We start from the raw sequence: 57,068 nt of genomic DNA on the forward strand, positions 1-57,068 counted from the left end.
TGTAACTTCTTATCATCTCCGTTGCAGGCCATGGTTCTCAGAGACACTCCCTGGGCCACTGTTCATATAGATTTATTTGTTCTGTTCAGAAAGATAGGAGAGGAAAAATTCAGATACTTTACCATTAAAAAGGGCTGAAGTTAATGTCTGAAATAGTTTGTAGACAGCATTTCAAATAAGAGATTGAAATACTGGATAAGGGGAAGGACTTTGAAGATTGTGATCAAGTTTCATCTTTGAAGACAGCCAAAAGAAAGTAGACAAGCTTAATGGAAGAGGTTACTCAAGGTAAATTGCCATCACTGTTCCTGAATGTGAAAGTAGCAGGTTAATAAAAAGGTCGTCTTTTTCTTTGGATATAGAAACACAGCAACACGATCACACTGAATTTTAACTTGTCAGTGACCATGGTGACTTCCCCTCCCACTCAGCCTTTGTCAGCGGGGTCTAGGGGTATCGTACGTCAAGTGCAGAGAGGCTACAGGTTCACTACTTCAAAAAGACCACCTACAAGTCTTAGTCTGATTAGAGTACAATACAAGGATCTGATTAAAGCAAAGACATTTCCTTTAAAATATACGTGCATGCATGTACATATATCCCACTCTGCAGACATTTAGCCCCAGCCCTGGTATCTACTAAAGGAGGCTGGGTGAGGGAGTTCTTCGAGGGAGATGTGAATTTAACTTCCCAAGCAGCAGTCTGATAGCGCAGTCAAGTACCACTTGCAATACAGTGCCATTGTGTAGGTATGCAAATTCTTCCCAAGGAATTCTCCCAGTGTCAGATACTTAAAAAAAGGCTAAACCACAGAGCATTACCAAGATCTCCGGCATTTGCTATTAACATCAGCTAACTAGTGGTGTGAGAGATTTGAGTAATTCTTTGAGGCAAAGAGAGCCAAGGGCAACTGCAGAGAGTCCCAGAGGGGAAAGCAAACATAGCAACATCCACAGCTCAGAAGAAAACTTCAGGTGATCCATTATGAAGTTTCCATATTGCAAGGGTGATGCAAAAATACCGTGGCGTGCCTGCACACTGAAAAAAACTGCTCAGGAAACCTTTAACTTTGCCTAAGATGTTCTTGTAAATGTCTCAGATACTTTTTCTTGTTTGCATGGTTTATCTAACATGTACTGTGGACCCTTCTTTTCCCTTAGAAATATCTTGGTCATGCATCTGACTTTTGGAAAGCATTAAAATGTTGTCATCTGCAGAAACAGAGAGATATAAATTAAATTCCATTAGACTAGAGCGACAAAGAAAAGCAAGAAACTAAAGCTAACCTTGCAGGAGTTATCCCCACTCACGTAACAGAAGTTACCAAGGTAAAACAGGCAAAGTGAAAAACTGGTATATCATACCACAAAAGATGTGGGAGAGATTGAATAAATTTCAGTGTTATTTCAAGTTTTATTTCTTTCACGGATTGTATTTTTCTAAGAACATATTTAAAAGATCCTGTCTACAATACACACATCTGTTTCTTCTTGAGTGTCTGCTGTTGAATACAACAGTGAAACAATTCTACAAAATCCCCACCAAAACAAAACAAAACAAAACAAAACCAGCAACGCTTCTCCTTCCCATCCCAAAAGAAAACCCTCTACCTGCTTCTTTAGTTCAAGTCTCTGAGACATTTTTGGCTGGGTATAGAGCAGCAAGTAAACACAAATATTACTGCAGCTTCTGCAGCCACTAAAGTCTCCTTTTTCTGAGATCCCAAAGACTGGGATAATTACATTCTGCAAGAGGCAAAACAACTTATAGAAAAAAATGACACATTCTCTTATTAAAAATTAAACAGGACTTTCATAATCAGCTGCTTCAAATATGCGTGAATAATGACAGCTAGAAACCAGTCTCTGCAGATTGCTCATGAAGTGGGTGTGAAGCTGAAGTCAGGGTAAGAAAAAAAATCACAATGATAAAAGCGCGCTTTCTTGGAGCTTTTACAAGGTCATTTGGCCTAGGCCAGATAAAAGTGAATATTTCTCCAATACCCTGTAACAAGAGGGAGAAAACAGAATTAGAAATTATCTTTTGCAGCAAAAACAAAAATCAAAGTCAACTTCTCTAGGATTAAGTCCACTGGAAAATAAAGTCTCCCTTTTCTTCCGACAGGTTTTAGCTTTTAATTATGTAAAGCCTTCATGAAGGGATTTCTATCTTTTTGTAAATTTAATTCACAAAATGTCCTAATTATCTGCAGACATATTAATAACTCTTTGAACAATATATTAATGTAGCAAGCTGAAATGTGTTTTCAAAACAACAGTAAAACAAGGCTTAAAAAAGTACACCCATCCGTAATTCTTGTACAGTTCATATGCAAATATATTACTGGTATTGTAGATATTGTGAAAAACAACAAAGAATCCAATGCGTTGAACTCCTTCAGCTGCCCACAGTTTACAAAACCTAATAGCATTGTGGGCTGCAAAAGATGACCATTTCTTCCCCTGTCAGGAACTGCCTTTACCTACTCGTCATTTCTTTAGTGAATTTGAGTTAATTTTTAATAACAATTTTACTCTCATAAAATTGAAAAGACGACTCATAGGAGGCCAACAATATTATTTAGATACTGTCTTCAGAATACAACCCTGCTGCAAAAATGCTAAAATAACTGTTGGAGCAGAAAATGAGGAAGAAAGTCGCAGAAGAATATCTGTGTTTGTGGGAGAAAGGTTGAAAGCAAGGGGCTTTTTTAAGTTTGATTTTTTTTAATTTCTCTTTATAAAATCCTAGCTCTCAAAAAAAAAGAGTTATGTCAAAGCCATCTTCTAAGGCAAGAATAATGTGTGTCAGTGCCTGAACTTGCTTCAAAAGTCTCCAAGCCTAGAAGTAAAGGCTCTGCACAAATCTTTATATTGGAACTGGGAATTAGGGTAGGGAAACCCTTTCAGAAAAGAATGTAGGTGCAGTGAGCCTTATGAAAAGGTCATTTGAAAACAGAGGGCCTGATTTCTCTGATTCAGTAGTGGTGTTTTACCGACAGCCTCCACTGATACGAATAGTCTCCCTTTTTGCTCATGGGAAATAGCAGGAAGAACGCAGCCCACGACAAAGTCATCCTCTTTCACTTAAGACCACTGAAAGTTTGCAGAGTCGCCTCCTGCACTTCCAGCCACATTCCTCAGCTTCCCAGGTTTATCCACTCACAGTCCACGATGCAGAGAATGTGGCTGTACTGAGGTTTTAGCCTAAATATCAAGGTACCCCCAGCAGATGCCCTCCATGCCATCAGCACTTCCTCTGACTTGAAATACATGTTCTGCAGTTCTTTATGAAAGAACGTGTTTCAGAATAGGTATGCGCCATTGCATGGCCCCAAACACAGAGTTGGAAAGCATTTAAGATCCCCTCTCATATTACTTGAGAATTAAATCACATAAGCTTTCATAATGAAATGTCAAATATGAAGCTAAATTAACACCAGCATTGGTACTAAAAAGAACAAACAGATTCATTATTCTTACCTTTCTCCTCCTTTATTCCAAGTAGTTTGACTCCTGGATAAAAGAAAAAAAATGCATTAGTACAGTACAATGTACAATGTACAGTACAATCACATATTTATGCAAGGAATTATGGCTATCCAGTTGTGCGGAACTTTCTTGATTACTTGGTGCTGCTTCCTTAAGCAGAGTTTTGAAACTCTACTTAAAATAACAAGTAAACCCTTCTGCAAGATTCTAGTTCTAGCAATAAATATTTCTTCGATTTGAACTCAATATGAATAGCAGGATGTATCGACTCAGGAGATAAACGTATCTTGGATTTGCTGGAAAAAAATCAATCTAGAAGTGTTCCAAACATCTTCAGATACCTCAATCCTCTCTTGATCTCACACAATTTGAAAGAGTGAAAAGTTTCTTCCGTTCCTCCCCAGACTCCCACTATTCTTTTAGGATGAGATTTTCAAAGGAAAGAATGATTGCGCTCAAAGTCAAGCCAGGCAGAACACATCTGCATATGCTGTTTGACTGCCTTGTCAGAGATAAGTCATTAGACTCAGCTACAGCATGCCTGGACCTACTCATCTGAGGTCCCTACATCGATGCTGATACTTCTGCTGAGTAGTTTATTTATTTTCTGCCATCCTTCTGCCAGGAAAGACAAGCACATTACTCTCAATAAAAAAACCTAAACCAACCAGTTTTAGGAAAAAATTTAATAATCTTTCCAACTCAGATTGTACGTAGACTAACCAGGTTAAAGCTCAGTTAGCAAACCACATTCTTTGTTAAAACAAATGTAACCATTGTGGATTGCAGTCTGGAACCTTCTTATATAAATATTCTATTCTCAATACTCCCATGTTAAATAAAAGCTTTTTCTTTGTGCTGGGAAACCAGTACTTTCAGTGCAACTTTATCCATCTAAAAGTTCATGAAAGTCTGCATTAAAGACTGATTGTGTATAGAAAACTGTGGCACGCATGCTGGCCTTGTAACTTCAGGGACCTTTGAGCTATGGTTCTTCTTTGCTGTGCAACAGTAAACTTCATGACATGCTCCCTCTCGAATTGGTAGCAAATAGCATAAATCAAGTGCTGGTTGAGATTCCAAAGAAACATTCCCATGGATCATGCTACAAGAACTAAACCAAGTGCTAACTCACAAACCATGTTTATTTAAAATAGTTTTATCCATAAATCATGTTTTCTGAAAACAGATTTATCCAGCATCCATCGAGTTCTTGTTCTGCATATGGGAGAGGAAGAGAATGGGGTTTCCTGTCACGCTGCACCCGTGTATTCAGGGCATAGTTGCTTCCCACAACAAATATCTAGAATTATGCATCCACTGAAAGAGCGGAGTCAGCATCTGAGAGAGCACTTCTCATTCTTATGCACGACACCGGGTGTAATGGAGGCATGAAACGGGAAGGTGCAATATGTCATGTTGCCTTCTAGATTCTGGGTTTACTATAGCTCAGAGAGTTTCAAAAAGACAACTAGTATTTCATTAAAGAAGAGCAGACATATAAATTTCATATGTTCACCATGTGACCTCTCCCCAATAATAGAATAGACAAAAGGGTCCTTGACAGTGCTCCATTTCCACACAAAAAATAAACAAGGGCTCTGTTACAGGCTTGCCATGCATTAGCACTTGGCCTCTGCAAATCCCTCCGTACTGGAACACGGGCAAATCTCACAAGGGAGTGACTATAAAAATGTGCAACTGTTTTAAAGTCATTCTTTTGTAAAAATAGAAGTGTTTTAATATTTAAATAAAACTGATCATTTGTGCCATTACAGGGAACAGATACTGTCTCAATCATACGTCCCAGATGAGTAAGGATTAAATCTTATTGATTAAACTTTGATGTCCAAAGGACAACTGTTATTTTTTTACTGTCCTATCCTAAAAGATTTATCCTTATGTTAGAGACAATGGCAGCGCAAAGGACATAAAAACTTTTCTGATAGCATACAACAAGACTCAATGCTCTCTCAAGGGTGCAGTAGCTCACAGGCGGAAGTGGAAATTCATTAATTTGTCTTCCCATTAAAAAAGGAAACCACACAACCATGCAGAGAGCGCCCTGGCATTTATAACCAAAAAGGGAGAAAAGATTACTTTCATGAAGATCCTTCTTGAAATAACAGCTTATAAATATTCCTAACAAAACACAAGATGTCTGGAGGGCAGATGAATTAATGAAAACTAGTTTCCTATCGATTAGGGGACAATTGGGCAATGCAACTGCTCTCCTCCCCCCTGCCCAGACACAATAAATTCACCTTCCCCCCTCCTCTCCATGTCTCCTGTGATACCCATGTCCCCTTTTCATCCCCTAGCCCCCAGGAAAACAGGGCAGAGCTGCAGCTGCTCTGGAGCTGTGCCCATGCTGATCAGCCGGAGGGCTGCAGCCGAACAACGCACAGAGTGCCCAGGTCCTTCCCACCACCCCTCAGAGTGGGGTACTGTTTTGGGGTCTCTCCTCTGCCAGCCAGTGCTTTTCACGAAATGCACAGAAACTTAATTATCTTTGAGACTTATACTCCCTTTCAAATTTGGCTAAGATTGGCCAGCAAGTTGAAAACCTTATTACGTGTAGACAGACAGCGTGATCATACAAACTTCATTTCCTTAGGAAATCAGGCTAATAGAAGTAATAGTGAAAAATACAGCAGGTATATCGGCAACACAGTGCGATGTTCAGTTTCTGCTAAGTGTGAAGCTGTTGTGACTGTAAAGAGTTCAAACAGGAAAAAAAGAAGCAGGAAAGAGAACAAATATTTCCTCTTCAGTGCCACTGCACAGATGGAGCAGGCTCAAAAATTACCTGCAGGTCTTAACTTTGGGAACCTTTTTAATTTCTTTTAGTCTGACCTGCTTCAGTTAGCTCCCTTGTAATGTAAAACACCACGCTGCAGACTATGTGACTTGTAAGCCCCACCTGGAGTTCAGTTCTTTTTGCTTAAAATCCCAAGGGAAGGGAGAAGAATCTTGGTATAATCAAAGACACTGAGGTTGCAGCCTCCAGCCTATCTTTTGAGAGATATTTGTCTTTCTTGCTCTTATTACCAATACTAATTTTTAATTCCTTTCCACGGTGACATATTCTTTCATAGTTTATTCTTTCCCTGCTTTGTTTAGTCTTCAAATCTTACATCACAACATAAAGGAAAAATGGATAATCTAGCATTACCCAACAGAAGGCAGGCTCCTTGGGAGCCATTAAGTAAACATCAGAATAGGAAATTTGTCACTTCTACACACAGGGTTTTATTGCATTTGTGTTGATGCATTCTTTGAATATATATTTTTTAAAAAAAGCATAGATTGGCTGCATACGTCATAGAGTCATCTGTTGTTAAAACTGTGCCTGGGCTGAGTCCACTCTTTTGGTGGTACGAACACTTGCCCTGTTGAAGAGGACATATGGCATTTGGCTAAAGGCAAAACCCTTCTCCCTCTATAGACAATGGCAAGGTTTTCAGTGGTGACAGCAGGTGCTCTGATGGAGATGCTCGAGTTTAGATATTGGGGATCTCAGCTGTGTCACACATTTTCTTTTGAGTTTATCAGGAAACAGTTTACAAATTGGGATAAAGGACACAAAGTGAAATAAAAATAATAATTTCTGCCCTTGCTGCCTTTGTTAAGCAGGCCCCATCCAGCAGACTTCACCTTTTGCCCCTTACTAGGTATCAGTCGGCTCTGTCCTACCTGAAGTCTCTAATTCTGCTATCTGCAGACATGCCATCCTTCGGGAGATGGTTCAGACCTGCCAGCCAGAGTGCTCTCTTACTCGTACTTGATTACGAGCCTGGACATCTGTAGTTTGGCTTCCAACAACTCCTGGATTGCCTGGCACGTGATACAGGCCTTACCAGTAAAGCCTCTAACCAACTGGTTCTCCAAGCAGCTGCCTGCAGACCTTATGGGAGGTTGAGCTGGCAGGTCCCGCCTCCTCTCAGCAAGACCAAGAGAACTGCTATGCACAAAGGTGGCCTCAGTCCAAGGTTCCTGAGTCCTCTGCCATTGCCCAGGGCTTGCCCAAAGCCTGCAGTGATTAAGACACTCTTTTTCCACTTTCACTATATGGAAAACTCCAGCAGCAAGAATATCTGTTTCTTAATCATGCCTTGACTTCGTAGATGCTTGAACCCAAGTCTTCCTGGCGTTCATCTGCCAACATACACATCCTCACCAGACAGTCCAACTAATCCAATTCAAACTTTTCTGGTTTATCAATTAAACATCTTTCTCTACACTGGCACGTTCACTAAATTCTCTTAGACTCTCATCCTTTTGCTGCTCAGTCTTTGTAAATCTTCCATTTCTGCGCTAGGGTCCTCTCAGCAACAGAATTTCAACCTAATGGAAATTTCCATGATGGGAATACTACATAATTTTTTTTTTTTTTACACTGAAAAGTGCAATTCTAAGTAACAGTCACATTAATGCCTCATTAGGACAGCTGAAAAAATTAATAGATGTTTAATAGTCTACAGTCAAGGTACGTTTTCTTCAAAGAATCCTTACAAATACTATGTATTTTAAATTGGATGCAGTTGGGTCTTCTTTGTCATAATTTTATACGGGTAAAAAGTGAACAGCTGTACCTTTCATGGGATTTTCCCCCTCCAATTTCAAGATCATATTAAAATGTTTACAACATTTCCAAATATCTTTCATTTAAAGACTTTCAAAAAATCCCTTACGATTTCACTACCCTTGTTCTGAACTTAAGGAAGTACCTTGGATGAGGTTCCTTGCAGTAAGTACCTTGCATGCAAAGCCACTGAGTTCTGCTGCAAGAGCACCTGTTCCTCCCTCCTCCATTTGATCAGCTTGTATTTAAGACAGGATTTCTTCTTAAAAGCTATTGTAGACAGCCAGCCAGGACTGTAAGTTCTGTCAGGCAGGCTAAACGCACACAGACACATAATAGTACCTGGGGAAAAAGTCAACTTTTAAACAATCTCATTGCTTTCACGTTCTGTACCCAAAAACTTACCCAGGCGCCATTACTGAGGTAGTCCAGACTCCCAGAATATCCAGGTTGGTAGATGCTATTAGGTTGCATTTTGTTCTGGAGTCGGTCCAGGAAAGCATTATTTACCCTTAAAATACAACAAAAAATGAATAATGATTGAAGGTAGCTGAGGAGTTCACAAACCTTTGAAATTTAACATTCTGTGAGTGGCTTTCCCTAGTCTCAGTTCAGTATTTTTTTTCCCCTATTAATGCTTAGGACTGACACACATGCTTAAACATGACTGTTGTTTTAATGTTTTACAATGCTATTGGTAAGAATGATGTAAAACGCAAGATACTGAATTATTTCTATCTAGGGACATGAGATGGACTGAATCGAAAATCCTTCATTACCTTCTATGAGTAATTATCTCAATATCCTTGCTAGAGAAAAAAAAGAAATGAAAACAGTATGGAGAGTGGTTGCCTACAGAAGTATTTTTTTTAATATTTCCCTAATAATATAAAAAAAGAAACAAATGGTGTTTTTATTTCTGAGCCTGAGCGTTGTTTCTTTTTACCAGCAGAAAACAAAGCTGAGAATAAAGCTGTGCTTCAAGATAATGGAAAGTCAGTTAAGTGACAGAAGTGCAAGATTAGAACCACTGGGCACAGAGAGGGCACAGCAGTGGGGCACAGAAGGCGTTGCTGCACTGCAGCTTCCATCTGTATCGGTATCAAATCCCACATTTAGCTCTGCATGTTAACCTCAGTGACAGTCAACCACAAAATGTGGCAGGGACAAAGTAGCCCATTCTAAAATAAAGTAAAAATAAATAGATAGATAGATAGATAGATAAAATGTTTCCCAGCTGAAACTACTGTACTAGTAGTTACCCATGAAACTACTAATAGTTTCTACCCTGTGCTGTATCCTATGCTGACAGGATAGATAAAGTGAAAAAGGCACTCTTGAGTTACAGTGAGCAGTTGTAATGATGGATATTAGTGGCTCATTTGAAGGCAAAGCTAAACCAGAGGCGAGGTCAGGGATCCTCATTGCAATCGTCTTCCAAAGCATGAATGCCTGCAATTTTGAGACCCTTTCCAGATAGGAATTCAGTTAAAGTGTATTCTGCATTTTTGCATCATACCTCCTCTGTTCATTTTGATGTGCTCTTGTCCTGGCTTCCTCTTCCTGCTTTTGTTTAAATTCCATTAATTCAGCCTGGGGATGATAAACGTGAAAAAAAAAAAAAAAATCAACAAACTTACTTTTAACTGACATACCTATGTTGCAAACCCAATTAATTCCACATGGTGTTAACTTCAGCTAGAGCCACGTGTCATTCCCAGAACTTCTCTCAACAGCATTTCATTTATGTGACAGCACTATGTTAAAAACTGAGCTCATTTTTCTGTTCAGCGTTGCACTGGATGAGCTTTGTTTGTGCCTTAAAAATTGGGAAGTTACAGGATTCAGACATTTACAGTCCTACATTTAAAGGGGTATGCCAGACACCAGTCTGCTTCCCCTTGCCCCAGCCCACGGGTTTGAGTTTCCCTGTGGGTCCAAGGGGGAAGACAGCTGAAGTCATCTAGCAGGAGCAGACACAGCCGTTGCGCCCGTAGGGTACGAAGGAGACATGCCCTTCGCCTCCTGCCTCTGTGGAACGCGAGGAGAAGACGAAAACGGGGTTATGTGGCATGGTGTGTCACCTCCAGCTCCCTGGAGCTCCCTGCAAGGGTGAGGGGAAGGCAGCTGGTACCTGTTGGTGTGGTGAAAGCGTGTGCAAGCTCCCAGCATTGCAGCAGCCTACCATCCTTATGTTACACAATATTAAGGTATATAAACAGCATCAAAGGGAATTCTTTTCAGAGGAGAGTTTGCTTACGCAATTTTAGCCGGGACTGTGAAGGAAACACAGCTTGTATGACTCTGCTCTGCATGTGTGCTTGTTTGTCTGGCTCTTGCTCCCTGCAATGCACCTAAGAATTGAAGATGCAGATTTTTCTGCAAAGAAAATGTGGCTTGCAGGGCAAGGGGGAAGAGATAGGAACAGAACCATCTTTCATATTTTCCATAGCAACTGAGCAGCAGTAGGAATAGGAACTAAAATAAAATGATGCAGTTAGATAAAAGCTTCAATAACTGAATGGAACCACAAAAGTTTAAAAAAAAAAAATCAATTTAAGTGGAACATTAAATAAAAACTATGCAATAAATGTATGAAGAAAATCAATAACTGCAAATGTGTTCTGTATCAATATTTGTCTAGCCCTAAAAGAAGAAACAGGATTAAGAAATAAAAAAGCCAACCTTAATTTTCACTGTTTTAAATAACTATTCAACCTGAAAATTAAAACCCAGTATCTGACTTTCCAATATGCTGAGTCCTCCCTTGGAGTAATGTTCTGAAATATATTGTGTGTATATGATGCGGTGTTCAAAGCATACTGAAAATTTCTAAATAAAGCAATACATACTAAAACCTGTTCTGAAAAAAAAAAAGGGAACTGACAATACCTATACATTTTATAGCTACACTGTGCTAGGAGGTACACACAAGACAGAATTCACAATTACTTTAATAAATATTAGTTTGAAGTAGAAACAAGCCAACATATATCTGAGGGACAACTATTGGAGCCTTTAAAATACATATTATTTACAGTAGGATCGTAAGTAGTGCATTACTCTGCGCAATAGGTAGCAGCAACTGTGAAGGCAAGGAGCACTTGGAACCGTGTACCAAGCAAGAGCAGCCTTAGAAGCAGACAACATGTTCTTAGCAATCTGTGGAAATCGGTAAGGAGTCTAAAGCTCTACATGGGTCCCTTAAACCAAACTCATAAAGTAGGGGCATGCTAATTCACATCTATAGTTATTTTCTCTATGGAAGAATCAATGTAAAGAATACAACAGCTACCAGCCTTACACCCATCAGGACTGGCTTTCAAAATTTTTCCTCTGTACAGTTCCTGGGAATAAGCATACACCTGATGGGAAGGCAATTAAGAGCCTTCCTTTTTCTCCACCTTTTGTTTCCAGCATCCTGGTTGCTAGAATACTATGAAACGAGGACACTTATCCCCAACATTTAAAGAAAGATGTCCGTGAGAGGGGCTGAGTCACTTGTCCAGCTCTAGTAGAAACTCACTGCATGGAATTTTTTGCACTAAGATTCTGATACTGGGGAAGTAGTTTAACATTAATTTGGATGTTAGTAACAGCAGAGGCAGAGCAAGAGGCTCAGTATTTGCTAATATGTTTTCAAATGATTTCCTAATATGATTTTCAAATGGTGCCCTCCCCATGCTTGCACAGTCAGACCTGGAGCCAAGACAGATAACTTAGCACAGTGCCATCGCCTTGTGTAGATGAACTTTATGGTACCCAAATCTATGCCAGAGGGACTATAGTGGTTCAGATGCGCTTCAGGAATGCGTGCCACATACGCAGAAGATGGAGTTCAAACTTGCAGTTACAGCATGCCTGCTTTTTTGGACAATTCAAGACTCTTCATTTAGGTGGTTAGCAAGGGAACAGAGAAGCATACAGACTCAACAGCAAATCTGACTTCTTCCACATCCCCATTTGGGAAGGCAGGGCACACAGGCCTCGATTCTCTAGAAAGAGACTATTCAGAGTCTGAGATCATCATGAATATCTCAGTAAGATTACTTCTGCCTGAAAGAGAGGAAATTGGTTTCCTTAGCCTATGAAATCGGGTGCCGTGGTCAAAAAATGCTCTGCACAATTGTTCAAATGGAGAGGCGAACAGGAGTTTGTCATCTAGATGCAAATAGCCTTGAACCCAGAAGATAATTGTCCTGTCCCTGTCCAAATTTTACAGCTTGGCTCATGTCTCTCACAATATTTGAAAACAGTGACTGAACCACTTTTGCTAAAAAGAAGCTCTCTGCGTAGGCTACAAGTAATCAATGTATTTAATTGGTTTCACAGCATGCAAAAATGATACAATATGCAAACTGTTAATGTATAATTACCTTCCTCCGTTGTTCTTGCTTCATTTCCTCTAATCTTCTGTTTTCATCCTCTTGAAGAGCTTGCTTGTAAGTATGGCTTCTTGTCTATCGTTCAGCAGAGAATATAAACACATTGGTGTGGGGAGAGGGGCGGCCAAAATCCCAAACCTTATTCCCAAATCATTATACAGGTAATTAACAAAACAGAAGCGGTTGAATGATTCCAGTTACTTAAAAAACAGATTAGTCTCAAGACTAAAATTTAAACAAGAAATGGTCTAAAGCCTCTCAGTCATTCGGTTTGGCTGAACGTCCACCTGCACATCACACCCAGGCAACCACAGCACATGCTATTCCGTGTCCCAGTGGCAAGCATAAAGATACCCTGAGCAGTCAGAAAACACAATGAGGATATATGATAGTGAGGTGGGGTATTCTGGGAAGAAAGAAAAGTACTGAAAATATTACCAAGATAACAAAGCAGAACGGAGGCCTGGTAACAGAGGGGAACCCAGGATTATTTGTGGAAAGGCATTTGTGGAGGTAGGGCAACTGAAGCTGAGAGATCGTGTCTGCTATATTATTTGTGGGGCAGCCAAGAGAACTGAAAATCTGAACTACACATCATGAATAATGTATTCAGCTGCATAGTAGGTTTTCATTACAGTAACAAGCCCTGGTCTCTCACAAGTTGCAGTTGTTAGCAAAGAGCCAGCCTACCCTTAGGATCTTATAGGATCCTTAGGATCTTATACATAGGAACTTATACTGTAAAGTCTTTGAGCAGGGACATAGTGTAGCACACTAAATAATGAGCCAGTATAATTTAATACAAGAAGTGTGCAGGTTTGGCTTTAGTGAGGAGTTTGTTGCAGGTCTACACAATGTTCTCAAAACTTGATATATGCATGCAGAATGACACCATTAAAACAACAGGCACATAATCTGCTAAAAAGACTGAATAGAGAAAGCAATTATTAACAGCTCAATTTTGAGCTGGGAGGAGTTGTTACATGGGTCCAGTGAGACTCATTCTGGGTCCAATATTATTCATTACTCTCCGTAATGGCTTGGAGAATTGTGTGGAGTGTATGTTAATCGAGTTGGCAGACAATAAAAATCTACACAGGATTGGTAACACTTTGAAAGACAGGATTAAAATTAATTATGAGCTTGATTAAATAAGCGGGCAAAAAAAGTCACCAATGACAGAGTCACTCCAAAGAAGTTAAATTTGTTCATTCACACCAAGTAATATTTGACACTGATATTTGAACTAGGTGTGCTACATTAATATCACTATCAAAGAAATGATGTGAGGGAAAAAAATTGATCAACATTACATTGTCCTAAACTTTTTTTAGAACATGAATTTTAAATTTAAAAAATCACATATATATATATATGCCCCCCTTTTAGCACACATGTCAGGCGCTTCCTAAGCTTATCACACTTCACTTGTTCAAATACATTGTTCCTGAATCTTTTGATTACTCCAGACAAAGGACAGGTCCAAGATAACATCAAAATTAGAGTTCAAGTTTTCCCACTGGTTTAGCATTTTGGTACTATGCCAAGTTTATTTAGATAACAACTCATTGGTTATGTGCTTCAGAGTCCTCATACAGAGCACAGAGGCTGTGCATATGCCTATAGACCGTACCTCGTCCAAGTTGGTTGGGAAGACATTTTGCTAACTGCATTGCTGCATTATAAGCAAGGGATGAATTAATTCACAAAGCTATAGAAATGCTGCCATGCAAAAGACATGTATAATATCAGCTAGTATTAAAGAACAGTATAGATAAAATATGTATTTTATCTGCTTGGATACTAGTGAAGCCAAAGATGAACTATGGTATGTAATTTGGCATAACTTATTAAGAAACCCCTCAAAAACTGGAATGAGAAAGGCACACACAGGTAGGTGAAGTAAAAGGCAAAGGCTAAAAGTAGGACCTGTACACCTGAAAGAATTCAGTGTTCCTTCAGGCATCCACCCATTTCCGTATAGATATGAAGGCACCACACCAAAATGCTGAAATCCAAGTCAGTCCTGGGGACACGAGCTCACTTGTCTTTGCAGTTCAATGTTCACACCATATAAAAGGCTGCAGAGCTGGGTCTTCCCTACCAAAGAACACGCTCCCCACTGTTTGGACTGTTGGATGCTTCAAGAGGGAGGTAGAAGTGGTTTCAAGACATCTTTTCTCCCTTCCCATAGTCCTTCATCTTGCTTGTTCGCCCAGACTACAAAAGACAGTCTGAAAGCCACTGTCCTGCAATTGACCTTCTGCCCAGCATTGCTGGGCAGAAGTTGGCTCCTTCAAGCTATGTATCTGCCCACACATGCTAAGATTTCTTTAGGGTTTTCAGAGACACAAAATGACCTGAGGAATCAAAGGGGAAAGGAACCTATTTTCACTATCACCTTCCCTTTTCATGCAATGAAAACCTGGAAGAGACACTAGAGGCAAGACAGAGCTGTCATATATTCTGTTTGCAGCAATTTCTATAACGGGAGGGTCTTGCACATTTCCAAGGCTTCCAAGGAAATATGGAGGTAAATCCTTCCCTCCTTTTACTCAACTGTTGGTGTTCAAGGTTGTATACAACAGAGGGCTGCCCAGGTTGGATACTTCCAAGTTTCTGCTGACTAAGAACTATTGCTTGTAGCGACAATTTCTGTCCACTTGGCTGCCTGCTCTCTGTCTTCCCCCAGTTACAAACCTCCCTAAAGGAGAAATACTTCTGTCTCAGGGTTAATATTCCTCACTGCAAGTTTTTACATCAGTAGGAAAGCTTGGTTTAGACACGAAGAGACTAATCATATGTGAAAAAGCCTTTTTGAGGCAATTAGAATAATGAAACTTAAGCAATACTTTATCTATTTCCTAATTACATTGATACTTACCAGGCTCATTCAAACTGGGACAAAGTCCCCAAGCAATCTATGGAACCACTTTTAGGATGCAGTGAGAAATAAGCTTCCCTTCTGACTAGATTTTCAATGCAGTAAAGCATCCGTTGACATGAAGTAGTTGAGATTTCATAAAAGCTTGCCACCAATGGATGGGTACAGAGCACATTTAAAATTCTGATCTGCCCTTAGAATATAAATCTGGCTTTCATTTATCAGAGAGAGATCTGTGAGTAATAAGGCAGTCCCCTACTATGTAGGATACTCTGCCAGTGTGTAAGAGACAATGTAGGCAATCTTATTCACCCAGAAAGATGCCTTGGTACTCACTGAGTTATGTTTAGGCAATTAAGCTCAGTTAGAATATTGTAATATTACACTATTGACAGCACCTGGAAAGCTGACAGAAAATACAGCGCACGCCATGGTTTTGCTTACCCATGCTGTAGATTCTGGGCCACTATTAGCAATCTGACAGGAATCACTCTTTGGCAAACCCAAGTCCAATCTGTTCAATAATTCATTGGTTTTGCTGCAAAGAAATCCAATCCAAACAGAATTGTTAGTGCTTCCATAAAAATAAATACAGCTTTTTATTCCACCCTTGGAATCTAGCCTAGACATTTTCTATCACGTGACTGCTGAAAAACATCACAGGTGGAACAAAAGGTTACGAAGACAGACAGAATGAAATGGGACAGAGGATACAGAACCTATATTGTGGATAAGACATTTGCTGGGAGGAATTTTTAAGCAAACAATTATTGTCATTTGCATATTTGGGGTCTGCAGTGGCTATGCTTTCTTTCCTCATTGTAAAGCTCCTAAAACACAGACTCGCATAACATTGGACTTCATCAGGATGTAACTGCTTCACTGAATTGTTGCAAATCTTTCTACCAGATCTATAAATCTCAGCTAAGTAATTTAAAAGATTATTTTAAGGGTTTTTCCTTCATGGTTAATACAATACAACAGATTACTTAATCAAGTAGACAGACATTGAAGCATTTTGTAGCATTGAAAAAAAAAAGCTTGTCTTCAGTTGAAGCAGAATTACACACCATTGTCATTTCATATTCTGGCAAGGGCAATTTTATTTTTCTAACAGCATTTCTTATAAACCAGATTTTCAAAGTAACAGCGCTTTGCCTAGAGTTTCAACCAAGTACTGTTAAACAAAGTCACAAGCAACAACATAAAGAAGTGTTAAGAATAGGAGTTTCAGTGCTGTGATCAGGAATCAGCTTCCTAACCTGCAGGCCCAGGCATATCTATTCAAGTGGTGTGGTTTAACCCGGCCTGCGGCTAAACACCACACAGCCGTTCGCTCACTCCCCCCACAGTGGGATGGGGGAGAGAATCATGGAAAAAAAAAGAGTAAAATTCGTGGATTGAGATAAAGACAGTTTAATAGGACAGAAAAGGAAGGGAAAATAATAATAATAATTATAAAAGGATATACAAAATAAGTGATAGTGATGCACAATGCAATTGCTCACCACCCACCGACCGATGCCCAGCCAGTTCCCGAGCAGCGGTCACCGTCCCCCGGCCAAGTCCCCCCAGCTTATATACTGAGCATGACGTCATATGGTATGGAATACCCCTTTGGCCAGTTTGGGTCAGCTGTCCTGGCTGTGCCCCCTCCCAGCTTCTCACTGGCCGGGCATGAGAAGCTGAAAAGTCCTTGACTAGTGTAAGCACTGCTTAGCAACAACTAAAACATCGGTGTGTTATCAACATTATTCTCATCCTAAATCCAAACCACAGCACTGTACCAGCTACTAGGAAGGAAATTAACTCTATCCCAGCCGAAACCAGGACATCAAGTGTTTGCTCACTCAAAGGAATAGAGTTAGAGGAAAGAGACAATTTTATTTCTGTATACAGCTTTTGTAAGCATGAAAGTACTGAAGTGAGAGCAGAAAGAGTGCTTCAAGAGGCATTCAACACAGAGATTTACACTGCTAACAGGGCAACCAGCTAGCTCTGTGGGGGAGAAGATGCCACTACCAAGGACAGCTACTTAACCTTGGAGAAAAAGCCTTGGCTGCCAAAGAGTGGTGACTAACTGCTGAAACAGACTACCAAGTGTGTTTTTATCTTTCACTCCATGGTCTGAAACGGTGAGTAGATGCATTTCTGGAAAATGTCCTGCTGGTCAGTGGGTATATTGAGGAGAAGTGGGGAAAAAGAACAAGAACCCACAAGTTCTTCTCTGCTACTCTACAGAATACAAAACTATGTTACCACTTCAGGTACAGAGTACTTGCTCAAGCTGTAGCAAGCCATGCTTTTAGAGTCTCAACATTCCCAGTTCACTCCCTTTCTTCCATTACCCGAGCAGTTAACATGGACCTCAGCCAACACACAATACAGAAAGAACGAGGTGAAACATAAGATTCCCTGATCTACAAAGCATCTGTATATCAAGGTTAAATAAATTAATAGTCTTCTTACCCAAGCATTAAGTACACACATTTTTTCCATGAAAGATGAGTGGTTGAGTGGTGAGATTGAGCAGAATAATTTTGGAAACCTGAAGTTTTAAATTGCAGATTTTGTGTTTCTCTACCTATGCTAAAATTACTAAAATAACAATTTATTTCTACACCAGAAAGACTAAGAACTCCTACAGAAAGCCTGGAATATATTTGAGAAGGTTGAAGCTCTGCAAAGAAATATCTGGCAACTTGGGGGTATACCTGGATGTCCTAATTCCTTATGGATGGCAAAAGAATGACACGGGGTATGTGGAAGTTCTCATTATTTGCATAAAAATGGGGCGGAGGGCTAAGACACTGCATTTCCCAGATCAGCACACTGATAGATGAAAAGCTAACTCAGTTTCGATATTAGAAAAGATGATTACAAGAGTGGAAGTAAATAAAGTTTCTCAGCAAGACTGTGCACTGCCTTTGAATATAGAAAACACCCTACTACACCAAATTAAGTAATATATTAATAAAGTGTCCCTATCACAAGAAAGGGACTCAGGTTTCCAAACCTGACTAAAGACAAACTCAGTCAAGTCAGTCATATATGTTTATTCATTGTGTATCATCTCTATGGAAACCCAGCAATGCATCTGGAGTTGCCAGACTGTCAAAATATTGTCTGAATGGTATTTTTCATAATATTAAACCTATAGTCACAACAATGCAGAGCATAGCATAAGCCATGCTGCAGGGAAAGGGGGAAGTCAGAGAGTTGACAGTTCAATTAATGTTCCAGAGAGGAACGCATTATCTCCAGAAGGAAATCAGCATATCAAAGTGTCCATAGGTGTTCCACATTCAGACAGTTGGAGCAACATCTCACTCTCTTGCTAAAACTTCAAGGGCTAATCAAAGATGCTGATAAAATGTGTTCCTCTAAACTAATTAATATTAAGGAAAGAAGAGAATGAGCTGAAGAAATTAATTTGAATACAGCAGCATCCTGATACCCTTCAAAAATAGCTAGGCAAAAGGAGATCCAAAATTTAGACAAACCAAGAAGATGGCACCCTCCTAACAGGCTGCTAACCTGAGTTCTGACTACCCCTAAGCATCGGGCTGAAGGGAAGAGAGCCGTTCAGAAGCACTGGTTAAGCTGGAGTGATCTTATGAGAGTATTTTGTCTTTCTCAGTAGCCCTGTTTCCCATTACACCGTTGGGAACAAGCCTTTTGCTCTGCTAATTAAAATAGGCTACCCCCGTACTGGTACGTTTAATAGCACCAGGCAATACTCTTAGCATGAGAACTCAGCCATCTATATTGTGGTAAAAGTTCCTGGAATAGTTTTGACCTGTTCCAAATAGCACTTTCCCAAATAACTCCTGGCTGCTGTCCCGGAATGAATATCAACCACAAGTAACTCCCAACAGGCACTTTGGATGCAACCGCCCCATTTTTGGAGGTAAAAAAGTTTGCTAACAATGGAAGCAGGCAGTCTCAGGCCTGTTGGCCTCAAAAGTGACAATGATTGACAGTGTTTAATTTATTAGTACAGATGCAGCCATGGGGGAGTGAAGCACAGTACTGGATTCGGGGGCTAAAAAACTCTTAAGAGCTGTCATGGGAAAATACTGACTCTGCTGCCAGGATCATTGAGTAACGTGCTAGCAGGAGACAGTGCATGACTTCGGAAATAAGCCCATGTTGCAGATGCTTTCTGTGGGTCCTCAGATACACGGCTTTGCATTTCACAACTATTCTTCAGGCAGGGTCCTTTCTTAAAAGCTGTTACAGAAAAGCATATACTTGAAGTTCAACAAGTATATGTAAAATGCAGAAACATGAATTTGCTAGGTGAACCACTGAGAACAGTGTAATTTAGGGATTTAGAGTTGGCACCATGCACTTACAAGCTACTTGCAGATCAGGGAATCCACACGTATTTCTTATTGTTTGGGACTAAATGAGTGTGCTGCCTACATTCCCACTGGGGTGAGACAAGGGGGTGGATATAAAAGCCGGAGTGAGCCTAGGTTCCTCTGGCCTAGGTAGGAGTTCCCATGATCTAACAGAGTCACCAGCCCTGAGAGCCGAGAAGCAGAAAGCTCCACAGTTGACTCCAGCATGCAACTGTGGAAGATCTGAAGACCCACAACTGATCTCGTTGCAGGACCTGAGGTCTAAAATCCTGTGCAGAATAAGGTCTTTAACTTTGTGTGTCATTTGGTCTTAACTCCTGCACATCTACAAGGCAAACAGAAGAACCAGTCCTGAAAAGGATCCATCCTTGGGGACATGAATAAGGATATGGACTCAGGCCCCAGCACCTTCCTCCACCCAAGAGTCGCACAGCACCGCTTGCTAAGCTTTTCATTGGAGACTATTCCTCTCAGAACAAAGATGTAAAGAAAACAATTCTTCTGCCTACCCATAAAGTTCTTGGCTTTAAGTCTGTTTTACAGACTAACATTAAAAATGCATCAATTAGAAAGGCTTCTTGTAATCTTCATTACTCCTTCCCAATGAAACCAGTGGCAGTTAATTCTTTTGCTTTAATTGACGGACACTGCAATGCCAAGATACAGAAAAATATACTAGCTTTTATGCCAGTGCTTTTGAAAAAAAAGCAGCACAATACTTTTGCATATATCATAAATCTATTTATTTCTCTTGACAATTTTTAAAAGATAATGGCCACTCTTATTACTACTGAAAACAAGACAGCTCCTGAACTCCTTGTTTTCTCAAGCTGCAGGATCTCCAGCATTACAATTCTGCTCTAATGAACGTCCATAAGTATGCTAAGAGTCATTCAAAAACAGTAATAAAAAATAAAAATAAAGACTCCCAAGCCAGGTAAATCATTATAGCCATTTCAGAGAGGAGACAACATGCGTAGTCGCTAAGACAACAGAAGTAGCATCTAGTGCTGAATGACATGGACACATCAGCTTCCAAATTCATTGCCAGTAAGCAATGCTGAAGTGATATTTCACCATTTTCTTCCAGTTCAGCTAAAAATCTAAGAACCATGCATAATGCATACATAATGTTAGTTTCACACATCTGCCAGAAGTTTCACAATGGTTTTTAAACAATAGCAGGACTCTCCCTCTCAAAAACAAAATGAAAAAACAAAACTGAATTTCATTCAACACGCATCTTTTTGCAGCACCAGCAAGCATATCTACACTTCTCTCGACTTCAACATATTTAATTGTCTAAGTGTAACAACTTCCTCAACCTTTGCAGAAATTAATATCTGTTGCTTAACACTACCAAAGCCTACCGACAAGAAAAGCTGCCCTTCATTTCAGTAAGGTCCATGGTGTGTGTGTTCTTACTGATGCCCTTGTTCCTTCCTCAGCGAGGGCTCTGCCTTGTGCATCGCCATATGCATCCTTGTCAGGCACTTGCTATGACCCACAAGCCAGGCTGGCTGGTACTAGGGCCATTGCTGCTCCTCTGTCATGGGGCCTAACAAAATCAAATGTTAAAATAGAAGAAATTCCAGAAGTCGACGCAAAGGTCAATGAGATTGCTGTCCATTTATGCAGGTTTCCCATAGATTCAATGTTGGGAGATGGAGAAAGAGACCCCAAAAGGAGGTGTAGTTGGGATTTTCACTAATGAAAATCATTTGCTAAAGTGGGAATGAAGCTGGGGGGGCCGATAATACCATTTGTGAAAATAATCCCACCAAAGGTACATATTTCAAAATTAAGCCATTAAGAAAGTTGCAAGTAGCCTGAGTGGGGACACCGATGGCTTTTGCCGGTATACAGTTATACATGCCTCCTCTCACATCCCCTCCTCTTTGCAGAGATTTACCACAGCAAGAAGTTTACAAGGTTTAAGTAAGTTCAGAAGGCTACAAGCAACTGCCATGTTTCTCACAGCTGGGCCATGACAAGGGGCAAGGTAGTAAAAACATCTCTGCCTGTCAGCAACAAACATGCCCACAACTCTACATGGATTCTGGTTCTCCTGTACCTCAACCCTAACCCACACCTGCAGGACAGAGTCCACTTTTGGGTAAGAAGGAAAAACAAACATCAGCCATGTGTAAAGTTGTCAGCACGAACCAATGTCCATTTTTTGGTGTGCGTGTGGGTGGGGGATTCACCTTTTGCTGGAAGTTATAAGGTGAAAAATTACAATGTGAAATAATTAACCCATTAAATTCCTGTATGATGTTGATGGCTCTCCTGCAATCCCCTTTACTGGGAAGAAAGGCCACCCTCTGGGTATTTAGTTCACCTGCTTTCCAGCACAAATCCTTCCAGTAGCCACATACCAAGCTTAATGCAGTATTCACAGACTTCACTGGGAGTAATGCACAAGCATACTAAGGAGGACTTGGGCAAATCTAATGATAGTGATCAAAACTGTACTATCTTTGGCTGGTAGGCTTTCTTGTCTGCAAGTTCTTGAGCATGTGTTCCTGTTCTTGGGGATAAGAACAAAAAATGTGGCACTAGTTCATTTTAGGTATGAGGCTTCAAGAAAGTATAAAAATAGGTTTTAAAAAAAAAAGGCAACTTTCTCAGCAGAATTATTTTCATCACTTCCCACCCACACTCAAAACTAATCTTTCCTGTCAACCCACTTGCTTTTTTTGTTTTCCTGACTGGATGAAATAATACAGCTAGGCTATTCTTTCCTCCCACCAACTCATCCAACATTCTTGGAAGTTATTTTAGACATCAAGTTTCATTTATTATCTGAAGCAATAAGCATAAATCCAGTTTTAAGGAAAATGCAGTTTCATATAAGTCTATTGCATAGATCTTCCATTCTGTGTGCTCCATCTGCATGTGCAATCTGCTTCTATATTTTCAGCCAGCTTGCATGGGCAGATTAATGCGTACAATTAGAAAGCAACCTCACAGGCGTTCAATAAACTGCCTTCATTATTACACTCAAGAGAGTCCCTTTGGATGTCTTTAAAAGCCTAGTTTTCTGCCTGTTAGCTAAATAATTGACAATGCTTAAAATAATCAGGAGCAAATGAACAAAACGAAGACCATTGTGGTAAGAAGAAGCAAACAAAAGATTCTCAAGGCTGCAAACCCTTTTTGTGCGAGCCCTCTTTCATTCTCTCTAGCAACCTGTATTAAAAGTCTGGTCAGGTTTACATTTGCGGTTCTGTGGGGAAAATTTGTTACCAGCTTGCTGTTTGAACCACACATCATAGGGGACTGAAAAGTGGCAAGGACACTAGTATTTATCCTGTAAAAATAGATAAATAAATAAAAATGCTGTTTTGATTCAGGTTTTATTTTCTTGCATTTCATGACTTTTGAGAAAACTGCTTTGGCAGGCAAGTGTGTATCAGCTTGGTTTGCTGAATCTTCTGCATTGTTTTGGAATATGCACTTAGAGGCACTCTGGCAAATTCTGTTTCCAGCTCCAAATTCTGAGCAGAATATATTGAGTGCACACATGTACCCGAGCGCAGCAGTGCCAGGAATTTTTACAGGAGTACAACCTTCACAAAAGCAGAGGCACGAATATGTAACAAAGGGAAGGATGAAGTGATACAACAGCCATCATGTACTATTAAAAAGTAACCCTATGTTCTAGACTGCTTTTCCCATTGCATAAATAGGTAGATGGATATGAGAAAAGCAGTGGACCACATCCAACACTACAGTTTCTGGGAAGTCAAATCCAAATTAAATAAAAGCACCTTACCAGAGAGCTGGGCTAAAACCATATGGTAAGACACACTACAGTTCAGGCACAGATTCATACAGCCTGCACAGCAAGCCACAGAGAAAAACAAGTCATGAGGTAGTCATCCCTCATTACCTTTTAAATGACAATTTTTGTGTCCTAACTAAAGAGGGATGTCCTGAAAAGTCCCGGGCCAGCCACCTAACGTCTTCTTCATTCCCATTTGGAAAGGTGGACACTCAGTCCTTTCCTCACAAGGATTAGCAATTGCAGAGTATGGACTACACAAGCATTCATGGCCTTTTAATGCACTCTGGCAGAAACACAGTCTCTACCACAAGCCATCAGTGTAAAATGCATCCAAGACACCATTACTCAGAAGGAAGGACTCCATTTCACGTGTAAGTAGTTTCCGGTAGAAAAGTGCACAAGTACTCCTTATTTTCTAGATCTGGCATCTGCAGAGGCAGAACCACAGCGACGCCATCACCAATAAATCCCTCAAGTGCTTCTCCTCTGTTAGTATAAACCGTAGCAATCCTGCCATGCAGCAACTCCCCCAGCCCAAAGTCTGCTCCTGTGTGCTCTTCAGGCTTTTTATACACAGCTACTTTAGGAGATACCTTGTGAGTTTTGTCCATTTTAGTCACCTAACAGAGCTTGAGTCCTCCTGGGTCAGACGAGCTGCTGATCCCAAAAGAGAGAGGCTTGCAGACTTTTCCACAGCACCCTGCATGTGCGTCTAGACCTCATTCTCACAAGACACAAACACATACTCAAGCAACTGTGATAACAGATACTGTTGACTTTCAAGGGCCAGTTGTACACAGAGAAGCTAACAAGGCTTTCAAGAGGTAGGAAATAACTGTATTCTGCAGACAGTGGACAAGGTTGCAGACAATTTTTCCTTTAGGCATTCACTTCACGTTACACCCTTTGAAAGGGGATTTCAGTGAGAAGTTCTTGTTTTTAATAGTGACAGGAATTTAATCAGAACAACGAACTTCTGGGCAGCATCATACTTTATTGTCAGAGTATGTTAATGGCACGAGAATCTTAAGTGCCTTTCCTTATCAAATAGAAGCGGCACTTCATACGGGAGAGGTACTGATTGGGCTGTACCCTGTGGAGGCTGATACAGCTAGAGGTGGTGATCAATTTTAAAAGGTTTCCCAGCTAATGAGACTGCTGGTAGGCATTGATCTCCTCAGGAAAATTGTGATGTTGCAGCTACAGATGCTTACAGAGGACAGACTAACAAGGCAGCTTATCTTTTGAAATGGCTCCACAGGCCATGACTTTGCAGAGGTCATTGCTTTATATGCAGCGCATGACCTTCCTTCCCCCCACTCCCAGCGAGCAGGGAAGGAGATCAAAATACTCTAGCAGAGACAGCGAGGAAAGGGGCACAACCTGTTGTTCTCTTCGCCTCTAGACATAGGGTCTTAGATGATGGAAGTAATGAGTCACTCATTTTTGCATAGTAGACAAAAGCACGTCTTTAAATACCAAGCACTTTTATGCGAACATGTCTCTAATAACCGGCAGTACTTCAGTGGAGTTACTTTACAAGATCTAAGATGTCGCATAGTATCTTTCCATTACTCCTGCATGTTGTGCTCCATAATGTCAATGTATCTTAGCAATGCACCCTCAACAACATCGAGTGGTAAAGACTCCTCTTCCTCTGCGCACCAGAGGATTCCTTCAGACCAGGGAAGGCAGTAGTGTCACTCTGTACAGCATGGGAGGTTTTTGCTTAACCAAAATTGCATTCACCGTAGGTAGGTTTTCAGCTCACTTCCTCCGGGTGCAGTATCTACAGGGCCCTCCTCATGTATGTTCAATACATAGTACATACAAATAATCTTCTGATAGTTGAACATAATCTTGAGCAATGGAGCTCAACAGCCCATCTTTACCTTCAGTTGCATCAGTCAGTTTGGTTTCCTAAGATGACACCAGCTAAATGCTCACAAGGCTTTCCTAAATCAGTGGACAGAACGGCTGCCAGCCAGTCTCCTTCTCAGTGCCCAGGCAGCCTGAGCTCCTGCACCACCTGGGGACCAACTGACTGCCCTCATGATAACATGTCACTAAAATACATGTTTTGAGAAGTCTATACATCAGAGAACAGAGTCTGGGCAAATGATGAAGGAACTGGAGCTACAAGCATGGGACAAAAGTGACTCCTTTAAAGGTCACAGAGGAGGAAAGAGCAATTAATCATGCTAAGAACACAGGTGAATTATTTCAGGAGCCAAAGATAAAAAAGGTAAAGGTGACTAAACAGCATTGTGTGTTAATTATGTGATAGAATTGGTTTGGATCAGTTAAAAATAAAAAATAGGGTAGAGTGAACTGGCAAGGCAGGAACTTCACTGCCAATGGAATTAATTATGTCAGGAGTTAAGCCATATCCAAATCTGACATTAAAGAGGTATTCTTGGGAAACAGGTCTTCACAGCAGATCTCTACATTTAAGCTGTAGGACTATGCTTAAATATAGGAAGTCCTCATTATTTCCATGTGGGTTAGATTTCTTTACTAGTCACTAAAATAAATGGGTGGAGATGTAATTTAGATCCTGTTTTGATAATTAGTCTTGGATTGAATGATCGCATATTGATTCAGTTAGAGAAAGAAAGCACAAAGTCGTTCTATAATTCACAGTTTTCACTTGAAAGTGTATGTTTTGAGAAGCTAAGAGAAATCTACTGAACCAAATTTCTCACAGAATAAGGTGTGAAGGAGGCTTGGAATATTTCACAGAATCACAGAGTGATTGAGGTTGGAAGGGACCTCTGGAAGGTCATTTTGTCCAACCCCCAGCTCAAGCAGGGCCACCTAGAGCCAGTTGCCCAGAACTTTTGAATATCTCCAAGGATGGAGACTCCACAACCTCCCTGGGCAACCTGTGCCCATGCTCAGTCACCCTCACAGTAAAAAAGTGTTTCCTGATGTTCAGGAGGAACCTCCTGTGTTTCAGTTTGTGCCCATTGCCTCTTGCCGTGAAGTCAAAAGTTTCAAGTTAAAAAGTGAAAAACAGCAACAGAAGCCAAACCCTTCCTGAGCCCCAAACCAGATGAAAGCAAACAAATTAAAAAAAAAAAAAAACAACCCTAAAACAGAAGGACAAGCAGATAAGGAATTTTAGGTAATAAGTTTCAAATTTTACTTACTAATATTGATCTTCAAGGAACATCTCTCTTCTTTGCATTTCTTGTTGCCTTTTTTTACCTTCGAGTCTCTCTGCCTACAGCATTAAAAACAGGAAAACATACTTGAGATTTCCAGTAAGCCAGAAACAAACATTGATTATTTCAATTCAAGTATTTCAATATTCTGGCTTTTAAAACAACTATAGCAGCAGTTGGGTACAGAAGTGACTCAATCTCAAATTTAAAAGTATTCAGACATGACCAAACAGCTCCTAGCCAAGAGACCAGTCTGAAATAGACAACCGCACTGTGCAGTTGTCTATTGGCAGACCCATCTAGCCTCACAAAGGGCCTCGTGAGCCTTCACCGTTCTCATGCCACAGCACTGTTGGGGCCGTCTCTCAGTATAACTGATGCAACGTTGGTCCTAGTAAGAAGGTAGAGGATGCGAACCACCACACCAAAGCAGATGATAGTCTTGTAGCACTGAAAGCGCAGTGATACGAGTACATAGAATCATTAATCATTAAGGGTGGAAAAGACCTCTAAGATCATCGAGTCCAACCATCAACCCAACACCACCATGTCCACTAAACCATGTCCCTAAGCGCCTCGCCTACACGTCTTTTAAATACTTCCAGGGTTGGTGACTCAACCAATGTAGCTCTGCACAGAGACCTGTGGCCTTCAGGAGCATTAGTTACTGGCCAGTTGAATACATGCTAAGATGGATGAAAGTGGGAGACATTTGTACTTAACCAGTGTTACTCTGCCTCAGATACCATGCCCAGCGCAAGAGTCAACCAAATCCTTGACACGTAAAACTCCTCTGGAAATCTGGATACCACACAAGTGATTAAGTCCTTTAATATAAAATTGCACATAATTTCCAGTGGAAGGGTCATCTAAGCTGCCCCACCCCCCAAATTCAAGTAGAATAAAACGTTAAAATAAAGCAGAAACTAGAGAACTTGCTGCAACAGCAATATGTAGCTCAAGCTAAATTCCAGTCAAAAGGAGGCCAGCCAAATTTTTTTTTTGACACGCAGGCTGTAGGTAGGTCCAGTGAGAAGAGCAGTCAAAAGGCAGTTCAGTGTATTAAAAGCGCACACCAGAAGTGCCAAACCAGGATTTCAGCCCTGCTATATTTTGAGCACAAGCTCCCACACTGCAATTGGTGAGGGGATGCTCCAACAAGAGCTCCCACACGAGGTTCACGACGACTAGCATGTTGAGCAAATGGCACCCTCGGACTGTCACTCTGCTAATCGCCCACCCTCAAAATGAAGAAAAGTAATTGTTTGGTAACCCAGCAACCAGACATTGCTCTAAACGAAGTGCCCTGGAAATTCCAGACAATACCTTGCAGAGTTGAGAAGGGAGCTGTAGGTGGGAATGGCCATTTGGTCAGAGCCTCAAATCAGGGAGAGGACACTGTACCTGGGTGGAGGTATTGTGCAAGGCCAGGTGGAACAGAGGGGTGGTGTCTGTGTAAGGCAGAAAGTGGTGTTAAGAACAAGGCTGTAACCCCCACCTCCATCATTTTCTTCCTGTCGTGCAATCAATAACATTTCAGAAAAATTACAATTCTACTGGCAGTTACTCAATTACTTTGCCTTCAGTGATTTCAGGGTGGGTATTTTTTAATTGGATAAAGAATGACTGTCTGGAAGAGATTTGCAAAACAAGTGCAAATTGCTCTTCGGGATGTATTGGATTAAGAAAAAAAATCCTGTCAGATGTCTGCAGATAGGAAAAGAGCCACTATGTTGTGCAACAATATAAATTGTTAGAAGGCAAATGACTTAGAAGTTGTTATTTGGAAAAAGGCAATGGGAAAATAAACAAAAGGAGGAAGACCAATCTCTGAATAAGATGTCCCGTTGCTCAGTCATTCGACATGCTGAGACAGTGGTAGAATGTATGAAGTACTGCTGCAATTAAAAAAATAATCAAACTAAAGTAAGGAATATCACCCCACAGTATAGGTAAATTTTGATAGTGTTCAAGGGATATCTGGTTTGCTCCTAACCCCTCCACCCAGAGACAGATGATTTTTTAGGCAAAAGACTCCCACCCATCTGTGCAGCTTAACAATTTACAGGGAAAGAAAGGAAAGAGGAAGAAAGGAAATGTGATGGCATCTATTATTGTCAAAGGTGATGTTGATACCCTCAAGACACCAGTAACAGCTCCCAGGCTTTTCCCCACCACTGCTCAACACTGCAAGCTGACGCCTTCACCTCTGAAAAAGCATTTGACATGGAATCCACCATGATATCGCAAGGCTCCTGAAAGTTCAAATCCAAAGCTCACCGGAGGTGCTGCGGTCTAGCTCCTAGCTAGAACAACACAGTGATACTAACTTTGATAAATACAATCCTTCAATATCACCCCCATCTCCCACTAGATAAAAAAGAAGGAAATATCCTACAGCTATTCTACCACCAGAAGGATGCCTGAAGAAAACTCCAGCATATTGAAATTATTTACTTGTGGCTGGTGTGACTATTTTCTACTCTGGAGGTTTACCCTGGCACCCCTGCTTAGGACACGTACAAATGACAGGCAACGGGACTGGGACATTCTCTAACTAATGACAATCTATCAATAGACATTGCCAAAGCACTTCACATTTGGCACAGTCTTCAAAAACAAAGCCAAGAGTGGAACAGCTGTGATATTGAAGGTAAACATGTTGAAAAGCATTAGCAGAAGGTCTGTAAAGTGCCTGGTTTTAACAAATTCCTGAAAAAGGCCATTCATGCTGATTAACACAGTCAAATTAAAGAGCACACGATTTGATAAAGAATAAAATGAAATTACAGCTTATTCTAAATAGGACAGTTTCTAAAGATGGCAGGACTGTTACTATGTAATGTAAGAGCAAAAGACAGTTGCACACAGTAGAATTACACTGAGCCTTTTAACTTCAGATCTTTTGAATCTTTTAATATTTAGTCAAGATTTAGAATATACAAGGAAAGGCTAAAGGCAGGGTAAAAGGAACAGAGATTGAATGACAGGAAACAGAAATATCCAGAGCACTGAAGTTATGCTATTTTGTGTACAGCACAAATGCAGAAAGCTTAAAAAACAAGAAGCCAAATATCAACCACTTGTTTATTTTCTTGGGAACTCTGACAGTCCTTTCACCCAAAAGACACAAAGGAAGTTATGGTGCGGTCTGGTCAAAATCTGTGATGTGAAGGGCTGCACAAAAGACACTCAACTGCAGATGCCTGCTACTAATGAGCAAATAATAATAATGCTACTTCCCATGTACTCCCACACTTTCTGCAGATCAGACACACATCTCAGCACTAGGGACAAATACAGAAATAGGGACTCCCCTGCTAACATTACAAAGTTTCTCCAAAATTATTTCAGTGAGCACTCAGCAATCCCTAGCTTAGAAGAAAATCCAAACTCATGCAGGCCAGGGTTATCCCATGAACAAATCAAAGCAGTCCCAGGACAAGCTGCCTGATATAGAGTGCACAGGATCCCAAATCCCATTCACTGCTACACACGGAGACTCGAGTACCAGTTCACACAAACTGGTCCTGTGGAACATGGAATGAGGGGGAAGGATCCACCCTTCTTCTCTCTGAGAGCTGGAGGGAGACAAGGTAGATGTCAAGAGCGTTGGTATTCCAGCACCTAACCTCATGGTTAATTAAAGAATGACAGCAACAGGCAGGTGGACTTGTACAGATGGTAAGGCAGACCTTCCACATTTGGATACTGCTTTGGCAGACACCCAGTTCTCTCTTGGTCACAAAGATAACGGGAGAGCGGATACTGCTTTTCTCTGCAAAACCACCATTAAAGCAGTAACATAAACAGATCCAATGTTCATAAGCAGCACTGGCTTACCGTAGGTCGTCCTTACAACCAAGGAAGAACTGAGCTGAGTACCAGCACCCGTTCTAGTTATTGCGCATTAGTCTGTAGGGCTTCACCATTCGTGTTTGTTGGCAAAGTAGCTCCCCAGCTGTGAAAGTTTCAGGGCCCCTGCTGATAAAGATGGCTAGCCATTATCTCCGTTCAGACTGTCAGACAATTTGTTTTTTATTGAATGAATAATAACCTTGAGCAAAAGAAGGACTGGCCAGCAAGAAAAGAAGGTTTGTGAATTTGCAGAAAGACATGCTCTCAGCCGATGCCCTGCAGGTGCAGTTGTCTACAAATCTATCACTTCAAAGAAAAAGTTCCTCTCCTGCGGTAACCAGGGCCCAACGTTGGTCGTACAGTACTAGTTCTTTAGGATTCCTTTCCTGTCATCCTCAGCTCTTGGGAGCCTTTCATCTGCAGACAGGGCGAGTTAGCCAAATTGACACCTTTTAGTGGCTTTCCAGCATGCTTTTCTTAAACACAGAATTGAATTTTTAGTATATAAACATCTTCCAAGCAGAAATCTTCATCAGCTCAACCACTATTATGGAAGACAACCCGAATAAAAAAATTCAAAGAGTTCCCTTTCATGCTTCTCTGTTTTGTTTGTTTGCTTTGTGGGTATATGTTTATTTATTCAAATTAAACAGTCTTTTTGGCAAAGATGTTTGCCATGATGTTGCATCCTCCTTTAGAAGAAACTGATAGCTACAGTTTTACTATCTCCAACATCTATAAAGATTTTATAATCCATGGGAGTGAAGGTAAGAAAATTAAAGAGCATGAAAACAAAACTGATACATCAATACATTTTCTAGGTGTAACTATAAATTAGAGCAGTCTTGCAACATTTTTCTTGTCCAATGCCCACAGGCAAACAACATATATTTAATAGGTGAATAAAATATAATTAATCCCCTTTCTACCATTGCTATCATCACTGCTTCTGGAGCTACACATGAGCTGGTAACTGTTAATGACATTTTCACATGATAATATTTATTGTGCCTGTGAGCTATTGTGTATGGGCTTATCCCCAAAGAGTAACACTAACCACTGAAAGACTGGGAACAGACTAACCCTTACCTAGAGGCAATTAAGGCTATTTTTGTTTATGCATGCCCTTGTACGCCATCCAGTAGTGATGATTTTTTAGTTAATTCTCAGCATCCAGCTTCTGCATAGAAGATCATTTTTACTGTTGTGGAGACAAAACTTGCAAACCTGAAATCTCCCTTTCTCTCATTACTACTGTGCACATCAGTATCATGCTCCCCCTCTTTTCCTTTTTCATTTAAATTCCACATTACATTCTCAAGCGAGTGCTACTTGGTTTCCACCAAGGAGACGTGAATGAACTTTTACAAAGGTTTATGCAGCACACAGGATGAGAAGATGCTTTGTGAGAATAACCAGAAAAAAACAAACAAACACAAAATAAAACCGAAGATTTGAAAGTGAGCTATCATTGGTGTCAATATATGGTGAATATTAGAAGGAAAAGTGATCTTACATATTAGCAATACACCTGGGTGTGCAAGCCCCAGAGGGGCTGGAGCGGCATCTGAATTTCAGGGTGCGCTCAGCACAATGCAGATAGACTACACTGACCTTTTCAAGATTTGGATGCCTTTTCCACCATGACAGGCTGGATTTTCTTGTATTCTTCTCATGTGTATAGCAGGCAATTATGGATTTCTATAAGGTCTTTGTGCCACCTGCCACAATCTGATCTTACAGAGAGAGCTCATGCCAAAGTGGACTATATAACCTGTATACACAACATTAATCCTGACCCTTGTGTTCTCCCTTTCTGCTGAGTCTTCAGGATGGATGCAACTGAAAGGCCGGAGTTTCTGAAGAGCCAAAGGAACGCTCAAGCCCGAAAGAACACCACGTCAGGCATCCTTCAGTCAGCTACAAAGAGAAGGAGGACTGGATTTCCTAACTCTTTGATGCAATCCAGGGCTACCATTTAATTTAATTAGCCTGTTCCATGTAGTTCAGCAAAATGAAGCGTTAAGACATGAACTTTGTTATGTCTCCAACTCTGCAGTAACCATGTTTACCTTTTCTCTCTGAATTGCTTTCTTTTTCAGGATTTCAGCTTCTTCAGCTGCCTTTTTTGCTTTTACATATTCTTCTCTCTTGTGCTGTATGACATAAACATAGAAAATTATTTTACATGTGTATGTGTACAAAGAACACATAAGGTAACTTGACTTGACTCCCATATTACACATCTTTCAAACCTAAATTGTGTTTGAGGAAAGTTTCCAGAGTTTTTTCTTAAAATGAGGCACTGAATAAAGCAGGCTATGCAGCAACTACTCCAATATTGGCTTTACAAAGACTGAGAAATCTAGGACTGATAAATGGGCATCCATGCAAGGAATCACACAGCTGATTGATAACTTACAAGCATTTATACCTTTTATAACAGGAACAACATTTCTACATAAGCACTGGATGGGGTGGTACATTGATCAACTAGTCGAAGTGTAGGCAGCCTGCCGGGAGATACAGCGAGGCATATAAGTGGCTTTACAACTGTACTGGTTATCATTTTAGATATGATCTGTGATATGGGTTGCTACATATTTATAGCCAGATTTCTCATTTTCTTTGCTGCAGAACGTTTGTTTCTAGTTTTCTGCTGCATCCTTCAGGTTTCATGACTTTCCTTTGTCAAGCAGCTGTGAGTTCATTTCATAGCCATACGAAACACTTCATGAAAAGCTTTTTTTTTTCTGAGTTCTTAAAATAAACAAATTTATTCTTCCTGACCTTTTGCTGGTATTTAGATTGCATGAGCATCATTTGCTGTTTTTGCCTTGCTTGAGCCTCTGATTCCTTTCCACCTTAAAAAAAAAGAATAAATTGCATTTTCCATGAGCATTTTAAGTTCAAATGCCAGTCATTTCAGAACAGAGCAATATAACAGATTGGATGTATGTATACACAGGAAATTTTTCATAATTACAGTAGCTGTCTGACGTTAAAGAGAACAGACAGGAGACCTTTTTGATCATTTTATCCACCCGTCAAAAGCGCTAGCTTGTTATTTACAGAGCATCCACGGTATCACCCACTCTACCAGCAATATGATCAGTTCACTGAGGAATTATTCCATTTTCAGAAAATCAGTCACACTTTGCAGATGAGTCTTCATTTTAAGATCCAGCTCTCCCCACCTTTGCTCAGTTTATCTCACACACACATACAGAGTCAGAAATTTTATTGCCAAAAAGTTTCTCTTTTATCAAATTTAGGAGCTTGGAGTCTCTGCCAGCTCTAGTGGGATGCTATCATTTGAATATCTTCTAAGTAATGGCTTGGGGCTCAAGGAAGAATCCCCTTTCTGAAACAGAAATCAAAGCCTTTTCCCACAGACCTCATATTCATATCCAGGTAGCAGAAGGTGCCCTTTCCAAAGGCACAGGCTCTCTCTTGAGAACATCTCTACCTCTGGCCATAATGTTCAGCCTTCAATTAAAAAAAAAAAACAAACCCACAAACAAAACAAACAAAAAAACCCCAACACACAGAGAAAGTGGTAATAGGTCTTAAGGGATGGAGGGAGTGGGTTTGATTCTATTATTCTGCTCCACTATTTTCCAAAGTATTTTCTTGCTTTGGGAAAGCCAGTAATTCATTCCCTTGGTTGTTGCAAAAAACAACAGAAAAAACAACAGCAGCCCCCACCCCATTTTGAGGATGAGGGCTGTATTTTCACCTACTGATTTTCCCCACTATCTAACTGTTAATTCTACAGAAACAGCTGGACTAATCTGTGCTACCTGAGGTGCCTGAAATGTAAGACAGCTATACTAGATCTTTCAGGAAGGATCACCCTTCACTAAAAGTAGCTTTCTCCACTTACTAACGGAAGGTAACTAATCTTTAGGTGCTTTTGTGAGGTTCAGTGAATGGGAGATCAGTTCCCTAAGTGAGTAAACATTCCTATGCACACAGATAACTCCATAAGATTAAGCTCGCGAGAAAGACTGGCCATACAGTATACAAGCAACAAGCTTACAGTAGCAGTAAGCATACAGCTGGCATTGTAGAGTGTCTCCTCCTCAGGTCTAGGAAATAAAATTGCTACTAAACAAGTTTTGAAACCTTTTGGATGCTTGATCTTTCTTTCTTTCTAGCCTTTTATTAGCAACTTTTAACACTCGTGTTCACTGTTCATTTCTGCATGAACTGCTGGACGTTGGCTCTAAGCAAGTATTTTACTGATCTTTATTAGCCATTGCCTATAGCCTTTCAGCCAGGTTTAATTCATTCAAGTTGGCTTGGCTGTAATGTGTTAAATGTTTCACTGAAGTCAAAGTATGTTGTGACTGGCTTTTTATAATATGATTGAAAAAGAGGCCATTGCATTTATCAGGCATGATTTGTTGCTCCACTCATTGCTTATGGAGGAGGGTGGAACTTGCATCCTTCATTGCTCTCATCCCTCTATGGTACCTGAAAGTTTGCCAGTCAAATATTACAGAGCTGAAATCCAGAATACTTATTTCCCTATGGAAAGCATGAGTGTTAAGAAACTTCAACTTTAAGAATTCCCTGGTGATTTGGACTAGATGTGTAGTGTCTTAAAATCACTCTGAGAAAATAACATAGGATACTTTTTTACCTTAATGAGTACCTACAGTTGTGAAATTAGAGATGCCACTTATATTTTTTTCTCTTCCCTTGAGCTCTCTTCTGTTCCAAATTTGTTCCTGTGGGAATGATAAGATCTAATAATCTTTGCACCTTACCTCTTTTCAGAGGCACTGAACATAGTGCACGTGCCTCAGTCTCCAGGGGTCTTTCTAAGTGGCAGCTAGACAGTGACTGAAGAGCTCATATAACCTCCTTGAATTCTTTCAGCTTTTTCTTGCTTCTTTTTTTTTTCTCTTTAATTTGCTTCTTTCCCAAGAAAAGTTTTTAAATGCAGTGGGGCCAGAAGAAGTTAAGACTCCCCACACTCTTAGTCACTGTGGGTTTGCCACCATGTTCCCAGTCACGCAGCCAGCCTGCGCACATTCTGCATAGACACCACACACCAACTTTCTGTTTTCAGATTTCACTTTCTTCAGCAAAAAGCTTTGTGGTCCTCTTGGGACAGAAGCATGTCTTCTAGGAACTACACACAGGCAAGAAGCAGCTAGTATGTATGAAATCACAAAGAGCATGTCTGGCTACATGATGATAGGAACACAGGGCATTACGCCAACTTGCAAAGGTAGGCTCACCACGGCAAACAACTGGGACTCAGGCTGCAGGGCAAAACAAACATGTGGGACCAGTATCACCTTGACCCCAGAAACAAATCTTGGTTGAGGCCAGTTCAAATTCCTCCATCTCCCACCTGGTATCTATTTTTATACACAGTAAACCACCCCAAACTTATCTTGTATAGCACGGCAAAGAAAGAACTTAGTTTCCAGGTCAAGCAGACAATAGCCTGCACTGTGTACCCCAAATTCTCCTACAACAGCCAAAAGAAGGAAGAGGAGCTCTAGTTTCACAAAACTAATAAAGGCATCATGATAATCATTCACTTTGTCAGAATGAATTTTGTCCCATTTCTATTAGTACAGTTCCTCAAGGTCATCCCATTTTTGCTGCACAGTATCCTCATCATGTTCTATATGGATGATGCTTTCAAATTTTGTCTTGTCAGCAAGTTTCATCAGCTCTCTCCTACTTTTTGTGCCAAAGACATTAAAGAGAGATACTAAAACAAGATAGGTCTGAAGACTGGTACTTGAAAAGCACTTCTAATAACCTTCCTCCTGCTTCAGCACAACCTGCAGCCCTATTCTCTGTACAAGACTGGAGGTGTATTGGGGGTTTTTTTGGTCTTTTCAATTTTTTTTAAATTAACTCCCAAATAGCACTAAATTAAGTGCTTTATAGTGGTTACAATTTAAGAGATGCACTACAGTTCCTCTCACTTGTCTAGGAAAAAAGTTGGCTATCTTATCAAATACATCAGTTCAATTCAGCGTGACCTAAGTTCCTGTAGCTTTTTATCTTGTTTTTCATTTACTTATCTCTGTTGTTATTTTTATAAAATTGTTAATACAGAGACTCATGCACATTTAGCCTGCAAATGCCTGAAGCTGCAGGGATCACTTCTGCCTCTTCAGGAGCCAGCCATCAGGAAAGCATATGTACCGGCCCCTAACACAGAGGAGTTTTCTTATGGGTAAATGGAGGGTCTCCAACACACGCTGTCCATCTGCACGCTAATGCCAAGTGTGCTTCCCCTTATAGACATCAACCACAGATGATGTTGCCAGCAGGAGGGATAATCCACCTCTTCTTCCCAAATGTTAGTATAGATTTTCTACACTGATCTCGACAGATTTCTTGAGTGACAATCTATGCTGTTTTGTTTCAGAAACTTCTTCATTGCCATGACCATCAAGAAGCACAGAGCACATACAGTAGGCTCATGTAAGCCCTTATTGACACTGAATCTCTTTAATAAGTAGCATGTGAGAAAAAGTGAAAAATGTCGTATGTCCTGGAAAGTAAAATTTTGCAATTCATAATAGTTGATTTACATGTCTTACCCAGTCTCTGTGGAACCAACTTAATTGGCCCTGGCCTGTGCTCTTCCTTCCACTGCTCCAGGTCATCTAGCTCTTTCTTAGCAACTGAGCAGGTACAAAAAGAAACAAACATATGGACGTTAGAGGCAGTACTAAAAAGCAGGCGGTATCGTTAATTGTATGCAACCCTGAAGACCCATCCAGGAACAGACAAACTTGTTCTCAAGAGGTGCAGATAACCCCCAGGAGGTTACACAGTCACTGCAATGATCAGCTGACAAGGCAAACATTTTGCCTAACATGAGACTGTATGGTGAGTAAACCCTCAGACTCAACCCCAAAAGCAAAACAAAAAACAGCTAAGGGACTGCTAATAGACTTCTTTTTAACCCCTGGGAACCTCTAGGTAAATGCCACAGTATTTACTCCTACAGGTAAAGCAGAAGTTGTTACAATTAAGATGTTATTGCTGCATGTAGGGAAATGCTTGTGGTGTAACGCTCCCCAGCAGGGAAATGAAGAATAAGTAATTTTCCCTCCTAACCACATGCTTCCTAAATAAAAACAGGAGGAATGCATGATTCAGCTTCAGTTTAAGACACTTCCACATAGGTGTCCACATGTGAGATGGGTGGCAAGCTCCCAGTGTAGTCAGTGGAAGTCTAGTCAATACAGCCAGGGGCACCAGCCATATGCTCTAGGGTGGCTGGCTGATTAAACTGCTCTCTCAAATCAACTGACAGAGAAAAAAAAACCAACATTCCTTTCAATAGGAAGGCACACAAAGCCTATGGAAAGAGGAGCTGTGTTTTAGAGTAGTACCTCAGTTGCTCTAAGAGCTCAATTGACTCTTACTAAACCCAACATGAACCATTTTTTCTAATGGTAGGCTATGGCTAACAGATGCTAACACCAGCTCTCCTCTAACACGATAAAGCCAGTTCCTGGGCAAGTCTCTAAAGAGGCCCAAGAGAGATACCAGCTTGTTATTTCACCTTTAAAACAAGCACTTAGGTAGAGACTGGATTCGGTGAGGCCCTATTTCTGCCAGCATCCAAGGCAGAAGTACTTGGCATGCTTCAGACTTTGCATGCTGGTGGCACAAAGTGAAAGCAGGTCTTTTTTAGAGTAGCAGCACCTTTGGTGTTCGCGTCAGAGTCAGCTCTAAGATGATCTGCTTTTATTCCTCCTTCCAGAAGATTATGGTTTGGTTCAGAAGTCCATTTTCTTTCTCGCAACCAAAGGTAACCCAACCCTACAGCACCCTGCTGGTGAAGCATTTCAGCCAAACTCACAATGTTTGAGAAGAAATGTTTTTATTGCACTGTTTCCTTGAGGGCTCAAAACATGAGGAGTGCTGACTGACACTCCTTCAGCTTTCATATCTTGCACAAATAAACAGCCAGGAGTGCAGGACTGCAGTGCTTGGTCACCTCTGCATACAGAATTTATTTCATGGCTCTTTTGCTGTAACTTTCGGCAATGAAAGCTTTTTAATACATGCCTAATATTTCTGGTAGAGGCTCAGGGTGTTCCTGCTTAGCTACTTTCACCAGCAAGACTTGAAGCCAAGCAGAAGTGAAGATATTTTCCATCTAAAATGATCTTTCCCATCTTCATTAAAAGATCCACCTACAATCCTTAAACGGAGATTCAAGAACCAACAGTGGTTCTAGTTGCTTTAGTCTCCACATGAGAGTACTTTCAAAAATATTTCTTACTTACATTTTTCTTCTTCCTTCCCCTAACCCAGAGAGCGTTCAAAGTTGGGTTCTCTAATCTGAATTCAATCCTGTAGAAGTGGGATAGAGCTAATTCCAGCTGAGTCTTGTAGAAGCCAGCTAGAATAGCTCCAGCACTGAAATTACTGAAAACCTTTTCCTGAACAAGACTTATTCCGCATGAAGTTTAGCCAGATGAGAAGTTAATCTTAAGAAAAGCCCACACAATGATGGAGAATGCTCACAGCACTGACTTTACTGCCACAATTGCACATATAAAAGCATTGTAAAAATTAGGATAAAAGTTGCAAGGGCGATAAAGCGCACAAACCCCTAAACTTATTCAAGTAGAAATAATGTATTACCATATTAGACAACTCAACTTACTTTGCTGCAACTGGTTTCTTCTGGTTTTGTTTGGAGTTATCAAGACATATGGGTTGACACTAAAATGAAAGAGAACACTCTCTTATTTTTCCTGTCTACAGAAAAACAGGACTGGAAGGGGTTTCCTTCATCAGCAAGGTCAGTTTTCTGCTGTTGTAGCAAACAACTACATATCAAAACCGGTATTTGATTCAGCTCTTCAGGATTTTTTGGTAAATACTCTAGAAATACTTGTTATATTTGGAATTGGCTGCAAATACCAAGGATAACATTTTCAGACACTTTTAGCATAATCTTCACTTTTCTTATTTAAGTCTCACTCTAGACTGCTGACCTCAAATCTCAGCCATTTCAAATCAAATCAAATCACTTCCTTGAATCAAACAGTTCCACGTGGTAGACAACTACTTCCACAGCTTGTTCAAACACAGAGGAAGACCATGGTTTACTGGGAAGAGCACTGGGGCTGGCAGTCCCACCCCATACCTCAAGGGCACCAAGCACCTCTTAGATTTAGGCAGTCTGACCAAAAGTTGTCCAAGGAGCGCACAAAATCATAGTGTTTGTGATGGACCCAGGTGACTTGCTCTCAGCCCGAGCCTCAGTTTCCTTGTCAGCCTTGTGTTTGTCAGGCACCAGGAATTCCTTGGGCATACATATCTTGCTGTCATGCCTAAGGTGTGACTCATTGAATCAGGACAAAGGCCCTGTTTTGCTAGACTTAATTCAAAATGCAGTTGCTGTCTCAAGGATCTATCAATCTAACGTGACAGCAAAGAGGCAGGACAGGGTTCAGAGTGTATTAGAGACTTGAGGTGATCAAAAGAGTGATGAAAACATGCCAGTTCCACTTGGAGAAAACAAAGGGCTTTATCAACACGGTGTATTGTGTGGGTGCGAGTCTACACTGCTCCCGCTCAGCAGAAGTTAAGCCATGGGGGTGCAGGTTTACCAGAAATGCACTAAGCAGCAGTTGGCTCCACGTATCAGAGTAAGCTCACATCTCTCCGCAGCATTTGGCAGGGTTTTATCTGCACACATGGGCACAAATATTTCATCTGACTTCATCGTGGGGAAGGCCCAAGGAGAAGAGCAGAAAACAAAGAATAATGAGGGATGAAGGCTGAGCCTCTTAAAAGAAGAAAAGGCCACAGGGGGTGCCTAGAGGACAAGCTAGGAAGCAGAGAGATCACAGTTGGCTGTGGAAAAGCAATGAGAGAATGAGGCCCAAGACTAAGGCTAAAAAGGGGAATGAAAATCACGCAAAGAGATCAAAGTGCAAAAAGCTGCCTGCTGCCGTATCACTGTAATTCAGGGGTTGGGAAGGAAAGTATTTATATCCAATTACCTCTTTCTCTTTGAAGACTTATTCTAGGAGGATGTGGATTAATTTATGAGATTAAACTAGTAAAGACAGAGCTGCGAGCTTTAATGGTGCCATTTAATATGATCTTTTCCCTTCCTGCCAGCATAGTCTGGTGCCTGTGAGACTGTTCTTCACCTCTCCACCGAACCCCAGACCCTCAAGGGCATAAGCTAAGAGAGCATCAATGCCCCTCCGGCATTTGTGGCACAACTGCAACAGTTACTTAAAAGAAGTTTTGACAACCCATCTTGCTAATGGCATAACATTCCCCATCAGTGATGGTTTTTCAGCTTTTTCTTTATTTGACTGAGTAGTAGCATTTACAATTTATCCCAAACTGCCTTTGACAAGCTGTCGTACAGTTTATCAGTTTCAAGAATTTTTTTTAGTAGTTTTTCTTAGCTGTTTCAGATATTAAGGTCATATTTCTCTCAAGTTCATACACAAAAATTATTAAGTACCTTTTACACTCCCTTCCCTTTGTCAGTGAAAAAAATGGCTGGAATTGTGAGTTGCAAGGCTACATATTTTTCTCCTCAAAAAACATTCGTGCATCTCAAGAAATCCCACTGCTTCACAGCACTAGAGGGCAGAAGAGTTTTTATATCATCAGATGTACTTTGATGACTTCAAACAGTGGTTGGTTGGTTGTTTTTTTTAAATTAGGAATCAAATTAAAAAGCAAGCATTGACCCCTGCGTGTCTGCACATGTATGAGAAATCACGATATCAAATCTAGCCCTTATGCCATGAATCATTTCCTTTATCTGCTTCTGCTTTTTGGCTGGAAGGCTCAGGGTTTGGGAGGCCAGGTGGGGGCCACTCTTCTAACATCTGACCATGGTCATTATCCAGGAGCTCAGAAGGATGGCACGTGAAGTACAGCAAAGATCAATCAGCTTCCGAAAGGTGACACTACACTTACCGCCAGGGAAAGCTCTGTTCCGTTTTCCGAAGAGCAGCGTAAGAGTCATTGTGGTTAAAAGAGTGCTTTCTTAAAGGCCAATTTGGTTTCCGTGTCATTGAAATAAAGGCAAAGTTAAAATAAAATGAGGATGCCAAGTCTCCAGTGGGGGAGGGAAAGGGAGAACAGGATACCAACTTTCGGTTGTTTTTTACCTAGTGCTTATACTTTGTTTTAGTCCAAGTTAATAAAAAAAGAGCATTAGTGAGTTTATCTAATTTTATAGTGTTCACCTTGGTCTCTGGAAAGATAGATCTGTAAGAGTGTAGCTTTGGGTACTGGGATCAGGGTGACGGAAGAGCAAGCACATGGTAAACTTCTTGTGGGGTGGGTGAAAGTCAGGGTACGAACTGGTCCTTGCTTTTCAAGCCCACAGCAGGAGAGGACCCAGATGAGCTGTTGCCTGAGAGACACCATCTGCCCTACCAGTTCTAATGCTAAAATTAAAATCCACACCTAGCATCCCTCATTTTCTTGAGATTTTTTTGAAGGAAAGAAAGTTAATGCAAAAATCCACCACCAGCTTTCACCTTGTGTTTTTGCCAGTTTGCAGGATATTGCATGTCATTTCTTTGTTCAGAAAAAAACTCTGATCCAGTAAAGCCTCTAAAACCCTCTACAGCCTGTCAATTTAATATTCCAGTCAGTTTCTGAGTTGCAACAGTAGCCATAAGTCTGGAGCAAATTATCCTACTTACCTGGGTAGCAATTAAGGAAATGTGAAGATTTGAAGCTATCAGTGATGTGCAGACTTTTTGTACTTTATAACAATATACAAAGTACTTCAAAATCCACAACCAGAAAAGATGATAAAGAATTTAACTTTTCAGGTTCCCTAACAGTGATTCTTATTGTTATATGACTTAAGCCTATCTTTGGGGTAAGATTTATAAATCTATAAATTTATTTATAATCGGTCGGCAGGTGGTGAGCAATTGCACTGTGCATCACTTGCTTTGTGTATTATTACTATTGTTATTATTACATTATTATTATTGTTATTATTATTTTATTTCCATTATTAAACTGTTTTTATCTCAACCCACGAGTTTTTCTCACTTGTGCTCTTCCAATTCTCTCCCCCATCCCACCAGGGCAGGGGAGCGAGCGGCTGTGTGGTGCTCAGTTGCCGACTGAGGTTAAACCACAACAGTCCTTTTTGGCTGTTTTATAAATCAAACTTTTGCTTATGGCATAACATTCCCCATCAGTGATGGTTTTTCAGCTTTTTCTTTATTTGACTGAGTAGTAGCATTTACAATTTATCCCAAACTGCCTTTGACAAGCTGCCGTACAGTTTATCAGTTTCAAGAATTTTTTTTAGTAGTTTTTCTTGGCTGTTTCAGATATTAAGGTCATATTTCTCTCAAGTTCATACACAGGCTGTTTTATAAATAAAAATACAGAAGTCACTGGGGGAATGGGGGAGAACTTCTTACCCAGGTTATAGCTCTTCAAAAAAGAAACAAATTGTCTTCTACCTTTATAGATCGTATTGATCTTGATGAGACTTCTTTTGGTTTATTTTCTCCACAGAAAATGGGAATGTATTGAGTAATTACACAGACTGAACAGATACTAACGAGAGTAAGAAAGTTATAACCCAATAAGAGAATGTATCTGTATTGAAATAAAAACAGAGAGCAACCTCATATGATATTTCAAACAGATAGACATAAATACCACAGTAGTGGGAAGATAAACACCTATATAACTATCTATAAATAGGTATAGAAACATTTCAATCAGGAGATACATGCAATGCAGTCACAGAAAATCTGCAAAGATAGTTTACAGTTTGAGTGATCAGCAACACAGAGAACACCATGTCTGCAATCTTACATTCTGAATCCTGTGTGTAACTACTTATCTAACTAGCACCACTCAAGGACACTTTTCCAATGCTTTCAGGGTACAGACCATAGAAACCCTTGTTCCACTTTCTTTCAGGTTTGTATAGAATAGTTTATTTCTAAAATTGAAAAACCACATGAGAACTGCTGTTCACCAATAATGTCTTTTGCAGCGCTGTGCCCTTCAGTTTTTCCTCAAGCCCACTCCAGCCATCTACCACTGGGGAGCTTTCCAAATGAAGTGTGAAATAGTTTAAAGAGTTACAAAAGTAATGGCTGTTATAAACTATTTCCAGTTCCACTGTTTTATACTGCGGGTGCATCGGTACATGAATGCCACAAAGCTGAAAGCTAAATATTTTGCTCTGTTGGGCAATGTGCTCTCTGTAAGAGACAGAAACCAGGGAGAGTGTAGTGGGAGAGCAACACAAATGACTAAAACTTGGGAAAAAGACCTGGGCAGGTTCACTCTGGAGGAAGGACTCAAGGGAATATATAGGTGAAATACTGCATTAAATAATATGTTAAGACTGAATTTAAAAGAGAAAAGGGACCAAACTGCCAAAGACAGTTGTTGAATCTCCTCCAAAGATACGCTAAGCTGAACTTTGCATTCAATTATCAGGAATTGTTTTAAGAGCAGTCAAGTCCACGCCACCACAAAGTATTATTTTCACCAAGGCTCCCATGCCTGATGGAGCAGCCATATGCTGCCAAGCACCATGGAAGCTGCCAAATCAGAGGGCTACAAGATGCCAAATCCCAGCAAGCAGACAACAACTGTCCTGTTGGTATCCCTATTTCGCAATGCACATACAGCCAGATGCTAACGATAACTGACAGCCACAGTCCTAAACCTCAGTCGAGCAATATGCTCTGTGCCACGGTGGTGCCATAAGCAGAGCTCTGGGAGGGCGCACAAATCTTTCATGCAGCTTTGGGGCTCTGGCTTTCCATCTTTATCAGCAGCAGCATCTTACCAGTTCACAGCTCAGAGACAAAAGTGAATTGCTGGGGCTTAACATTATACCCTGCCCGATTCATCCTAGCTGCGTGTGTGCTCTTGACACAAGAGGCAGAAAATAAACTGCATTAGCAGAAAACGTTCATCATCAAAAGTCTGCGTTCATGGATTTTGTCCTGTGTTTGCCACAGGCTAGGAGTGCACTCAATTACCACAGTTCAGCTGATGTCTGGAAGCTTATTAAGCCAGGGTAACCCACTTCTGTATCTGGTCCTTCTGGTTAGCTAAAGCTTTCATTAAAATGGCCAACATTTTTGCCTTAGTGAGGCCTCAGGTTAAAACAAAGAGTTAAATCCTGCAGAAGTGAACTTGCATGGGGGAAGAGTGAGAAGGAAAACAGCAGCAGAGAGAGGCCCAGGAGAAGGTATGAGTCAGAAACAAGCAGGAAAGCAACAGACTTGCGGTTCTGCTGTTGGCACCCAAATCTCAATTCTCCGGTACCCACAAGCTTATAGGGAAATTCCTGAAGTTAAAATTTGGTCCAAAGAGTAAAACTGAAACTCAGAACTGAATTTCCAAGAGTTAATATGGGGCTTGAATTCAGCAGCTTGCTTCGGGCTCAGCATGCGATAGCACAGTGGAAAGAACGGCAGGTGCTTCAACCAGCACCCTGCTTGCTGCAGTAAACACATCGGTGCTGGAAGACTATCTTAACCACCCTCTAAAGCTCCAACGAAATTGTCACAGTGATGGATCAAATCAGGGAGCCAAGGGATAGCTCTAAGCCCAAACTCGGCTCACAGCACAGCTTTCCGTCTTCCCTGAAAACGCTAACGTGCCATTAGTCAGCATATGCTGGTGGGCAGACTACACCAATGGGAGAGAATTCGCTGTGGCAGTGTGGTAGACTAACATCAGACCCAACAAAGTCTATGAAGTCAGATGCAGCCATGTTTATGCTGTCCCCAGGTCCCAAAGCAGCTCAGTTACCTCAGCGCAGCACAGTGCCAGGGATGCAGTGAGCACGCCAGAGCCAGCTGGAGACCTGGTAATCACTAGCCGTGAGGAGCACAGAGCATCCATACGTGGGCAGGCCAGGCACTGGGCTTGGCAACACCAGTGCTGAGCCAAGCTACCCCCTGCAGAGGTGTCCGTGTGTTGCAAGCCAGGCTTGCCAGCATGCCTTGAGAGCTAAGCAGGTCAGACTCTGTATCACATGAAGATTAAGACCTAAACTAGTGGCATGTTCATCTCTGCTTCCTCCACTTTCTTTTCAACAATCTGTTTTCTCCTCCTCTGCACCACAGTATTTGTTGTCCTTTTATTGTCCCTGCCCAAACAGAGTATCCTCCCATATGTTCCTTATTCGTCGTCCCACTGCTGCCCCTCATCAAGCAAGCACGTTGGGGCTTGTGCAAACCAAGCTCTTCCAAGAAAGCCTTCTAATACTGTAGTTAAAAGGACTTCCTTCCCCCCACACACACGAGGAACACAGCAATCCCCACCATCCAGACCAACAGACATCTTACTGCACAGTTATCCTCTTACATGGACTCAGCCACCAAACACTTGGCTGGAGATAAGGATGGCTACTGACCACATCGAAGCCGGGCATCTCTGAACCGCCTCACTGGGCTGTAAAGATTAATCCATCAGCCTGAAAGATAGAGAGTTGGGAGATTTCTCCTGTGCAGTAAATGCAGAGCTCAACTCTAAACAGATTGTCCATAATTCAAATTACCCTTCTAGCACTCCCACCAGTGGCAGGGCAGTGGGCAAAACAAGCATTTTGCTAAGCATCCGTCTCCAGTTTCATAGACTAATTAGGTGTTTTTAAAAAGAAATTTCAGATCGTGAGAGAAAATAAAATTTTCAGAACTGCTAAGTACACTCTATTAGCAAAAGATTGAGAGGTCTTACAACACTATAGACATATTTTTTTTCTTTTAATTCAGGATGAAGATTGAAAAAAGAAAGAAAGAAAGCCCTCATGGATTTGGCTCCGGCAGTCAAAGAATACAATTTCACGAGTCAAGCATTCTAGTAACTCTGCTCTCCTTTCACACAAAATGATGAGGGACTGTTACCAGCTGTGCTACAATACATCTTCAGATTTTATTATTTTGAATTTGATTTTTTTAATGGATTTTACCAGAACCAATATTATTCTTGCCAGCTTTAAAGGCGCCAAGGACAGACTGCTGACTGGGGGCAGCATTTTCTTTTTCAGGCACTAGCTATCTAGTTCAGCCTCTAATTTCCCCACTTTCCTCCACCTTTTCTTCTGTACAGACTTTTGTTTCTGAATAGACATGAACAGGGGCAATTTGGGAATTCACGTTCTACAAGTTAATTTCATGGCACCTAGCAGACAAAGTGAAGTAACTTAAATGCAAGCTTATTATTATAAGCAGTTTCAAGCACTTGTCATCCTGGTGATTTTTTCTCCATGGCCTGTAACCACATCCTATATATAACTGGAGGGGGATGTGCAAAGTTTCATTTCAATTTTGCATTTGAACAAGCAGTATTCTTAACTCAATTAGGACCATTTTATTATCACTTCTCAGCCTCACATATCATATAAGGGCTTTTCCAAAGCAAGAGAAAAATTACCCTCTAATACCAGTTGCCCACCTTGTACTTTTTAATAGTCACGTTTGAATACCAACTAGTGGATGAAACTACAACATGCCATGACCCACACATATTTCATGTATCCAGTCTATATGAAAGGCCACCTGATCTCACCCTAAGATGCTGCTAAGGTGTTTTCCCACTCCCAATTGCTCTGAAGCACAGCCTGAGACTGAGAGTTTGCATGGAAACAACACACACGCGCACAGAAGCTTCAACAGAGACTCCAATTCCTGCTTTGCTGGCAGCAAAACCATATCCTGGCTGTTTCCAGAAAATAGCAAGCAGCACACAAGTTGGAATAGAGCCACTCCTTGGCACAGAGGTATGCTACTTGGGCCCCTCGTGTTCCCTCTGCTACACATATTCCTGAAAGCCTTGTAGGTTAATGCTAGTCTGTGCATTTTTTCTTCTACTGACAGCCTATGACTTCAGCTCTCTGCTCTGTTCAATCCTTGGTTATCCTAGAGCCTGAAAACCTGGACTATTCTGAGGGTGTCCTAATATTTTAGTTTTAAAGATCATGTTCAAAAGGATTGATGGCTAAAAGGCTGAGTCAGCTTTATCACTGCTAAAATGATATTTTAATCTGAGATCGTTCTTGAAACATAACTTGAGATAACAGAACAAAGATAATAACAATGAATGAATTAGCTAATTTTTGTTTTAAGAATAAAGATCTCCCCTTGTCTGCTTCAGTATTTTGGATACCATCTACCACTTTAATCTGGATTAGTTGAGGAAATTGCAGTTTAAGCATCTTCATCTCCTTCAAACTGACTGCTAGCATCCCCCTCCTCGAGGGAAGGGAGCAAACTCCAGTCTTGTTCACTTCTTTTTTTATTTGTTTCCCACCCATATTACGTGCTTTCTCTTTGAACCTGCCTTTCCCTCATTCCTTCTTCTCACTAACTACATACTAATGCAGACTTCAATTCGTACACTCCAGGTTTAGGAATGAATTCTTTGTTACAGTTTTATGAAGCCACAGAAAGAATCTTTCGTATCACATAGCAAAAAATACTAAGCGCACACACAGTCCTTGCAGTAGATGCACAACAGTTTTCTCTCTGCAAGCATCATATAAAGATGAAAAAGGGAACAGGGTTTTAAATTATTCTTCCCCAAAAGCTTACCTAGTTTTAGGGGGGATCCCATCGTCCGGTCAGAATCTGTGTGAATATATTTGCTCTAGCCTTAAATTCTGCGGGGAGCTCAGGCTAACCAACTGATTCAGTATTTACCTAACCTATACCAGGGAGTTTGTATCCCAGACTAAATCTGGACAAAGACAGTTATACCAATGGGAAAACTCCCACTATCCACCCCCCCCCCAAAAAAAAAGGCAAAAAAATGCACGTAGCACAAATATGTAAGCTAACTAGGGCTGCTCGCACTGTACTGTGGATATATGCCAATGTCAGGGCAGGCAAGACAGAGGGTCTTTCATGTTTGGAAGTGGCAGAAAATAAACATAGACTGTAACTCAGGAACGGTTGGTTGCTCTCCTGAAAGTCAGTCATTAAAGCGCTGACGGATTTCAAAGCTACCCAGCTCTTAATAAGTCCCTGCATCATTACTACCTAGCAGGCAAGCATTCCTGGGTTACGATGGAAAGCTGCTGACTGCTGCTTGTGATCAGCAGCCTGCCACCTCTTCCACAGCGTGGCTCCACCTTCTTCATCCAGAAAGATGGGAAAGGAAACTGAAACAGCCTTCAGTTTCTGTCAGCGGCACTTGGAAAGGAGGGGAAAAAAAAGGCAAACTAAGCAAACTCAGCACATAATAATAATAGCATTACATGCACTGTTACTAACAGCTCAGAAAAAGCACATTTTTGGGGAAAAAAACTATAAACAATTACTTCTGGTCAGCTAAGCATAAATGTGTTAAGCACATGTCCATAAAATACATACACTCTACTGTCCATTTCTATTCTGTATTATGTCTGCAAGCTAGAGCTTATACAAGCTATCTTGTATAATTGCCACTGGAAAATCAGAGATGGACTGAGCATAGATCCCAATAAAGCCTAAAATAAAATTGAGGGCTGAAGCTTTGGCTTTACTTTTGTCAGCATGAAGTTGCTAGAAGCTGTTCTGTGTCCTGGACTGCATTCAGATCAGTGCTGGAATGCAGCCTATATCCATCTCTTAAGCCAAAGGAAGTATTTTTAGACTTTCCAAGATGAAATATTAGGAGATAGAAAACAGGGAGCTAGAACCAGATTTGAAGTTTCACTTTGAAAAAAGATGCCAAGAAACCGACACTACGTACGGCAATATCAAATGTACAGAACCGGCTACTGCTGTTGCATGAGGTGTAAGCCATGCCATCACGAAGCCAGCCAGAACAACTCAGGTCCCATGTAAGAAGTGTCATTCATAGGTAGGCTTCAGGCTGACCACAGGTGGCTCTGAAAGGATGAGGACAAGCTGCTGGTGTGCCCAGTCCCTCTATAAAGTATTTCTGCCTTCAAAGGTGCACACCTTGAGTAAGGTGGAGAACAGGCACCCGCTACACACACCACCATCTCAGCCAGGCTCCTTGCTACTTACTGCTGCTCTTGCTGTTGTTGGTAGACTGATGCTTGGCCGCTTTGCTCCTCTTCAGATGTTGTCAGCTTCTGACGGTTTTCAGCCTCCTCTGTCTTACTGTTGCCATCCCAGAGGTAACCCTGAGAGGAAAACGGGGTACCGGAGGCAGCAGCCGTCCTGTACCTTCTGTCTTCCGTCCATCCTCTAACCCCAGACATTGCTTTGGGAGTACCTTGCCTTGTCAGAAAGGAGTATTGCAGCTAAGGCTAGGGAAAGACACAAAACTTTGAGTTCTCACAACTTGGTTTCAATTCCTTGTAAGACCCGCCCCTGCCTGGACTCTCAGCTGTAAGATACGCAAATACATGGACTGGTTTCTGAGTCATCCTCCAGCTGAAGTTCAGTTTGATCACCTGAACCACAGCACCCAGACAGACTGGAGTCATGAGGTGACAGCAAAGCTGATCTATACTAACAGAACAGTCAACAAGAGTTTGTGCAGTCATGGAATAGACTGCTTCAGCATAAGCACGGTGAGGTCTGGCTGAAAGCAGTATTTCCGACAATTTTTTACCCCAGCACTTCAAATTTGCCAATGACAGAGGGGAATACCTCTAGGAGGGTTGCTGGTTTCTATTTTGCAGGAGTGTAAGAAGAAAGATGAAAGTGAAACTAAAAACTAACCCTCAGATGAATCCTAAGGCAATGGTCCTGCACAACTCCAATTCTGCCTTTCAGTTCTGCTCAATCAGAAAACTTTTTTACTTCAGCCTTCCTAATCCTACCTGATGAATAGAGGACAAATACATGATCCTCTTAACCGAAAATGCAGATCCCTTCAGTGAACACATCTGACCTGTGGTATTGTATCTATGGGATCTGCAGGGCTGGGGAAAACCAGCAACCTTAATAGCACTAGTAAAATAAAGATGTTTGGCAGCTCCTAACCCAAGAAAAAAAGAACTAGTAATGTTACTCAAGCTTTATGCAGCAGAGCTAGGGAAATTCAGCTCCACACATGCAGATCCTATCACTTTTTGTCCTCCGCTGCTCAAGCTGCACTAAAACCACATTGCTGAAGGGATACTTTTGTGGCCAGGTCTCCTGACTGTCCAGACTGTCCAGGTCTTACAGCACACCCCACACATGCTGGGAAAGTAGCAAGATAAAATGCCACATGGAGAGCCACAGGCTCTCTCTGGTGTTCACAGTGCTCCCTGGGGTGCTGTATGGGACCCCATCACCAGCAGCACACCTCCCAGAGCTGCCACATCCTACAGTGCGTATCTCCTAGCGCTGCCCGATGAAGGCAGCATCAACGGTTTCTCCCTGCCGCCATCCCTCCTAACATGCTCTGCAGCAGAGATGATCTGCAGACTCTGGAATGCAATGGCAGTAGGTTGCAAAGGGACAAGCTGGTGCAAAGTCCCTTGCACCTCTGCCAGAACTGTCTTGCTTCTGGGCCATGATGGGTCTAGCCTGGTCTATGAGCATACAGGAACACTGTGGGAGAGTCCAGTATGGTCACATCTTGGAGACAGATAGCCAAAGTCAAACAGAGGCCCTCTGCCCACCTTCTGCCAAGCCCTGATCTGTCTAATCCCAATCTTTCTTGAGACGACAATGCGGCATTTATTGAGACATACGCAGAAGCCATCCCAGGTTGGCAGTGCAGTCTCCCTTTTTGTTTTCTTAGGGGAAAAATTGGTCTCCGGGACATTTTTTAAGGAGCTGGCTCAGTTGGGGGGGATAGATGCCAGTTGCCTTTTAGCTGCCTGGGCCATTAATCAAGAGTGCTTGCTCACACAGCCCCTGTCTTGGTTTGGAAACTGCCCAGGAGGCCAGAGCAGGCTATAGTCCTCTTTGACCCATGTTGTTTAAAGCCGTACACTGTGGGCAAAGGAATATGTCTAGCTTGTAGGACGTTGCTGGGCCATAGCTGCAAGGCAACTCTTGATGTTGCTGACATTTCTTGCTTCAGAGTGTTCCAGGCTGGTGTGGGAGAGAGCATCTCCTCTGCCAGATGTCTTCAAGAATTGCTAAAAGAGCAAAGGGCCTCACAGCCTTGGAGCAGCTGTGTGGGCTTATTCTTTACTTCGGGTTTCTGCGGAGAACACAGACATTTTGTCCTGGATAGTAATTGGGCTCTTACCAGAAATCAAATGCATGGCACTTGACAATATGAGTCATCCCCTAAGTTGTCCAAGAAAGTGTTCAGGTAGGCCAGAAGGCTGGAGGCTTGCTGTCCTGCTTCATGTGGGCTGCCACCTGCTAAAGGCAGGCCCTGGGGAAGATCTCTTAACCCAGGTTCCCCTTCCTCTTCACAAACATATTTTGGTTTTTTGTACAAGGTGCTGGCAAATGAAAGTAAGTGTCGTGGTTTAACCCCAGACGGCAACTGAGCACCGCTCAGCCGCTCGCTCACTCTCTCCCCCCCGCCCAGTGGGATGGGGGAGAGAACTGGAAGAGTAAAAGTGAGAAAACTCGTGTGTTGAGATAAGAACAGTTTAATAATTGAAATAAAAAAACCCCAGTAGTAGTAGTAGTAGTAGTAGTAGTAGTAATAATAATAATAATAATAATGATAAAAGAATATACAAAGCAAGTGATGCACAATGCAATTGCTCACCACCCGCCCACCGATGCCCAGCCAGTCCCCGAGCAGCAGCCCCCCCCCGGCCAGCTTTCCCCCAGTTTATGTACTGAGCATGACGTCCCATGGTATGGAATGTCCCTTTGGCCATTTTGGGTCAGCTGTCCTGGCTGTGCCCCCTCCCAGCCTCTTGTGCACCTCCAGCCTTCTCAGTCGGTAGAGCATGGGAAGCTGAAAAGTCCTTGACTAGTGTAAGCACTACTTAGCAACAACTAAAACATCAGTGTGTTATCAACATTGTTCTCATCCTAAATCCAAACCACAGCACTGAACCAGCTACTAGGAGGAAAATTAACTCTATCCCAGATGAAACCATTGGGACAGTAAGCATCAAGCCTAGTCCCTTATGTGAGACTGCGGGGTAAACACAGTGCAGAGACTAGAGGCAGCGCAAATGACAGGAAAGTCATGTCCGAGGACTGCAAAGATTTGTGGGCTAACAGCTGCGCCTACAGGCACCCTATTTGGTAACAATCCAGATTCGACATCTGGATTCTTCTTAACCTATGCAGATTGATGTCTTAATAACCCAAATTTAATTATGAAAATGGATTATAATTAATGTGGCCACTGCTGCTCTATCGTCAATCCCACATTGTTATGTAAAATTCAGATCTAATATCTGTTTCCTGTTGAAATTTAGAAAGTTTTGGCTGCAAACAGTAACTGTAGAATCTAAGTCGTTTATATTGCTCAAAAAAGAGGGATGTAAAATGAACCCAAGCACTAGAAGCTCAATCGCTTACATCGCTTCAATGCTCGTTTATTTCTTAGCTCTGTTTTGGACAATCCAAACTAACTCTCTCCAGGACAACATCCAGGCCTGGCTTTGAGGATGTTTAATGCCAGACATAACCCCCAGCAAGTCAGTATGGATATGACTGTGCCAGGTTTCGTTTCCTCCACCCTAAATGTCCCTCCAACACTGTCCCAGCAATCTCTGCATCTCAAACACATCCAATGTACCTCTGTGTCATACTCCACAGTACGTCATTCATCAGCCCTTCAGTTTCATGCTACTAAAACACAACTTTTGATGGGCTGCAACACATCCCTCAGATTACTTCAGACACATTGAGCTGAAATACTCCCCAAAATAATAATTAAGTTTCAGGGTCACAGCAGTACCACCTGAGGCGCTCAGGACACTCTCAACACAGCTTGAGTGTTAAGTAGGAAGGACATGCATATTGCCTCCACTAGGCTTCTCCCAGCCACTTAGGCTCCTCCTAGCCTAGTGGAGGCCAGTCTTAGGCAGCATATATATGAGCAAGTCTGTGCTAGCTGGATTTAGGACAAAGGGTCAGTCTCTGGCCCTATTTTATTTAGTGTTGTAGATGCTAAATAGATGCTAAAGAGTCTGTGCTTCCTAAGTATCAGAATGCCAATGTATTCAGCCTCTTGAAACATGCAAACCACCACCAAATCTCAACCCTTCCCAAATCCTCCATAATAATTTCAACTCAGTACTTATATTTTTCTAGACCCACCAAATAATGGCTGCCTGTTCTATCCAACGGTTTATGTTTATAGTTGTCTTACATTCCCAGCTGGGTCAGATGCTGTGGTGCATTGGCCCTTGCTAGCAGGCAAGCACCCAGAGAGCTGGTGGCTCCCTCCCTCCCTCCCTGCCAGTGGGACAGGGGAGAAAACAGGGAAAGGAGTGAGAAAATTAATCTGTCAAAATAAAGCTTTTTTTGTCTGTAAAGCTCTGTTGCCTCCAGCTATTAACAATTTTTTTTTTTTTTTGTGGGAGGAAAGTCCTTGATAGAAAATTATCTTTCTTTTGCTTTGAGAAAATCCTTCAGTGGACATATAAAATATTAAGAATCACCATATTCACTCCCTTACCCGTGTTTTTCATGAAATTACAATAATAAAACAAAATAACTTCTATAGAGGAACATTCTATATTGAACCTTTATTTCCAACTCAGCAGCACCATGAACTATACCAAAAATGGGAGCTATCAGAGATCCTTTCTCACTGTAAAGGATATTCGGAATCCCGGTCAGCCACCTGTGAGAGACTGAAAGAGTTAATGTCTCAAACATTGTGGTAAAACAAGTCATGGTCTGCACAGCAGCAATAAACCTTAAACGAGAGGTCGGATAACTCAGGACGTGGATGGAGTGCCGGAGGGCACGCAGTTCCATGTTCTGATAGGCCTGGCATGACAACGCACCATGTATGGCCAGAGGTCATACAGAGTTTATTTGAGGAAGGGGCTCACGACCACCCCCCAAATGGCGCCTGCACAAAGGATCAGGAGCTACATAACTCCCCGAGAGGCGGGGAATAGGCTATAAAAGGCACAACTCCAAGGAGCCGTACGCGCGCCCATCACCGGAGCATTGCCACGTCCGTCATCATCATCGCGGGATCCAAGGGTGGTGATATCTCTCTCTCTCTCTCTTTCCTTTTTCTCTCTTTCCTTTTCTTCTTATAAATGCCTCAATAGAATCCACGCCACCTATTATTACACTTTCCAAGTTTAAGTTGCATGCTCCATAAATAAAGCATTTAATTGATCGCCTGGTGTCGTTTCACCTTAATTTAGCCCAAGGGAATCACGAAACCGCTACGACCCCCTGCGTCACCCAGTCTGGGTCGTAACACCACCTCATCCTTTCTTTGGGAATGTCAGATGGGATAAAACTCTCTTCTACGGAAGAAGTAGTATTAAAAAAGAGAAAGAAAATAAGTATTTAAAACAATGTCATGTCCCCCACCTCTCCTTCTCTGAAAACACCTGTTCATTCTTCATTATTTCCCTGTTGGTTTATGGATTTTAAGGTTTTGCATTTTCAAGTTTTTTCCACAACCATGGACACTTTTCATTAAAAGCTAAGATTTTCATTTAATCCAAGGAGACTAGAAGCTTAAAGCCTGAAGAACAGCATCAAACTGCAGGAGACTTTTGAGAAAGACAGCCAGGACAGGCTAGCTTTCCTACAGGCCACTCTCTATTTTTCCCCAGGAGCCAGCAAATGGTATCAGAAGGCCTTGACTGCTGCAGAACTGCCTTTTCCTTTGCCATCAGCTAAAATACATAGTCCTACAGCTGAGTATGATGCTCAAGGGCTCACATGCATAGTTTTTTCCCTTGGTATTTTGGCTAAGTAGGTAAGATACACAGCTGAATACACTACAGAGCATATATGTGTAGTTGATCATTAGGAACATCTCCCTGTATTTTAGGGCAATTACAAGGGATGGCAAATATACCTAGAAGCATACCTATAATTAGCACTGCATATAGTGCTTTTATACCATAATGGCAAATTAAAAATTGAATTTTTAAAGACGCATTTTACTTTACCAAGGTTTTTCTGGCTGAGTCCTCTAGCTTGCTGTACAATTAGTTGTGAACAGAAAACCTTAAACTGGACAACAAGTAAAGTTCAGCTTGACTTTTAAGACACTTGCTCTGAAACAAGCTTACGGCAAGCAAAATCTCTGAGCTCACCGTAGACCAAACCCACAAAACATTAATATGAATGAATGCTGTAGTATCACTTTTAGTTTTGTGCACGTCACATAAAATGTTTCGTTAGGAGCAAGATTGCTGTTGTGAGGACAGTGCGTTCTGCAGGGTTGATAGCATTAATTGTTACAGCTCAGGATGCTAAAGAAGAGAAATTTCTCTGCTCCCTGGAGAGGTAACCCCAGAAGGAGGGTGAAATGTCAACATTTGGCCAAGATTTATTCTTGTTTAGATCTAGGACTGGAATTTGTCAGGCTCAGCAGAAAGAATGCCATTAGCTTTAACAAGTGCATGTGTGTGTCTGTGTTGGGTAATCTATTTAGGAGATGTAAAATGCTGCACACTTTTCCCATTTTATTGCAAAAAGCTTAAATTGACGGTACCTGTCAAAAGCTATCATCTTCCACTCTCTTAAAGAAAATTGACCCTCGCTTTCTCTGCAGCATCCTTCAGCATTAGAGCAGGTCCACCTCTCCTTTAGCTAATGCTACTTCAGTAAAAGGAAGTGGAGACTGAAACTGTAATCGACCTGATGTCCAGAACTTGCTATATTGAGGTCCTGAAGTAGTGCCTGAAAATTATTGCTACATTTTAGGAGTATTCTTATGCCTGGAGAGTGCTATGCATATCTATATTGCTATATAAATAATACTAAATAATAAAGCAGGGCTATTTTAAGGGTCTGATGTTATAAAACCAATGAGGACTACAAATGAATGTTTTATACCATTAAAAATGCCTGCAACAAATCTATTGGAAAAGGCAAAATTAACTGGTAAACTACACAAATGCTATCAGAAACAAAGAACTCCTACAACTACTGCTCCAACATTGTGACCAGAAGGAAAAAGTCATTGAGAAGTCTGACAATATTAAAATAGTATTTGTAAAATTCCTGAATATATCTTTTTCTTAACAGTTTTTAAAGCAGGGGAGATTTACTTGCGCATAAATTATTTTAACACTCTTATTCACAAAAGATTCCTGAGCCTCTTGCCGTATATACCATCTTCTTCAAGGAATAATTGTAGTCTTGTAATTCCTGAAGGCCATGATTAGTTCCAGCTTCGGATTTTGTATAATATGCTTCCCTGTGGTACCTGGTCAACCAAAGGTGTCATACAGACAATTATTACATTATCTAGAAAGAACATTACATTCTTTATTGTTTAATGTTTCAGAATACGCTACTTAAAGAAACTAGTAGAAGTCCACAGCTCATGCCTCTTTTTGCTTTTACAGTATATTGCGGTAATTAAAGAAACATACAAACGCTTTTAGGAGCAATGAACTCTTCCAACCTCTAATCCTGGTGCAGTGGCTGTGAAGATTTATTCTTTATTCATTTGTATGCACATGACAATTCAGCAAGGCTCAAGTACTGACTCTACCAATTTTATATGATACGCCTT

At 41.2% G+C, this 57,068-nt stretch overlaps 1 protein-coding gene across 1 annotated transcript; it reads right to left on the reverse strand.

The window, feature by feature from the left end:
- Nucleotides 1-1,397: 1,397 nt before the first annotated feature.
- EPSTI1 (epithelial stromal interaction 1) lies at nucleotides 1,398-49,765 on the reverse strand. Its single transcript, XM_076338582.1, has 12 exons — nucleotides 49,538-49,765; nucleotides 39,196-39,254; nucleotides 37,109-37,192; nucleotides 33,318-33,391; nucleotides 32,600-32,683; nucleotides 26,655-26,728; nucleotides 15,790-15,883; nucleotides 12,453-12,536; nucleotides 9,596-9,669; nucleotides 8,482-8,587; nucleotides 3,483-3,515; nucleotides 1,398-2,004 (listed from the first exon to the last, which is right to left on the reverse strand). The coding sequence occupies exons 1-11, from the start codon at nucleotides 49,732-49,734 to the stop codon at nucleotides 3,495-3,497; spliced, it is 951 nt and encodes a 316-aa protein (XP_076194697.1). The 5' UTR covers nucleotides 49,735-49,765; the 3' UTR covers nucleotides 1,398-2,004; nucleotides 3,483-3,494.
- Between the last annotated feature and the right edge of the window lie 7,303 nt (nucleotides 49,766-57,068).

This window comes from Aptenodytes patagonicus, chromosome 1 (genome assembly GCF_965638725.1).
Source record: "Aptenodytes patagonicus chromosome 1, bAptPat1.pri.cur, whole genome shotgun sequence".
NCBI lineage: Eukaryota > Metazoa > Chordata > Aves > Sphenisciformes > Spheniscidae > Aptenodytes > Aptenodytes patagonicus.

What these genes read in the sequence shown, in the direction of transcription:
- EPSTI1 (XM_076338582.1), bottom strand. Translation starts at nt 49,734, where the DNA reads ATGTCTGGGGTTAGAGGATGGACGGAAGACAGAAGGTACAGGACGGCT. An exon ending in AAGAAACCAGTTGCAGCAAA is followed by an intron (nt 37,193 to 39,195) that starts GTAAGTTGAGTT and finishes GTACCTGCTCAG; the next exon opens with TTGCTAAGAAAGAGCTAGAT. An exon ending in TTCCTTGAAGATCAATATTA is followed by an intron (nt 15,884 to 26,654) that starts GTAAGTAAAATT and finishes ATTTCTTTGCAG; the next exon opens with CAAAACCAATGAATTATTGA.